The sequence below is a fragment of the Vombatus ursinus genome, unplaced genomic scaffold (genome assembly GCF_900497805.2).
Source record: "Vombatus ursinus unplaced genomic scaffold, bare-nosed wombat genome assembly UNPS02014792.1, whole genome shotgun sequence".
NCBI lineage: Eukaryota > Metazoa > Chordata > Mammalia > Diprotodontia > Vombatidae > Vombatus > Vombatus ursinus.
The window spans coordinates 16,085,314-16,157,402 of NW_020954570.1; the positions used below are offsets into that span (position 1 = coordinate 16,085,314).

Consider the following 72,089-nt stretch of genomic DNA (forward strand, 5'->3'; position numbering starts at 1 on the left):
CTCCAGAATGGTTGGATCAGTTCACAATTCCAACAAATAATGCATTAGTGTCCCAATTTTCCCACATCCCATCTAGCATTTATCATTTTAATTTTCTGTCATATTAGCAAACATGATAGGTGAGAGGTGGTACCTCAGAGTTGTTTTTACTTGCAGTTTCATTATGACTATTGATAGCTTTGATTTCTTTGTCTCAAAATTGCCTGTTCTATCCTTTGATCATTTATCAATTAAGGGATGGTTTGTATTCTTCTAAACAACTCAATTCTCTATATATTTGAGAAATGAGGCCTTTATCAGAAACACTTGGTGCAAATTCCCCTCCCCTCTCCAGTTTTCTCCTTTCCTTCTACTTTTGGCTGCATTGGTTTTGTTTGCACAAAACCTCTTTAATTTTATATGATCAAAACTATCCTTTTTACATTTTACAATGCTTTCATTATAAAATGAAATCTTGTTTGGCCAGAAATTCTTTTATCCATAAATCTGACAGGTAAATTATTCCATGATCTTCTAATTGTTTATGGAATCACTCTCTATGTCTAAATCATATACCCATTTTGACCTTATCTTGGTAAAAGATGTAAGAAGTTGGTCCGTAGCTAGTTTCTGTCATACTGTTTTCCAGTTTTCCCAGCAGTTTTTGTCAAATAATGAGTTCTTGTCCCTAAATTTTGGGTCTTTGGGTTTATCAAATATTAGATCACTGTGGTCATTTACCACAATGTAATTGCATACCTAATCTATTCCAGTGATCCACCACTTTATTGCTTAACCAGTACCAGAGTATTTTGATAATTACCACTACCATACAATTTGAGATTGAATATGGCTAGGCCACCTTCTTTTACATGTTTTCCCCATTGATTCTCTTAATATTCCTAACCTTTTGTTTTTCCAGATAAATTTTGTCATTTCTAGCTCTATAAAATATTTTTGGTAGTTTGATTAATATGCCACTGAATAAAGTAGATTAATTTAGGTAGAATTACCATTTTTATACTGTCTTTGCCTACCCATGAGCAATTATGTTTTTTAAAATTTAGATCTCACTTTGTGTAAAAAGTATTTTATAACTGTGTTCACATAGTTCCTGGGTTTGTCTTAGCAGGTAGACTCCCAAGTATTTTATATTGTGTACAATTATTTTAAATGGAATTTCTCTTTCTACCTCTTATTGCTGGACTATGCTGGTAGTATGTAGAAATGCTGATAACTTATATGGATTTATTTTGTATCCTGAAACTCTCCTAAATTTGTTAATTATTTCAACTAGTTTTTTAGTGGATTCTCCCAGTATATCATATCACCTGCAAAAAGTGATATATTTCTTTTCTCATTGGTTATTTTAATTCTTTCAATTTCTTTTTTCTTCTTATTGCTATAACTAGCATTTCTAGTAAAATATTGCATAATCGTAGTGATAATGGGCATCCTTGCTTTACCCTAATCTTACTGAAAAGGCTTCTAGCTCATTCCCATTACATTTCATGCTTGCTGATGATTTTAGATAAATACTACTTATCATTTTAAGGGGAGTTCAATTTACTCTTATGCTCTCTAGCGTTTTTAATAGGAATGGGTGTTATATTTTGTGAAAGGCTTTTTCTGCATCTGTTAAGATAATCACATGATTTCTCTTGGTTTTGTTATTGATACAGTCAGTTATGCCAATAGTTTTCCTTATTTTGAACTAACCCTATGTGGTATAAATCCCACTTGGTCATACTGTATGTTCCTTAAGATATGTTGCTGTATATTCCTTGAATTTTATTCATTTATTTATTTTGCATCAACATTCATTAGGGAAATTGGTCTGTAGTTTTCTTTGTTTTAGCTCTTCCTGGTTTAGGTATCAGCATATTTGTGTCATAAAAGGAATTTGGTAGGACAATTTCACCTTCCCCTCTCACCCTCCCCCCCAATAATTTATATAATTTTGGGATTGTTTTTTAAATGTTTGATAGAATTCACTAGTGAATCCATATGGTCCTGGTAATTTTTTCTTAGGGAGTTCATTGATAGCTTGTTCAGTTCAAGTATTCTGTTCTCTTTTGTTAATCTGGGGAATTTATATTTTAGTAAACATTCATTCATTTCACTTACATTGTCAGATTTATTGGCATACATTTGGGCACAATAGAAATTGTTTTAATTTCCTCTTTATTGGTGGTGAATTCACCCTTTCACTTTTGATATTGGTAAGATGGTTTTCTCCTTTCCTTTTTTAAATTAAAATAACCAACGGTTCATTTATTTTATTGTTTTTTTCTCATAAAACCAGCTCCTAGTTTTATTAGTTCAACAGTTTTCTTATTTTCAATTTTATTAATCTCCCCTTTGATTTTCAGGATTTCCAATTTGTTGTTTAATTTGGGATTTTTAATTATTTTTTCTAGTTTTTTTTTTTTAGCTGAATATCCAATTTGATCTGCTCTTTCTCTAACTTACTGATGTATTTAGTTATACATTTCGTCCTAAGTAGTTCTTTGGCTGCACTTCATGAATTCTGGTATGCTAATTGTTGTCATTCTCTTTAATGAAATTACTGTTTCTACTATCTGTTCTTTGACAAACTTATTCTTTAGTATTACTGTTTCCAATCAATTAATTTTTAATCTAAGTTTTCACTGTCCTTTGTTGAATGTAATTTTTATTGCATTATGATCTGAAAAGGATGCATTTAATATTTCTGCTTTTGGTTGAGGTTTTAATGCCCTCATAGATGGTCAATTTTTGTGGAGGTGCCATGTATGACTGAGAAAAAGGTATAACCCTTTCTATTCCTATTTAATTTTCTGCAGAGGTCTATCATACCTAACTTTTCTAAAATCTTATTCATCTCCTTTTTTCTTATTTACTTTTATTAGATTTATCTAATTCTGAGAGAGGAAAGTTGAGGTCCCCAAGTATAGTTTTACTATTTCCTCTTCTAACTAATTTAACTTCTTTAAAAAATTAGATGCTATACCATTTGTTGCGTCTGTATCTGTACACACACACGCATATGTATATGTGTTTAGTATTGATATTACTTCATTGTCAGTATTGATATTACTTCATTGTCTATGGTACTTTTTAGCATGATATAGTTTCCTTCTTTATCTCTTTTAATTAGATTTTTGCTTTCACTTTGTCTGAGATCTGATTATTACTCCTATTTTTTTTTTACTTCAGCTGAAACATAACAGATTCTACACTAGCCCCATACTTTTACTCTGTTTCTGCGCTTCAAATGTTTCTTGTAAACAACACATTGTAGGATTCTGATTTTTAATCCATTCTGCTTCTTCTTTTATAATTGAATCCATCCCATTCACATTTACAGTTATGATAACTTTGTATTTCTTTCCGTCCTATTTTCTCCACTTATCTTTCTCTGATCTTTCACCCTGCCCCTCCTCACAAGCATTTTACTTCTAAACCAGACTGCCTCCCCAAAACTACCCTTCCTTCTAACAACCCCTCCCCCCTCTCTTATCCCCATTCCTTATTTCCTTACAGATTAAGATAGAATTCTATGTCCAACTGAGTGTGCATATCATTCCTTCTTTAAGTCAATTCCAATGATAGTAAATTTTAAGTGTTGCCCACCCTTCACCCTCCTCCCATTTTCCTCTCCACTTTTGTATCTCTTTTATGTGAGATAATTTACCCCATTCTATTTCTCTATCCCTTCTTCTCCCAGTGCAATCTTCTTTCTCACCCCTTGTTTTTTTGGGATATCATCCATCATAGTCAACACACCCTTGCCCTCTGTTGATGTACGGGCCTTCTAAATGATATGTATATGCCTTCTAATTTCTGATTGTGATAAAGTTCTTGAGTTATGAGTATCATCTTCCCACGAATGAATGTAAAGTTTAGTCTTATTGAATCCCTTATGTTTTCTTTTTTCTGTTTACCATTATATTCTTGAGTCTTGTATTTGAAGATCAACTATTTTGTTCAGCTTTGTCTTTTCCTCAGGAATGCTTTAATGTCTATTTCATTAACTATCCATTTCTCCCCTCCCCCTTAAAAATTATGCTGAGTTTTGTTGGGTAGATGATTCTTAGTTGTAATCAATTCTAGTTCCTTTGCCTTCCAGGACATCATATTCCAAGCCCTCTGGTCCTTTAATATAGAAGCTGCTAAACCTTTTGTAATCCTGAATGTGGCTCTACAATATTTGAATTGTTTTTTCCAGACTGCTTGAAGTATTTTCTCCTTGACTCAAGAACTCTGGAATTTGGAATATTCCTGGGAGTTTTCATTATGGGATTTCTTTCAGGAGGTGATGTGGATTCTTTTAATTTCTATTCTACCCTCTGGTTCTAGAATATCAGGGCACTTTTCCTTGATAATTTTTTGAAATATGATTTTTTTTTATCATGGCTTTCAGGTAATCCAGTGACTTTTAAATTAAATCTGTCCTGGATCTATTTTCCAGGTCAGTTGTTCTTCCTATAAGAAACTTCACATTTTTTTCTATTTTTTCATTCTTTAGATTTTGTTGTTTCTTGATGTCTCATGGAGTCATTAGCTTCCACTTGTCCACTTCTAATTTTTAAGGAAATATTTCTTCAGTGAGCTTTTATACCTCCTTTTCCATTTGGCCAGTTCTACATCTTTTTTTTTTGGCAATTGGGGTTAAGTGACTTGCCCAGGGTCACACAGCTAGTTAAGTGTCAAGTGTTAGGTCCTCCTGACTTCAGGGTTGGTGCTCTATCCACTGCATCACCTAGCTGCCCCTAGTTCTACTTTTTAAGGAGTTGTTTTCTTCCATGAATTTCTGTACCTCCTTTTTTATTTAGTCAATTCTATTTTTAAGGAGTTATTTTCTTTTTTTTTCTTTTTGATGGGCAATCAGGGTTAAGTGACTTGCCCGGGGTCACACAGCTAGTAAGTGTTATGTGTCTGAGGCTGGATTTGAACTCAGGTTCTCCTGACTCCAAGGCCGGAGCTCTATCCACTGCACCACCTAGCTGCCCCTGGAGTTATTTTCTTTAATAAATCTTTGTATACCTCCCCCTCTATTTTTATGCTTCCTTTACCAAGCTGTTGACTCTTTTTTCACGATTCTCTTGCATTACTCTCATTTCTTCTAACTCACTTATATTCAGGCTGATTTGTAACTATAATTGGGGCACATACTACTGCTGGTCCTCCTACCTTTATCCAAACAGTGGTTCTCCTATCAGATGACTACCCCAAACCCTCCCTGCTCAGTGAGGATTTTATATCTAGGGTCCCCAGGGATTATAGTCACCTGACTTCTTGTAACCAGTAGATTTCCTATTTTGTCTTTGATCAGAAGATAAGAACTCTCTGTTGCTGTTAACAGTAAATAGCCACCTAAGTATCCCTCAGTAGGGAATACCAAATACTATGCTTTTATTCCTCTGACCCTTTGGGATAATCTGTCATTGACACCTGTGGCTCTGCTTGTGAATTTCTTGGAGAACATGTAGCTGTTCTACCTTAGAGCATTCATGCAACTGAACACTTCCTCCTCATACTGAAGGCCTTAATGATTCTGGCCCCTTCTGAAGCTCTGCCTTTGGGTTGGTTCCTTGTAGGAGAATGGTACTTACTTACATGGCCTCCAAAGATTCTATTTCAGCCTGTCTTTAAAGCTTAGTTCAATCAATCCATTAAGTATTAAGGGCCTACCATGTACTAGGTACAGTGTTAGCTATGGGGGATACAAAGACCAAAAAAAGGTCTCTGGGCAGTTAGGATCAGGAAAAGCCTCAAGTAGTGCATGCCTGAGCTGAGCTTTGAAGGACACTAGGGCACCTAAAAGGTAGAGGTGAAGGGTACAAAATGGAGGTAATAGCTACTATAAATAATAACCATTATAGAACATATATATGACCATACATGAAAAAATCATGTTAACATAAGACACTTCACAGTGTTGTTGTGAGACTGAAATGAGACAATCTATGCAAAATGTTTTGCAAATTTCAAAGTAATATATAAATGTCAATGATCGCTATAGCCTCTACCTTAGCATTTTTGCAATTATCTCAGTTTTTCATAGTAGTATATGAAATTATATCTAACTACCTACGTAAAGAAAACACGTGGTGGAAAATCTTTGAAATTTAATGATTTCTGAAAATATCTTAAGTCTAAAAATATTTTTTAAGTCCTTGAAATGTATATCTTACATATATTCAAGTTTATGAAATTATAGAATTATATGCGATGGCAATGTTAGTAATATTTAACACTGTCACAAAATTTTTCTAGAAACCAGGAGAAATACATATCATTGAAATAATACCACAGAACTTTTAGCTATTTTGGAAATAAGCTTTTATCTTCAAATGACACTGTCTTTCGTATTTCTTTAAGAACACTTAAAACAATTTAAAATCACATTTATTGCTTTGTATACAATAGCTCATATAGTTATGTAGTTAAAAAATACTCAAAAACAAAGCAATACACCTGGCATTTCCCCCCAAAAATGGGAAATACATTTTGTTGGAGAAAAAAAATTAAATAATATTAAGAGAATTTGTACTTCAGTGGGTAATTACAATTGATAATTACTTAAAACATTATGCCAGCAAAACAATTAATATTAGCTGATTAGCACATAAACAGAATATTGTTCACCACATTATGGTAAGCAGTAAAAAAAACAAAACTGAAAACACCCTATTTTAATGGTAATTTTCAAATAGATTTCTATTATACTGCATTTCTTTTTCTTCAGATTTGAGCTCATTAATAGAACATTCCTATATGTACAAAGATGCAACAACTGATACAGTATATATTTCAACAACAAATTAAAGGTCATAATATACATAACTTAAATACCCCCCATGCTGTGACTGATATTGGCTTCTTATTCCTTAATCATAAACTTCTTCCTTTGATGTTCACCAATGAAGTTTTCTCATTAAAAGGCACATTCTTATCTGCAACCAAAAAAAGTTCGTAATGATATTTAAATGCCCTTTCTTTTACACATTTAAGTACAGTTCTGTTACTTCACAAAGATTTTGTGGAGGTGGGAAGAGAAATATAAAATTAGATAATCAAAGCTATCAATTTAGGAAATTTAAATTATTTATATATACTAAGATTATTTTTATCAATTTTATCAAATGCAACCATTCTGATATTCATCTTCACTATATTACTATAGGCATATGTACATTTACCCACAGATTTTTAAAACTTTTCACTTTTATTCAGTTTATTTTTTCCAAACAGATATTGTTATATTAGCCTAAGTAAGAAAACACTATTTAATAAATTTTAGCTATGTAACCAATTATAGTAAAAAGCAGATTTTTATTGCTTTAAATTTCAACCAAAGAGGTTTATAAGAATAAATAATAACAATAGTGACAATAATTGCACCTAACTTTTACCTAATTTCTAGGCCTTTCAAGAATTGTGTTGAAAGGTATCTTCTAGACAATGAATGTTTTGTTGTAATGACTTTTAATATTCTTACAGGATTGTTTTATGGGCTTAGCAATGCTTGAATACCTTTTCCCCATCTGTTTTATTGAATTTGCCTAAAATGATGAGTTTTATTAAGATTTAAGGATCCTATGTCTTCATAATCAATAATCATAATCAAGTAATATATCCTAGCAATAGACTTGCAATTAGAACTGTGTTTGAATCCTGAGATGCTTATGTGGTAAAAAGAAACCAGTCAGTCAATAAGCAGCCAGGCACTTGGGAAACAAAGATGGCAAAAGATAGTCACTGCTTTCAAGTAGCCCACACCCTAATAGGGGAAACAACATGAAAACAACTATGAGCAAATAAACTATATATAGGATAAGTTGGAGATAATCAAGTGAAGGGAGTAACTAGGGGGGTGTGAAGGAAGGCTTTTGCAAAAGATGGTATTTTAGCTTGCACTTGATGGAAGCAGGGAAATCAGGAGTTGGGGATGGGGAGGGAGAGCATTTTAGGCCTGGGGAACAGTGGAATCTGGAGATGGGGTGAGTGACTTGGGCGAGGAAGAGCAAGGAAGAGCAAGGAAGCCAGTCACAGAACCACATAGTACCTGAGAGTGAGTAAGGTACAGGAAGACTGGAAAGGTGAAAGGCGCTGGATTATGAAGGGCTTTGAATAATAAACAGAGGATTTTATAGTTGTTACTGGAGGAAATAGGGAGTTGAAGTTTATTGAATGGGAGCTGACATGGCTATTCCACTTTGCATCTGTAGTCATGCCTGGTTTCAACTTTAGGAACAAGATGCCCCTCTCAAGGGGCTCATCATTTCTAATCTCATCACCATGTTACTAACTCAAGCCTAGATTGATATTAAATCCCTCAGATTCCTCTCTCCTTTGATTGAAGGGCTGGAGGGTGGAGGACCAAAACCTTCCCATTGCCTTCCTGTATAGAGGGTAGAAACTGGACTCTCAAGCTCACTCTTACTTTGCATCTGCTGCTGTGCCTGGTTTCAACTACAGGGAACAAGATGACCCTATGCCCCTGCTTTCTTGCTTCCTTTTGTATGTTGCCCCCCAACCCCCTTTTAGATTGTAAGCTACTCAAGGGCAGGGACTATGTTTCTCTTAACTGTATCCCCAGTACTTAGCACAGTGCCTGGAACATCATAGGCACTTAATAAATGTTTATTGGATTATTGGATTGGCTGGTCAGATCTTTACTTCAGGAACAACTTGACAGTTGAGTGGAAGATGGACTAGAATAAGGAGAAATTTGAAGCAGAGAGACCAGCCAGCAGGTTATTGCAATAGACCAGGCACAAGGTGCTGAAGCAAATGGTAGCAGTGTCAAAGGAGAAACAAGGGCATACATGAGAGTTGCTAAAAAGGTAAAATCAACAGAACTTGACGACAGGTTGGAGAAGGGAGGTAAAAGTGAGGGTTTGAAGATGATGCCTAATTTGTAATCCTGGGTGAATGGGAGGATGGTGATGCCCCTGACAATAATAATGAAGTTGGGAAGATGTGAGGAGTCTGGGAACAAGATAATGAGTTCAGTTTGGACATGTTGCATTTGAGATATCTATACAACATCCAATTTGAGATGTTTAAAAGGCAACTGGGGATGTGAATCTGAAGATTAGAAGAGAAGAAAAGTTTGGATTGGATAAGAAGACCCAAGGATTAGCATTACAGGGATGTTAACTGAAACCATGGAAGCTGCTGAAATTACCGAGCGAAATGGTATGGAAGTATAAGAGAAGAGGGTCCAGGACCCTAGGGGATACCTACCTTTAGTAGGCTGGAAGAAGATTCAGCAAAGGAGACTGAGAAGAATCGATCAGACAGGTAGGAGGAGAACCAGGATACAGTAATATCACGAAAACCTAGAGAGACAGGGGTAGTAAGGAGACAGTGATCGAAAATTTCAAAGTCTGCAAAGAGGTTAAGAAGAATAAGGACTGGGGAAAAAAAGGCCATTAGATTTGGTAATTGAGAGATTATTGATAACCTTGGAGAGAACAGTTTTAGATGAATGATGGGTTTGAAAGACAGACTACAAAGAGTTATAAGTGAGAGAAGAAAGGAAGCAGAGGCAGGCATAATAGGAGCCTTCTCAAGGAGTTTAGCCAAAAAAAGGAGAAGAAATATGGGATGTTAGCTAGTGGAAATGGACTTGGATCAAATGAGGGTTTTCTGAGGATGGTAGAAATACAGGCATGTTTGTAAATAGCTAGTAGACAAGGAAAGAATGAAGATAAGTGAGAGTATAAGGAAGATGGAGGAGATAATCTGCTGGAGAAGATGGAATGGAATGGAATCACTTGTGCATGTAGAGGCATTTACCTTTATAAGAAGCACAACCTCTTCAGGTGAGACATGACTGAAGGCAGAGATAGTAGAAAAAGGCATCTTAATGTGAAATGAGAAACAGGAAAGAAGAGGGAGCTCTGGGAGAATGGCCTCAACTTTTTCTGTGAAATATAAAACTAGGTTCTCAAATGACAGAAGAAGGGAAAAGGAACCATAGGAAGTTTGATGAAGGATGAAAAGGTTTGGATGAGCTGATGTGGTAAGCTGTATTGTGAATTAATTAAGGAAGTACAGTAGGATGCTTTACCACAGTGAGGGACCAGATGAGATTATCTAACACAAATTTGCAGTGGATTCAATCTGAATATTCTCATGATTTTCTCCAGCTTTGTTATGCAGCACATATGTAGGAGCAAAGGTAGCAGATGATGGTAGTGACTCAAGGCTGATTCTTGGCAGATAAAGATTGGCAACAGGACAGTGTAAAGATGAACTGGTTCACCAAAAAATCAAGAAGGTGAAGGAAGGAAAGCATACTTACTGCAGGGGTGATGGCCTGGGAAAAAAAACTGAGAGGTGGGATAAGAGGTCACGATGAGGATGAGGAGGAAGAAGAAAGTTGGTGGTTTTAAAGTAGAGGGAGGGTTGAAATGACCATGGGCTATGATCAGATATGGGTATTTCAGAGTTCATGAACATGGAAATGGTGCATTTACAGGTAATGGGTAAGGCCAAGGGGAGAAACATTTTTGTATGTGGCTGAAAAGGAGTAGAGGAGTAGGTCATGTAAAATGATTAAGTTGAATAACTGTGTATAAGGACAGGAGTTAAGAAGGAAAGACTGTGAGCCTGGCAATAAACTCATTGAGGAAATAAGGGGAATGTCCTGGAGATCTATGGGTAACAGTTAACAGGATTTTAATTTGATGGTAGATATGGAGTAAATGAACCTCGAAGGAGATGGTATTGAATGATGGTAGTGGAAGGAGAACCTGCAACAGCACTATTTTCCTTATCTCTAAAGGGGGATAATAATACTGCACTTTAAAGGGTTTTTGAAATGCAACAAATATTTGAAGAGATATATCAAAGTGAGCTGATATTTTATAGATGACCCTTAATCCCCTAATGGTACATAGAACCCTTCATGTCATGGATAGGGAGCACAGCATAGTAGAGAGAGCCTAGGGGTCAAGATCTCACCTCTGACATACCCTGGCTGTGACTCTGGGTAAGGCACTTAATTCTCACTCTTCTCTCACCCTCCATCCCTGCCATGAAACTATTTAAGATTAGAAATTGCAAAACAGGCATCAGTCAGCACTGGAAAAGGGCATTCCTTGGTGGAGAGTTGCCTGTCTCAGTGAGATGACAGAAGTTGCCATCTAATTTTTTGTTGGTTTAGTTCCACTATACTTCACTGTATCCCAATCCATATTCAAAGAACTTCTTTGAAAATAAAGTACCTTGCTATAATAACAATGATAATGATGATAATAACAATAACAATAAGAACGGAGACAATATCCTTCAGAGGTTCAAGAAAATATATATATAAGAAGGGATGGAAATCTAATATATTATTATTATAAGTCATCCTTTCAAATGATTATTGATACTAAGAAGTCTTGTTAAAGTGTTAAGTATATTTTCAATGAAATGTTCTTGATAGTTTTTTTATATTATTAGTTATTTAATGAAGGTAAGGATTCTTTTTATAAAATGCTTAAAACAATACTTTCCCCCCCCTTATTTTAAATTCTGTATTTTAAATAGTGTTAAAAATACAACAATTTTTGTATGCCATTAACCCATTCAGGACCAATAATAAAAGTAATCTAATCTAATTTAAACGATATAGCATAGCTAAAAATATAAGTCCATCAAATAAGCTATTAACTAAGTCATTAACTTAAGTGTTCTTATTTACAGACAATAATTGGAAGGCTTTTCCAATCAATTTTTCACAGTTGTCACTGGGATTGTCTTTGGACATTTTTTGTCATAAAGTTTTTTATATTGTGAAACACAGGCTTGAATGAGAATAAAAAGGTAATACTTTACTTAAGAAGACAATAGGATTTTAAGCAATGCATACATACATATGATATTGGTTGATTAATTACATATTATTCTTTGTTCTGATTGAAAGCAGATATATATGGGTACTTATGATTTGGTAGTACCTTTGTAATACTCTTATTATTCCATATATCTTACAGTAATAAAAGGATTGCTTTTCTTTACTTATATAACTAAAACTTTAATCTAATATAGTATTCCTCTCAGATTATACTCAATTAACAAACTTACATTATTACAAAATTTTTCACATGGGAACAAATCATCTAATTTCTTTGCCAGTAAGTTTTACAAGAGTAAATGGATTACAGAAAGAATTCCCTTTTTTGGATAGGTTTACAGGAACATTATAATGGCTCCATTGCATTCAAATTTCTTAAAAACACAACTCTAATGTTCAATTATGCACAAGGTACACTAGTAGATACTTTTTTGAATTAACTTTCTGGTCTTATCTCAGTTATCTTCACAACAGCCTTGCCAGGTAAGCAAAGCACAACAAATATTTATAAACACTCGTTCCAAAGGATTCCTCCAATATAACTCAATATATATGTGTGTGTGTGTATGTGTGTGTGTGTGTGTGTGTGTGTGTGTGTGTGTACGTGTACAGGTGTACATATGCACATGCAGTATATATAACAAAGCAATTTTAATGTGTAAAGACTGATGGCAAGGCAGCCAAAATGGCCAAAGCTGAGAAAGCTGGCTATTAAGAAGATAACATAATAAAACATGATTCTCCTTGTAATTTTTTATCTAGTACATTGTCTAGCCTGAATTTTTATTTACCTTCGGGGATGATTGGCATCAAACAGAGTTGTATCGTCGTCATCATCATCTTGTTCTAAAGGTGTTAATTCCATATTTTCTAGATTTGTGTCCAAAACTCCATATCTTCGTGTCTTTCTATTTCTTCTTCTCATTCTAACAAAATATACATGTAAAAAATTTTAATATAGAGCAGTTAAAATGTATGGAAGGTCCTCATTTGATAGTAACTTAAAATAACTGTTTAATTTAAATTCACACTCACCTGCACCATACACACATCTAGTGATACCCTACAAATGCTACTGTGTTTTTTTTTTCATCTTGAAATGGAATATTCAGTATATCGTACAAATCCACTTCTTAGTTTTTTTTTTCTTTTCTTTTTTTCTTTTTTTAAAGAAGCCCAGGACTAGTACCCTATTAAAAAAGTTACAATCTTTGTCAGGGAGAAGTATAATTCCAATCATGTAAAACTTAGGTTTATCCTGGCTAGTGCCTCAACAAAAGGCTGCTTGAGAGATATCCAAACTAGGTTAGCAGAAAGTTGCAACAAAAATCAATGTAGGGAATAAAGCAGAAATGCCAGTGAGGCTTCAGAAAATTCCAACTGAAGACAGGATAGTTACTGATCTGCCACAATGGAGCATCCACCATGAGAGGATTCTCTGCCAGTCTTAATTCATTCTCAACTTTAGCACTCCTGACACCATTCAAATATCAGACAAGACTTAACAATCTTGAGACACAGACCTGGGATCATCCTTTGCTAACTAATCTTCCTTCAAAAGTTGGTGAGTTCTTTGTAAACCTACATGGTATTTCTCCTTTTTCATTTTCCCTGAAATAATTTCTCTTTAGGTCTTCAGAATTTCGTATTTGAGTTTCCTGTTCCTGCTCAGATGGATTTCCTTTTAAGGATTTTAATCTATAGGATCCTACCTATTAATCCTCTGGACCTAAAAATCTCCCAAAGGCTAGATAGGGGACACATCAGACTATGCTCAGCTTTTCTGTCTTCTATAACAAATTCAAAAAGAGAATGAATACTTTTTGGCAACGTTCTTATCATTCATACTCCAGCAAACATTTCTTCCTTGTTAGGAAGAATAATTCCTCTTTGTTGGTTCCTTTAGCTTATGAAAGAGAAAATTGTTCCTAAGTGAAGTAAAAAACAAAACAAAACAAAACAAAAATAAAAAAAAAACCCCAAAAACAAAACATAGTAATTAAAGGTGAATCAATAAGAAAGCAATACCACATAAGATAAAAGGCTTATGAACAACATCAGAAAGCTGACATACTTAAGCAGAAAGATCCTATTCAGCTTTATCATCCTAAGACCACACAGCCAGCACAAGCAATCTCACACAGACTTTTGTTTTGGGGTACAGCTATTAAGGTCCTCTCATATTTATGAATCAACCACTGCACAGTCATGAGACATGAGAAACACTGATCTGGTTTATCTACATGAAAAAAAAGGGGTGGAATGCAAATGTTGAGGAAGGTAGGGAAGGGGTTTTCATGTACAAGGAGACAGGAAACCAAGCTACAGGGAGCAGTCATAAGTGAATTTTCTCTGGGCAGGAACCCAGCCAGCCTCTCCTTTCAACCTTCCTCCCCACAAAGGAAGCTGAGAATATCCTTCATACCCACACACCAACAGACCTTTCTGACCTTAATATACACAAATGTCCTCCATATTAGAATCCAGTCAAACTGACCTTCTGGTTTTCCTTACACACTGGATTCTGTCTCAGGCTGTCTGCATGCCTGGAATGAGCTCCTCTTTACTTCGGCCTCTTTACTATTATGACTTGCTTTCAAACCTAACCTCAAGCATCACCTTCTACATTGAGTCTTTCCTACCCCTTATGCCCCACATCACAGATACTAGTATCTTCCTCCCCAAAATAACTTGCATTTCTAATATGCATATATTCATTATGTGTTTAGCATGTGTCCTCGAATTTTATTTTTGCCTGTGTATCCTCAATGCGTGACACACAGCAGATGCTTAATAAATGTTTGCTGATTAATTTATGGTGCATAGGAAATGTGACCATGCCACAGTAATGCAAGCATGAGGGAAAACAGAAATAAGCCATTGAGAATACAAGAAAAAGGCCTCTCTTCCAAGCAAGGAAATAAAAAGTGAATTTCATAAAGATATAAGGAAAATCAAGACTTCAAAGAGTTGAAATATTGCTATCAGACAAAAAAAATTCACAAGAGGTAAAAGAGAAACTATATTACATGTAAAGCCTTAAAAAAATAAAAAAAATTAAAAATAAACCTTGATTTTACTATTATGGAGTACTCCAGATAAGGAAATTCACTCTACCAAAGCAAATCAACATCCACTTTGAAACTTAATCATCTTTGAGTTAGTGGCCTAGGATACTAGGAAGTTGAGTGAATGGCCAAGGATTATAAGGCCAGTATTATGACAAGGAGAAATCAAACTCCCATCTTCTGGATTCCAAGGTCACATTTCTGTCCACTATGCCATGCTGCCTCTCATGCTTAAAGGTATCATATACAATGAAACAATATTATTATTTAATATGTATATCTATATTTATTCACACACATCAAATGGCACAGAACCTAAATTTGTAAATAAAAAGTTAGCTGAACTGTAATGCTATACTATTACATAAATACTCTTCTCTTAGTGGCTTAATATAACAGAAAAAGAAACTAAAAAAAAAAATTGTGGGAGAATTGTAACTGTTCACTGTTGAAGAGGTAAGAGATGAAACATATGAGATGGTCTTCTGAATGGTGAGAACTTAAATACACACACACACACACACACACTTTCCACAATCACATGGTACCTTTGGTTAAATTCACAATGTATGCTGAAACACTTAGAAGTAATAAATATTAACAGTAGATATAAGCAATACTGCCATTATAGATCATAACATACTATAACCAGGTCCAGATTAGCATGAATAATAAATCCTGAGAAGTCACAGATAACTGAATTTTCACTATTTGAAATTATAATTACATAATTATAATGGTAACTGGTTCCAACAAAATGGAAATAGGTAGTTTAAATCTGAATAATGAAAACACCTCAAAGGATTCATTATTCACACTGATCAGGACCTAGCTAGTAAGAAAAGTAAGAAACATAGTGGCAGCTAGGTAGCGCAGTGGACTTCACTGGCCCTGAAGTCAGAAGGACCTGAGTTCAAATCCAGCCTCATACTGAACACTTGTCACTTACTAGCTGTGTGACCCTGGGCAAGTCACTTAACCCCAATTGCCTAAAAACTACAACAAAAAAAAAAAAAAGAAGAAAGAAAGAAAAGTAAGAAATAAAAGGAGAATATACAAAATTAGATGGCAACTTGGCATTCTAGTAAAGAGCAGGTCAAAAAAAATTATAAAGCAACCAATAACTATGCAAAAGAGAATAATAATGAGAAAACACACAAAAATGTTAGGGATGTAGCTAAAGGAATCCTTAAAGGCTAATTGCTCTCTCTCACTAACAATTGATAGTAAACAGAAAAAAAGGTGATTAATAAACTAATCATTTTTTTAAAACCTAGAAAATAAAGTTAATAAATCCAAAAGTAGCACAAAAGAATCTGAAATTGCACAAATCAGAAAAAATTATGAAACGGAAAATTAAAAGATAATAGAAATGACAAGCAAAATAAAAAGTTGGCTCTTTGAGAAGATTAATTAAAAAGCCAACAAACCTTTAACTAATACAACTGAAAAATCAAATTAAGAAAAAATTAAAGCATATCCATAAAAGAGGATAAATACAATGAATTATTAGGTCTTACTATACACAATTATATGCTAGCAAAAATGAAAAGATAAAGGAATGAACGGTTATCTACAAAAATCTAAAATGCCCAAATAAACAAAATAGAGTTTAACACAACTTAGAAAATTAAAGTAAGAGATAGATAAGGAAACTACCAGGGGTAGAGAAGGGAGGATCGCTGATGCAGAAGGATCAATTAAAACCTATGCTACTTGTTAAGAAGCAAAAATGCTCTACCAAATTGCTCTTCTGAGAGAACATGCTCCCAATATCTAAAAAAGGAAGAGATAATGTAGAGAGAGAATCATAGACAAAGACCAACATTATTAATAAATTGCTATATAAAAATCTTAGTGAAAAATATTATAGCAATATATCTATATTTATATCTTTCTCTTATATACACACTATGACCAAGTTGGATTTACAGAAGGTACGAGAAAATAGTCTAATATTAGGAAAGAAATTAATATAATCAAATATAAAATAGAAACAACCCAAATCACATGACTGTGATAAAAGTCTTTGAGAAAATGTAGCAATAATTAATGTTAAACATCTAATGAGAATAAGCATAAAAGGGTCATATAAAAAAGTATAAAGGGTCATACAAAAAAGTGATTAAAAGTATATGTCTAAAATCAAAAGCATATCTCCTTCCTCTGTTATTATTTGACATGTAAGTTCTGGTAAGGCTACTTTTAGTAATAAGACAGGAGAAATAAATTAAAGGAATAAGCACTGGCAAAGAGAAAACAAAATTACCTTTATTTGAAATTATAGTATTAGAAAACGCTGGATAATTAGTGAAGAAAATATTTGACAAAATAGTTTAAGCATCAGGATTCAAAGTAAGTTTATGAAAAAATAGTTGAGAAATAATTCTCAATAGCAAAAACATAAATCAGTAGAACAGGGCAGTAAAAAAAGAGAAATACTATTTAAAGTAACTACAGAAATGCATAAAATATCTGAAAGTCAAGTCAGTCTAACAACTCAAGACTTACATAAGCTACAGTTAGAACGAAGCAGAGAGTTGGCGTCAAATGAAAAGATGGCTAGGATTTTGAGCCCTCTATAAAGGGAGACTATGGGAAGAGTTTCTTGCTCCACCCTCCAAGCCCTCCAAACAGAGGGGCAGAAGCCACTAAGGGTACTGCTGAAGTGTGAATACCAAAGTTGAAGTGGTTTCCATGATGATGAGCTTCCTAGTGATGAGCTTGTCCTGGAAGAACATGATGCTGATGGTGGTGGAGTCAAAACCAAACAAAGCAGTTCATGGCAAATGAAGACGCCTACTCAAATATGACAAAATGATGATAATACTTAAATTTACAGATTTAATTCTGTACCAAATTACCACAGACTTACTAGGCAGAGAAGACAGGGATAAAAATGGTACCTGTAATTTCACTGATATATGTAACTACCAGGCAAGGAAACTTAATCTACATTAAGAAGTTATGTAACTTTTCCAGGGTCACATAGCCCTAGGTATTAGAAGTGGGACTCAAGAAAAGATCTCCCTGACTTCAAGACCAGCTCACTATCCATTATTCCATGCTACCTCCATACTTTGTAGAATTTGGATTGGTGGAGACTCTAAGTAAATAATGGGATGGGAAGAAGTAGAATCAGAAATAATCACACTCAGTAGTCTAGCATCTGATAAATCCAAGAATAGAAACTTGGAGACTCTCTATTCAATAAGAACTACACAGAAAATTGGGAAATAGTTTGGTTTAAAAAAAAAAAAGACAGTTTAGACCAAAATTTTACAGCAGAAACTATATATACGATAAATATAATTTCAAATGGATACAGGATACATGACAAAAGATTATACTTAAATAGACCTGTGATCTCATCAATTCAGCTGTTGCAATGATGAAGATCACAACCTATCCTTCTCTGCCAATTCTGTGCGGCTCTTGTCCTATGCCAGGTGACTGGGAACCATCTCCAGTTGTCCTGATCTATATCTGGCTACTGGATCCAGATGGCTCTGGAGAAGAAAGTGAGGCTGGTGACTTCACACAGCCTTCCCTCACTTAAATCCAATTCACTTACAAGTCATGGAATCACCTTCCTGATGCCATGGTCTTCTTCGAGAATGAGGAAGAACAATAGCCAGGTAACCAGCCTATAATTCTCTTCTGAACTGTGCTTCTGTAATGATGTCCTTTACTTTTGTTCTTTTGAATTCTTTGTCAGTTGTATAGACTGCTCACAACTACTTACCTCTCTACCTCCTTAAAAAAAGTTAGATGAAATTTTAGAGGGAGATAATGTTTCACAATTATCTTTAGAGGGCAAATTCTTAACCAAATAATGAATAGAGGTACTCAGAGGGGGGAAAAAAAAGAAAGAAAAAAAACCAGGCAATTTCAATCACATGAAAATTCAGACAACATAAAAAGAAATTCATGGTGGTGAGGAGATACCTGTATCGTGTCTCTCTGAGAAAGGTCCCTGAAATACCAGATATATAGGAAATTAATGCAAATGTGCAAAGCGAGGAGCCATTCTCCCCAATAAATAAGTGGTCCAATGACATGAATACTTTTCTTAAAAAAGAACTGCAAACTATTTATTGCAAAATGAAAAGAGACTGCTCAGAATTAGTAATAAGAGCAACTTGAAACCAGTCTGAGGTTTGACATCATGTGAAGCAAATTGGGAAACATAACATGAGATGGAAATAGACAATGTTAGAGGAGATATAGGAAAACAGTAACATTAATACATTGTTGGAGGAACTGTGAATCGGTTCAATTGTTCAAGAAAATTATTTGGAATATTAAAAAAAAGTGACTAAACTGTCTTTTTGACCAAGAGATCCTATTACAGGTTAAAGCAGATAAAAGACAAAGAAAGAAATCACAGATATCAAAATATTCACAGACCACATTTTGTGGTAATTGATAACTAGAAACAATTGGTACCCATCAACAGGGAAATGGATAAACAAACAAGGGCCTAAGAATGCAATGGAATGTTACCACATGACGAGAAATGCTGAATGTGAAGAATTCAAAGAAATATGAGAAGACTTTTATAAACATCCACAATGTGAACAGAATTAGGAAATCACTGTACACAATGACCACCACAATGCCCAAATAAACTGAGTAATTATGATGACTAATCTTTGCCACTTAGAGATGAGGAAATTGTCCCTCCCTTCTCCTCTTGAAAAGTGCAAATGTTGCCTACAGTCAATCTGTCAGTTGGTCTTGCGTAACTTTTTTTTTTTTACCCCTGTTACAAAGTGTGGTAAGAGTACTAGGAAAAGGCCCTACTCCATGCTGGCTAGTCTAGGTTTTTTCCAAAGGTATAGAAACCAACTTCAATACTTCATTGGCTCAAGGGTTTAAGGCTTAGGCTATTGATACCTGCAGGCTTAAATACCAAATGGTTGGTCTAGGTTGAAAGGTGCCACTTGTTCCTCCCTCAGGATTCTGACTGGTGGTCAGCGAGGGTAACACAGAGGGAGGGAACCTGTGCCTAAGAGAATCAATGTCATATCCTTGCTGAATATCCTTAATGGACTTGCACTTACTGTGTGATCCTGTGCAAATCACTTAACCTCTCTAGGCTTCAGTTTCCTCAGCTGTAAAATTGTCCTAATAACAGCACCTACCTCTCATAGGGTTGTTGTGAGGATCAAATGAAGTAACATGATAAGACTCCCTCTTGACCCCCAAAATCAATCAGCTGCCAAATCCTGTTGTTTTTACCTTACCATCCTTCATCTCTGACATAGACCCTTCCTTTCTCGTCTGATGCTGTCACTGTTGTTGATGTCAGTCATGTCTGACTCTCTGTGACCCCACTTAGGGTTTTCTTGGCAAAGGTACTGGAGTGGTTTGCCATTTCCTTCTCCAGCTCATTTAACAGATGAGGAACTGAGGCAAACAGAGTTAAGTGACTTGCCCAGGGTCACACAGCTAGTGTCTAAGGCCACATTTGAACTCAGGTCTTCCTGACTTGAGGGTTAGCACTCTATCCACTGTGCTACCACCCTGCTGCAAACCTTCATTACCTCATGCCTGGACTACTGGTTGGTTTCCCTCAAGTTTCCTGACTACAATACATCCTGCACTCACTCAACTGTCTCAATCACTAAATCTAACACACAAATCTGACCATGTCAGCCTCATACTCAAGAAACTCCAGAGCTCTCTAACACCTCCAAGATCAAATTTAAGTCCAGTTCTGTTTTTAAAGCCCTGAATATGGGGCTGCTACATGGCACAGTGGATAGAGCACTGGTTCTGAACTCAGGAGAACCAGAGTTCATATCCGACCTTTGACATTTACTCCACTTAACTGATTGCCTAGCCCCCCACCAAAAAGAAAGTTTAAAGTTCTTCATAACCTGGCCCCTTCTTACCTATCCAGTCTTTTTATACCTTGCTCACCTATAAATACGTTTGTAATTCACTGAAACACTGGCCTCCTTGCTAGTCCTCACACAAGATACTCCCTTTCCAGATTTGTTCCAATTGGCTGTCCCCCATACCTGGAATCCCCTCCCTCCTCATCTTTGCCTGCTAGCTTCCTTTAATTCTCAATTTTATTAAATTCCACCTTTTACAAGATGTCTTTCCTGGTGCTCTTTAATTTTAGTGCCCTTCCCTTTATTATTTCCAATGTATTCTATATATACATACATGCACACACACACACACACACACACACACACACACCTTGTTTGTACATGCTCATTTGCATGTTGTGTAATTTCCTATTAGATGTCTCCAGCTCTGAGAAAGGATGTCTCCTACCATTATTATTTTACCCTTTATGCGGTCTTTTGTGACTTAATTTTTGCTTTACAGATTTACATATTTAATTGGTACATGTTTAATAGTGATAATGTTCTATTGTTTATGGTTCTTTTGAGCATGATACAATTCCCCTGTTTAACTCCATTGATTAAAGAGGCAGCATTGGCATATCATTCAGAGACCTGGCCTTACCTAGGAAGACCTTTGTTCAAATCTAGCCTCTAGCACACATTGACTCTATCACCCTCAGCAACCCTCAGTACTCTAGACAACTCTCCATTATTCCTCCTATTTCTTTAAATTCCTCTTACCTCTTAGGAACAGTATGAGCATAATTGACTATATCAATAATAAAACACAAAAATCATATGATTATCTCAGATGCAGAAAAAGCTTTAAACAAACTACAACACTCACTCCTATTAAAAACAATGGAACAGAAATAAATGAAGCTTTCATTTTCCTGTTCAAAAAACTGCAGTGGCTTCCTTTGACCTCCAGGATCAAATATAAAATACTATCTGGATTTTAAAGCTCTTCATCCTACCCACTTCCTACTTTTCCAATTTTCTAATACCTTACACCCTTCCAGTATTCTGTGACCTAGAGACACTGGCCTTCTAGCTATTCCTTGATAAGGAAAAACCATGCCTAAGCATTTTCACTGGCTGTCCCCTGTGCCTTAGGGAGGGAGGGGGAACACTTTCCTTCCCCCCTCGGCCTTTTGGCTTTCCTGGCTTCCTTCAAGTCTAAGCTAAACCTTTACGTTCTACCAAAAAAAAAAAAAAGCCTTTTCCACTGCTCCTTCACCTTAGTTCCTTCTTTTTGAGACTACCCCCAATTTATTATATATACAATATCTACATATACACATAACCTCTCCCCCATACATATATTTTGTATAAAAATTATATATGTATATATGCATATATACACATAAATATATATAATATACATATACACACGAAAGTCTGAGTCAATAGAAAAAAACAGTATCAAATGAATTAGATCTTTATTAATATAAGCATATTTATTTTCAAAAATTTCTAAAGCACTGTATACTGATTAAACAAAAAAAATCAACAGACATCTAAACTATTAAGAGAAAAGTCAATCCTTTGTACTGCACAACGAATGCCATTGCTATTTGCAATTATAATCATCATTATTAAATGTCTTGTATTTATAAAGCAGTCATCATTTCAAAAGTGCTCTGTAAACATTTCATTAGCTTTCAAAATGTCAGCTCCAATCAACAGGTCAAGAAGTCAAGGGCCTAAAGGCTTCAATATCTTGTCAAAAATTACTTAGACCCTCCTTGGATGGCTATTTAGGGGGGAAAAAAAGAGGTATGCTTTGCTTCAGGTCCTACTGGGCAACTGGCTCTTGATTCAAAGTTCCTACTGTTAGGAATATTTTAGGAGTTCTGGAAAACAGAAATTCCAACTTCTTATTAATTAGGCAATTCTTAAGGTTTAGGATAATGATTTTTATGCTATGGAAGTGAAATCATATCATGGAATTCTGAGACAAACCACCATTTGCCTTACCAATTCCCCTCAACAATGGGGAGAGGTTCCCAAACTTATTTGACCTACTGCCCTCTTTAAAAAAAAATTTTTTTCTCAGAACCCCACTGAAAATCTACTTCCTTTACCTTCTAACTTTTTTTTTAATTTGCATCATTTCAAAACAACATAAAATATTTTTTTAAAAAAGATGCATCTTAAATTTAATAATTTATTGTAAATGTTTTTTTCCTGCACTAAAATTTTGATGATTCAATATTGCATCATGTAACCTTATAGTATCATATTATAAACAAGTCACTACACACATATATTCCTGCCAATGCATGCCGGACTTCCCTACAAAATATGCACCTGCCAATACTTTCTTGTTAAGATATATCCATGGACTTGACCACTGATGGGTTATAACTCACATTTTGTATGTTTATTTGGAAAATAATGTAATCACTAAAACTTTAACTCTGTTACACAACAGATGAAACATGTACAAACATTTTTTTCAAAATTTTCTTCTCTTCTTTCCTTATACTTCCACAGCCACCTTATTTTTATTCTTCACCCCCCAATTGCATCCAAGGCTACTACTGCCCCCGTGGATAGTTCCAGCACCTGCCAGGGGGTGGTATTGCACACTATGAGAACCTCTGATTAGGATAATGATTTTTATGCTATGGAAGTGAAATCATATCACAGAATTCTGAGACAAACCATCATTTCCCTCACAAAATTCCCTCAACAATGGGGACAAATCACAAAGTATACACATAACTATGCTGAATTATAAATTCTTTTGTCCTCCTCCAGGTGATAGATAATGAGGACCTGAACAAGATCTAGTAAGAGAGAAAACAAATTCAAGGGATGTTGAGGAGGAAGAAATAACAAAACTTGGCCTTTGATTATATATGCAAGTTGAGGAAAAGTGAAGAATCAAGGACAGACAATGCCAAAACTGAGTACCTAGGTGACTAGATGATGTGAGGGTTTTGTGTGTATGTGTATGTGTGTAGATATTATATATAATAAATTGGGAGTAGTGTAAAAAGGAAGGAACTAAGATGAAAGAGTAGTGGAAAAGGCTTTTTTTTGGGGGGGGGGGGGCAGAATATAAGGCTTTAGCTTAGACTTGAAGGAAGCCAGGAAAGCCAAAAGGCAGAGGGGAAGAAGGAAAGTGTTCCTCCACCCTCCCTAAAAACAAAAAAAAAATTAAGTTTGGAAAAGGGGTAGGTTTAAACGAAAAAGATAATATAATTGGATACCATCCATGCCTGCCCATCTTGTGCTACTCTTTTAAACCATATTAATGAAAAATAGGGAGAGGGGTGGGTAGAAAAGAGATTATAATGGCTGTGAAGAAAGCCAAACACTGTGGTGATTAGTGTGAAAGGAAACTGAGAGGTGGGAAGGAAGGTGGAAGAGAATTTGCCTGCCACAGCTGCTATGGGTATCTGAGTGGGATTAGGTTTCACTTTTATACCCCTGAGTGACCCATATCCCATATAGCCAAGGAAGGCCAGATACTGTTGGGGGAGGGAGGGGGAGTTGGGGTGGAAAGGGAATAAGCATTTATATAGCACCTACTGAGTTCCAGGCACCTAGTTAAGCACTTTACAGATATTATTTTATTTGATCCTCACAACAACCCTGACAGGTAGATGCTCTGTTATTATCCTCATTTTACAATTGATGAAATGAAGCAAACAGAAATTAAATGACTTGCCCAGGGGCACAGAGCTAGTGTCTGAGGTAGGATATGAACTCAGGCCTTCCAGATTCCAGGTGCAGTGCTCTAATAACAGCATCAGCTGGATGCCTGGGTGGGGGATGGCAGTGGAAGGGGAATACAGTAAAGACAAGCCCACATCAACTATGTGGGAGGAAGGTAGGATTCGACCTCTTCCTACTCTCTGAATGGCTCTAACTCTTAGGATCAAGTTATAGCTCCTTTGGGGTTATTCCACAGACCTCACTTTGGAGACTACTGCTCTAAATAGTCCCTAACATTCTTGCTTTTTTTTTAGATAAAGAGGTAGAATTAATGTCATGTAAAATTAACTTCACAGATAAACTACGGATTGAGTTAGATTTTTTTTCCTATAGCATCAAAGTTACTCAGATAAAAAGTAGTAATTTAGATAGATGATTAAGTTATGCCTATAATAAATGGTTCCCTAGTTAACAGTTGAATTCAAAATTTATCAAGTAACTAACCATCCTTATACAATATAAAAGAGGTCAAATTTAGACTGGACCTTGAAAAATGGATAGGACTTCAACAGACAGAAATAAAGAAATAGTTTTGGCAGATAGTTTTATCTCACCCCATTCTCTTAATGGGGTGAGATAAGGGAAAGGAAGGTTGGAGAAAAACTGAGGGGGACTTTAAGTACCAAGGCTAAGAACTTAGATTACCATGACTTTAAATTGCCAAGGATTTAGATTGCATTCAATAGTCACTTGGTAGCTATTGAAGGTTGGAGGCAGAGAAGTAGCAGGATCAAACATTTGGAAGTAACAGCATATTGTTACTGAGTCAGCAGAGTGTATGGAAAGAATCACTGGAGTTGGAATTAGTAAACCCAGTTCAGATTCTAGTTCTGCTCCTATTTGTAGGACCAATTTATTCCTCAGATATCTTCTTACAGATGGGGCTGATGGACCCCTAAAAAGAAAAGACTTAAGTCTTTGAACTTTCCCACAAATTTCTGGAATTCAAATTCTCCTGAGGCATCCAGCATAATCCTTTCAACTATCATTTCATTGTGAGTCCCCCCCCCCCAGCCTAACCAATCCCAGCCCAGCCCTTCATTCTCTGTTACCTCAAGACCACCCCAGGCTACTTGCCACTCCCCGATGCCATCCAAATCTTCCAGCAGTCTTTTCACCCACGAAGTATCCCTCTAGTCCTTATCAAATGTGCAGACTCACTAAGAATCTCCCCCACCCAATTGGTATTTTGATAAACTGGCTACTTGGACTGAAAGAAGGCTTAAGTGGTCAGACCCCAACTCTGTACCTTTGCATTTCAGGGTTCCCAGCAGCCCTAGACAACATCATTCCTAGCCTCTTTGTTGCGAAGTATAAACCCCATGTACCTCTAAATTTTATACAACATCACATTGGTAGGAGTGTACAGAATAGCCTGAAAAGTGGAGACTAGAGGAATAATCCAGAGGAGATATAATAAGGGTATGAACTAGGGCTGTGGGAGTGGCAATAGAAAAGAAGAGAGAAATTTCAGAAATATTGCTGAAGTAGGACAAAACTCATCCTATCACTTGCCATGTGTGGTAACTGGGCATTTTGGAAGAACATAGGTGAAGAGAACCATTAAGCACTGAGAGATGCAGGTTCAGAAACAGATTTAAGTCTTTGGCATTAAATTGTTAACAACTGAATCTACTATGTTTCGCCTAAGGGAAAGAACTTAGGAAAACAGATGAGAAAAAAGAGGGGAAGGGATAATCAAGGCAGAGGGAGAGAGTAAGAGAGCTGAGGACAGCACCTTTCATCATTATCACCTTTAAGAGGCAGAAGAAAACAAAAATAGAGTTATGATTACCAGAGATGGGATTATTATGTCATGGAAACCAAGACAGGAAGGAGTATAAAAGGGAGTATTCAGTTCCAAATGCTACTTAGAGGTCAAGGAGAATCCAACCTCGAGAAAAAGGACACTGGGCTTGGTAATTAAAAATACATGAGTTGAGTGGTAGTGATGGAAGAAGAGTTTAAATACTCCCACCCAGGGCTCCTGAGGTTTGAGTTTTTCACTCAGGAAGCAACTTCCATGACTTATTAAGTCAAAGAAAGTTTGAAAGAAACTGCAATTAGGATGGAAAAATCACAGACTTCACTACCTCTAATGGTGTTCCCTCCCCTCAGCAGTGAAAGATAAGGCAGCATTAAGTGAGGCAGGTAGGGGGCAAAGTGGATAGAGTGGTAGGCCTGGTTAGGAAGATCCAAGTTCAAATCTGACCTCTGACGCTCACTAGCTGCATAACCCTGGGCAAGTCACTTAACCCAGTTTGCCTCAGTTTCCTTATTTGTAAAATGAGCTAGAGAAGGAAATGACAAAGCATTCCAGTATCATCGCCAATAAAAGCACAAATTGGGTCAGGAAGAGTGGTCACCACTGAAAAGACTGAACAACAACAAAAAGGGAGTTTAGCCCTGGGAGAGAAGAGAGTGAAAGGTCCTTACCTGATAAGAACTGGGGTGGAGGAACAGGAAAGCACTTTGTCAGAAATTAGGTTTACACCAGTATTTATACCACAAGTTCCACATGGAGAAACTTGAATGGAGAAAAATCTTCACATCAAAATAGGATTGATTTCAATTTTCCAAGCTATATAAGAAACTACAACAAATGTATAAGAGAAGTGAAAAAAGATTGAACAGTTTTCAAAAGAAAAACTTTAACCTATACATCAATCATATCAACATTTATTAAGCACCTACTATATGCCAGGCACTGTGCTAAGAAATGGGGACACAAAAGGAGGCAAAAGAGAGGCCCTGCCTTCAAGGAGCTTACAATCCAATTAGGAAGACAACATGTAAACAAATATATACAAAACAAACTAACAGGAAATATTTAACACAGGGAAAGCACTGGAATTAAGAGGGGTTGGTGAAGGTTTCCTGTAGAAGGGTGGATTTTAATTAGAACTTAAAGGATTTTAATTAGAACTTAAATGTCAGTAGTCAAGAGTGGAGGAGAGAAAGCATTCCAGGAATGGGGAAACAGCCACAGAAAATGGCCAGAGAAAAGAGATGGAGTGTCTTGTTCCTGGGACAGCCAGGTGGCCAGTGGATTGAAGGGTACAAGGTGGGGAGTAAGGTGTAAGAAGACTGGAAAGGTAGAAGGGGGCTAGGTTATGAAGGACTTTGAATGTTCAACAGAGCATTTTGTATTTGTACTTAGAGGCAATGGGAAGCCCACAGGAATTTATTGAATAGGGTAGTGATATAATCAGACCTTGGCTTTAGGAAAATCACTTTAGTGACTGAATGGAGGATGGATTGGAGGGGGAAAGACAAGAGGCAGACTACAGCAATAATCCAAGTGTGAGATGTGAGGGCAAATCTGAGAAATGTTGTAAAGGTGAAATTAACTTCTGTTAGGACATATTAAGTTTAAGCTTTCTATTGGACATACAGTTTGAGATGTCAGAAAGGCAGCTGGAGAGGAGACTGGAGGTCAGCAGAGAGTATGGGTCAGGATAGGTAGATTTGAGAATTGTCGGTGTAGAGATGGTAACTAAAGCTGATGAGATCACCAAATGCAGTATTATAGAAGGAGAAGAGAACCTGGGACAGAACTCTGAGGGATGTGGGGAGAGAGGGAAGATGATTCAGCAAAGGAGATGGAGAAGGAGCCAAGATAGATAGGAAGATAACCAGGAGAGATTGGGGTGTCCGAAATCTAGAGGTGAGATTATCAAGGATTGATCAACAGTGTCAAAAGCTACAGAGATCAAGGAGAATGAGTACTGAGAAAAGAATTTAGCAAGTATGAGACCATTAGTAATGGAGAGAGCAGTTTCGGTGGAACGATAAGGCTGGAAACTAAATTGCAAGGGGTTAAGAGAGTGAAAGGAGATAAAATACACAACAATATAAGTACACAATCCAAATCACTAATAACAAAAATTCAAATTTAAATTTTGGGGTTTTACTTCATACCCTGAAAACTGGTTAAGATGACACAAAAAGGTAAAAAGTTAAGGATGAAGCAAGATGGAAAGACAAGTATGTACATTAGTACACTACCGGTGGAACTGAATTGGTATAGTCATTCAGGAAAACAATAATGTGAGAAAAACTTAAATCAATCATCTAGCATTTTTTTAAGTTCTTACTATGGTACTAGGCACTGTGCTAAGTGTCAGTAATACATGGGAAAAAAATCTCTGATTCAAAGAGTATACCTTCTAATAAGAGAAACAGCATATAAATAACTACATACATTAAAACTATAAACAGAGTAGATGAAAGATAATTTCACTGGTAAATGCACTAGAGGTGGGGAGTGGGTAAAGAGATCAGGAAAGGTCTCCTCCAAACGGTGGAAGGAAGGAAACATGTATTTATTAAGTGCCTCCAACGTAAGTATACACAGAATACAATTAAAAGGTAATTTGGAGAGAGGCAACATTAGCAGCTAGGGGTCAGGAGGAGGGAGCAGGAAAGTCTTCACAGAGGAAGTAACATCTAAGCTATGTTTAGAAAGAAGTTAAGAGATTCTATGACACACGGTTGAAGTGAAAATGCATTCTAGATGTAAGGGATCACTTGTGCAAAGGCAGGGAGGCAGAAGATGAAATGTCATGAAATGCCAGGCAACAACCAAACCAACAGACCAGTCAGAATGGAATAAAGCCTGTTACAGGAGCAATAAGAAATAAGTCTGGAAGGTAGTTGAAGAATTTCAAATGCCAGGATGAGGAATTGTTATTTTATTCTGCAGGCAAAAAGGAGCCATTGAAAATTTTCAAGAGGTAGGGCAGGAGGGTTACAGACAGGTCTACACCTCAGGAAGACTATTTGTACCCACATATGAAATGGATTAGCTAGGGAGAGCCTAGAGGCAGGGAAGTCAATTAGAGACTATTATAATAATGTAGATTTGAGGTAAGGGGAAAAAAAAAAACAAGCCCTAAACTAAGAATAGAGGTTATATTATTAGAGAGAAGTTAATGAAAGATGTTATAAAGCTATGATTTTTTTTTTTTTAAACTTGGCACCTGACTGAAGAGAGAAAAGTCAGGGATAACTCCCAGGCTGTGAACCTGAGTGATTAGAAAGAAGCATAGTTACAGTGTCAGCCAAAAGCAGAACATCTGGAGAAGGGATGAGTTTAATAAAATTGAGTTCTGTCTCAGACATCCTGAATTTGAAATTTCTATGAAATTTCTATCAAAGTACCTTTTTAAAGAATGTCTCCTATGTACTACTCCAACTCTGCCTACACAAAACCTTATCTTCCTTCCAAGTTTCAGGTCAGGTCACCTCTTCTTTTGAGGCCTTTCCTGGAAACCCTTTGTTGAATGAACTTGAATTTATTTATCTCTGTGTATATATTGTATCCTTCTCATAGAAAGTTCTTTGAAGACAAAGACTTTTGTTTTTCTATCACCAGTGTCTAGCACAGTATATCGTACATAATATATAATAAAAAATCAATGTAATTAAACAGATATTTATTTATTTATTATAGCAGTATTGGTAACTTTTGTACCAAGGAAACATCTCTTGAGGGTTGGGACCCTGTATCTTCTATGATTTGTATATACTCCAGTGGCAAACATAGAATATACTTTTAAAAAATTATTGAGTAGGGAGCCAAGATGGTGGAGTGAAAGCATTGACTTGCTTGAGCTCTCCCCCAAACCCCTCCAAATACCTGTAAAAAAAAAAATGGCTCTAAACAAATATTAAAGCAGCAGAACCCACAAAAAGGCAGAGTAAAACAAATTTCCAGCCCAAGATAACCTGGACAGTTGATTGGAAAGGTATATGGCGCAGGGTGGAGAGAGGAGCGCAGTTCAGCATGGGCGCGCAGGCCGCAGCGAACCTGCAGCAGGCCTCAAGAGGACTGAATCGCGGCCAGCTGTGGCAGTTTCCAGACTTCTCACCCAGGAACGCCAAAGACAACTTGGAAGGTCAGTGGGAAAATTCGGTGACTGTGGTGAGAGAGAGAAGCTAGGTGTCAGCCCGCAAGTCCCCAGCGTAGTCCCTGGGGCAGTGGCTGCCTCCTGAGCTTCTAGCCCACAGACTGAGGGGGAATCCAGTGGCTGATCAGAGGCGGATTGCAGGGATCTCTTTGCCAGTGCTGAGGCAGGAATCTCTTGCTTTGCCCATGCTTGGATCTGGGTCACAGTTCTGAGAGGTGGTCCTGGGGAGAGGAGGAGTGCTGGTGTGGTGGAGTTTGTTGTGGCTGTGGAGAGGAAACACCATGCCCCTTATACCACCTTGGAAGGACTGAAAATTTACAGGTCCCTAGAAGTACCTCTGAAAACAGCTGCACAAAAACCCCGAAGTTTGGGACAGTACATTCTCCACGTTGGAAGCAGATTCTTACCTTAACAAAGAGTTTAAAACTCAAGTAATTGTCTGGGATCATGAGCAAACCTCGTAAAGACTCACACTATATTATCTTACTTTGGTGACAAAGAAGATCAAACATACAACCAGAAGAAGACAACAAAGTCAAAGCTCCTACATCCAAAGCCTCCAAGAAAAATATGAATCAGTCCCAGGCCTTGGAAGAGCTCAAAAGAGATTTTGAGAAGCAAGAGAGAGAAGCAGAGGAAAAACTGGGAAGAAAAATGAGAATGATGCAAGAAAATCTTGAAAAACAAGTCAACAGCTTGCTAAAGGAGACCCAGAAAAATACTGAAGAAAATAACACCTTAAAAATTAGCCTAACCCAAATGGCAAAAGAGGTCCAAAAAGCCAATGAGAAGAATGCCCTAAAAAGCAAAATTGGCCAAATGGAAAAAGGAGTCCAAAAGATTACTGAAGAAAATACTTCCTTAAAAATTAGAATAGAGCAATTGGAAGCTAGTGACTTTATGAGAAATCAAGACACTGTAAAACAAATTCAAAAGAATGAAAAATTAGAAAACAATGTGAAATATCTCATTGGTAAAACAACTGACCTGGAAAATAGATCCAGGAGAGAGAATTTAAAAATTATTGGACTATCTGAAAGCCATGATCAAAAAAAGAGCCTAGGGGTCAGCTAGGTGGCGCAGTGGATAGAGCAGTGACCCTGAAGTCAGGAGGACCTGAGTTCAAATCCGGCCTCAAACCCAAAACTTGACATGTACTAGCTGTGGGACCTTGGGTCAGTCACTTAACCCCAACTGCCTCACCAAAATAAATAAATGAATAAATGAAATAAATGACTCCACCAATTCTTAAAAGCTTTTTTATGTCACAGAAAAAAAAAGTTATTAAATGAGACAGCAGAGGTATTACTATTATTAAATAGGTATAATAATAAAATTCCAGCAAACTATTTTAAAATGCAGTCCCTAAATATAATAAAAATAAGATGTCTTACTAGAAAGATCAACAGTATGCAATTTTATAACCCTAAAATTGTGTCATTTCCATGATTTTAATTTAAAATGACCAACAGACTTTAAATACAAAAAAAAAAGACAATATTGAAAGTCAAAAAGGTTTAGACTGTGCTGTGGTGTGTATTACTTTAGTATTATTACTATAACTGTTGTTCTTTAACATGAAAGGAAAAAAGACTGCTAAAAATTACTGGATTATAAGCATTTATATTTCTTTAAGAAAATACACATTTCTATTTAGTAAGCATTTCAAGTAAAAATTTGTCAATGTTGTGTATGAGATATTATTTGTTAAAAAAAAAATTCACTCAATTAATACAGGAATCAGTACCTACAACTACTGGAATTAAAGGAAAGACCTACATGATGAAATTAGATATAATTTACACATCTGAATAGGTGAGGATTTTTTTGTACCACACTTGTGATTTTATTGATTTAGGGAACTTCAAGTAAGGAAAATCCCTCTACCAACGCAGACCACCACCTCACACTGAAACCTAACATTTCAGAGCAGAAGTTTTAAAACAGGGGTGAGGAACCTGTGGCCTTGAGGCCACATGTGGCCCTCTAGGTCCTCAAGTGCAGCCCTCTGACTAAATCCAAACTTCAAAGAACAAATTCCCTTAATGAAAGGATTTGTTCTGTAAAACTTGGACTCAGGCAAAAGGCCTCACCCAAGAACCTAGAAGGCCACATGTGGCCTTGAGGCCCCAGGTTCCCCAACCCTAAACCTTAGTGACACTGGCCCTTTTTACAATCTAGTGAAATCTATGGATTTCTTTCTTAAATATTTTTAAGTGCATAAAATAAAATACATAGGATTACAAAGGAAATCAATTATACTGAAATTTAGTTATCAAAATATGTAGTAAAATAAGTTCATGGACTCCAGGTTAAGAACCCCAATTCTGAAGAGTCGTCTGATTGAGGGATGAAGTGACTTGCCCAGTGTTACATGGCTAAAATATAACAGGGAGCCTTTGGCACAGCCTTCTTAACTCAGATCCTGCCCTGTACCCACTAAGCCCATACTGCCTCTCATAAGCTACAGTATAAAAATAAAACTAAACTACTAAAACAAGGATGATAAAATTTTACACAAAAGTGTATGCTGCAGATAAACTAAACATAACAGCATAAAAGCCTATTTCATTTTACTACTCTGACAGTGAAAGAGAGCATATCAATGTAATTCACTGAGCCTATCTCTGTGTTTTTTTTTATTAGATGTGAACTTTCTTTTGAATATGACAAGCACTAAATATGTATAAGTAAAAAGTTAAAATAACAGGACAGTCAAGAGCCGAGCTAGAGGAAAATGTGTAATGTATTACTGCGCATGTATTTTATAGAACAAAAACCTACGCTGGTTAGTCTGGGTGTTTTTATTACGGCTGGTGTAACGTTTACAAAGGTTTGAGAGATAATTTCTGGATAATTTAATAATTTTATTTATAAGCCAGCAAGTTATTAACAAAAGGATGGTCATTTAGCCATCTCTCTTAGACCAAAGAAAGATCTCCCTAATGGTGGTGGGGTCACAGTTTATATGCCCTTTGAAGAGGAGGTATTCCTGAGGGATACCTTATCACCTCTGATAGATTTATCAAATGGAAGGTGGGCTATCTTGGGGTACTGTAACTTAGGTCACTCCAGTCTTGGCCAAAGAGACATCAATTTCCATATCATCTGTCTTGATAACAGAGAGAATCAACCTTTTCCCAGGACCCATCCTAGCAAACACGAAGAGCAGAAATACACAGATTAGCCTAAACTTAGAATTTCTTTTACTATCTGATTAGATCTTGGCCTGTGTAAATCTTTAAGAGAGATTACTCACACTGGTTGATGAAGAAGTAAAAAAGGGAAAAAAAAAACCCTTTGGTCCTAATACAACAGTTAGTTATTAAATATAAGAAATACTGATTTTTCACACTGAGCATCAAATTGACTTTTGGCCTTTTTTTGTTCAAAATGTATTCTGGAAATTTTTTCTTTCTGTTTCTAGTTAATTGTCCAAAAAAAAGGCAAATTGATTTCATTACTCTACGGTCAGAAACAACTTACTAGCTCACAGATTTCTGATACTTGCCAACAATTTTCAGTAGGAATTCCACCTCCACTAGGAATATAATGATCTTTTGTAGTACTTAAAAAAAAAAGTATGAAGTATAAACAATTGAATATAAAAGATTAAAATTTACAAATAAAGTTTTTCACACACTAAAAAAAAGAACAAGATGGCTCACTGGTTCCACATGGAAAGCATTTTCATCCTTGGGATTAAAAAAAAAAACCTTTGGGAATAACATCTCACAAAAATTCCTAGTGCAAAGCCTCTATAAAGCAAATCCCTACGTAGTAAATTATATAAACAATCAAAATATGTGCCTCTGAATCTAAAAGTCAACAATAACCTTCTGTCTTTAAGAAGAGAGGAAATAGAGCACCAGCCCTGGATTCAGGAGGAACTGAGTTCAAATGCAGCCTCAGACACATAACACCTACTAGCTGTGTGACTCTGGGCAAGTCACTTAACCCCATTGCCTAACCAAAAAAAAAAGGAGAGAAGAAGAACGTCTGTTCTATTTCCAAACATGTATCTTTAGCAAAACCTTGGTTCTAATGTATATAATTCTATTTTAAAAAGGAAAGAAATAAGCATTTAAGTTTCTACTTTGTGCCAGGCACTGTGCTAAGTAAAAGCTTCACAAATATTGTCTCATTTGATACTCACAACAACCCTGGGAGGGGGGTGCTATTATCATCCTCATTTTACAGTTGAGGAAACTGAGGCAGACAGAGATTAAATGACTTGCCCACAGTCAAACAGTTAGTAAATATCTGAGGTTATACTTGAACTGAGGTCTTAGGACACCAGCCCTAGCACTCTATTCACTGGACCACTTTGTACTTTTTTATGATTTATTAGTCAGTCAGGATTGATACATTGAACACTAAGCTGGGAACTGTATGGGAAGCAAAAAAAGAGTTACCAACCAGGTGACGCCAGCTTTGCTGGCATTTTTTCAAAGAACATGGGTATAACTCACTATGATTGTTTTTGTGCTTGTGTTTGGTTTATTTGTTAACTTGACCATTCACATTATATTTCCAGTTTCTCCCCTTATCATGCCCACTATCTCTTCCTTTACTTCAGTCTCTGGTGAAGAACGAAGTTACCAAAAATCCACATTAATATTATAAATATAAATTACATATTTATCTGGTCAATAAAGGATGCTTTGGAGGAAAATAAAAACTAGAAAGCAAGTGAAATACCAAAATATGAAAAACTAACAGTAAAGACTCCAAAGAAAAAAATCCTACTGCTTGATTCAATGATTCCCTTACAAATATACCCTGAAAATGTTATCAGAAACAGTGAAAAGAGCTGCTTATTCGTTTCATAGGAGTATTTCATTTAATTGCAAAAACAAACAAAAAAAAATCAAAAAAGCTGGAAGCATATTAAATGTGCAATAATCAGAGAATGGTATATTAATGTAATTAATGGTACATTAAAGTAATGGAATACTAGAAAGCAATTTAAATGGACAAATATGAGGATTATAAAGAATCCTAAAAAGTACTTTACGAAATAACACAAAGCAAAATGTGCAGAATCACATGCAGGTTACACACACTAATTAAAATTATATGAGGAAAAGTGAATGAGAATGAACAGAGAATCTTAATGAAAACTTATAGGAGAAGCTGAAAAAGTGTTTTGACACAAAATGAATTGAAGTCAAATAATTTAAATATAATAAATATAGATGCTGTATTGATTTTTAATGTTAAGTTTTTAAACAACTTTTCATTAATCTCATCTCTAGGTCTATGGCCTTTTCTTTTCCAACAGTACTATCTTTCTCTTCATTCATAAAAGCACAAAATTCAAATGTACAATGGAGGTAATTCTGGAGGTACAAAGGATACATAGCAGAAGTAAATCACAAGTACATAGTCACTGAGAATAGGGTCTTTTCCCGTTTTGTCCATAAGTCTACACTCTTTGGCTTCTGGTTGAAAGTAATCGTCATTTGTCTTAACACACTAGTGGGGTTCCACTGGATTCTGAGCATAATAAATGTCCAACCAGCTTTTCCAGGTTATGTTATATTGTATTCTGTTGTGTTGTGTCAGGTTATGTTTTTGCTTTTTGATCATTCAAAATTTTAGATCAATGTAAAGTTTGATATTTTCCAGCATCAGTTATACTTTCAGAGAGCAGAACAGTATAATGAGTTAAGTGGGCTTTACAAAAGGAAACAGTAAAAATCACAGTACACAAGACAGGGGAACTAATATGAACAGTACAATACATATATACTATATGTACATATAGCTAAGAGTCAGGACACCTGCATCCCTTTATGTTTTGCTACTTACTACCTGCATAATCTCAGACAAGTTATTTTATCTCCCTAAGCCTCAGTTTTCTTCTCTGTAAAATCTGGTAAAATCTGGACAACATGATCATTACAGTACCTGCACGCAGACCATCTTGAAGGCTGGAAGCAGACAGAACCTTCAAGAAAATTGCTTAAAGCTTAGGTTTGGCTCATGTTCAGAGTATCTCCAAAAGGCAGAAAATGGAAGCATATTCAATGTTCAATACAGATCACAGGGTTGGAAAGAAGAAAACAGTAACATGTAACTACTGCCATGACCCCTGGAAGTTGATAATAAAAACATACTATGAAGTAGGACTTCTAAATTAACATTTTGCCTGTTCCCTAGTCTATAGACTGACTTTCTGAACAGCTCCATCCAGGTCTGTGATAGAATGGAAGCTGGGAACTGACTGGCCTCAGCTTCCCAGACATAGTCTCCTTTCTCACCCTCTTAGTGAACCCACAGTAAGCTTAGGACAAAGATGCACCTAGGACCAGACTGGGCCTGTCTTCCTTGATCAGCTTTCTAGGTCACTCAGGGTAATTAAAAAAAAAAAAGTCCCAGCCACATAAAGGCTAGGCCTCTCACACTTGGTGGGTACCTAAAACCACACAGGTCACTGATGACATAATGACCAGGCTTTGAAGTGCCTAGCCCCCCAAAGAGGATAGCTAGGTGGCTCTGTGGATAAAGTGTCAGGCCTGGAGTCAGGAAAAAACAAGTTCAAATCCCAGACTGGCTGTGTGATCTCGCTAGCTTCTTATCTGCCTTAGTTTCCTCATCTGAATCTGAGATAATAAGCACACCCACCTCACAGGGTTGTTGCCAAGATCAAATGAGATAATATTTGTAAAGCACTTAGCACAGTGTTTGACACATACTAGGCATTATATAAATATGTAAATGCTTTTCCCCTTCCCCTTCATCCAGAGAAACTAAAGACCACTGTATTATTGTTGCACATTCTCACTGTGTAGGAGCAAAGTAAACCTCTTTTGTTAAAGTTCAATGACTGAGTCCCTCATTGCATCCCAACATAGGTAGAGCTCTTCTTCCTGTCAGTGATCACCTTCTCCAGTGCAGAAACCCCTGCTACCAGTCAGCTCTGAGGGGACCGAAGTCTCAAGACACCTTGAACATGCAAGGTTGCCTCTAAGGCTTGAACCTTCCACCCCAAACTTAAACACCTAGGCTTAGGAGAGAAACACGAAAAAGGAGAGGCAGCCAGAATCTAGGTTCAGACTTGCCTAAGCTAACATACATGCTCATGGTCTTCCAGTTCTCATAGGAAATCGAGGGACAGGGAGAAGATTCACAGGCTTTTTCATAGCCACTGAGTCAGCAGCCCTGCCCACTCAGTGGTAAATAAGGGAATTTGCTTTGTCATGTTCAGCAATGAGCCACATGCACCTTCAGAAGTTGCTAAGGAAGCTCCATGGGAGGAACTAAATAGCCCCATAACATTCTAACTTCCCTAGCATGTTAGGAGAGTAGCAGAAATTGGCAATCTACATCCAGAGAAATTCTAATTTGCTTAGAAGCAACTAAACAAATTTTTCTTCTCTTCTACTTCCCTTCTATTAGAAGAAGCTATGTCAACCAGTGACCACTTTTTGGTTATAAAGTGAATAATAGAATAATCTTACACAATGCTTAAGCATTAAGTTTATATATTTTTAAATCACCCAGTGGCCATATTCTGACAGGTTCCAAGAGAAGATGATTGGCAGCATTCATAGTACCTGGCTCATTTACATAACCACACAATGAGACGAGCAAAACGTGTTGATTTTTTATCTCAAAAAGTTCTGGAGAGTTTAGTGGAGTGCAAGCTCAAGGAGTCAGCAGTGAAATGGCAGCTAACCAAGCTTATTTGAGTTTGGACTGAATTAAGAGAAGCATAGTTCTCACAATAAGGAATGGATAAATCCACCCTCCTCTTAGTCAGACCTGGAAGACTGTACTCATTTAAATATTCCACAGTTTTAGGAGGATATTGAACATTTTTATAACACGGTAGTATTTCACCACAATCATATACCACAATTTGTTCAGCTATTGATTCAGACACTGATCATTCAGTTCAATGATCTTAGAAAAACAGGGATAGACTTGCACGAAATTATTAAAGAGTGAAATGAGCAGAGCCAAAAGAACATTGTATATAGTAACAGCAATATTGTTTTAAGAACAACCTTTGGTGAATAAGTCATTTTGACTATTATAAATACCCAAATTAACTATGAAGGTCTTATGAAGAAAGACATTATCTGCATCCAGAGAAAGAACTGATAAATATGTGTTAAACAAATAATTTTACACACACACACACACACACACACACACATATGTATATATACCTATTTGTGTCTAATGGTAGCCATCCTTGTAGGGCAGGGGTGGGAGGGAGAAAAGAAAAAAGGAAAAAAAGAAAAAAAATTTATGTGCTATTATATATTTAAAAGGTACAGCAAGTTGTGTATAATAGAGCTGCAGTTTTATATGCAATCTTTTTTTATCATACTGTTATGAAAATGGTTGTTTTATTCTATAAATTAAAAATAATTTTTTTCAATTACAAAAAAAAGGGTCTCGAATAGTTAGGAATGTACAGATGAGGGCAAGCAGGATGGTGAAGGACATTGAAGAGCATGACACATGAAGAGCAGTTGAAGGACCTGAGGGGTATTTAGCTTGGAAAAAAGAATATTTGAGGAAGACATCAGAGGTTTCTTAAAGTATCTGAAGGGCTGTCATATGAAGAAGAGATCAGACTTGACTTGTTTGGCCCCAGAGACTAGGACCAGAAATGAAAGATACAAAGAGGAAAATTTAAGACTTCATGTCAGGGAAAACTTCCTAAGAATTGGAACTGTCCAAGACTACCTGCACTGCCTTGAGAGCTGGTAGATTTAGCTTCTTAGAAATCTTTAGGCAAAAGCTGGATGACTACCTCTTAGGTATGTTGTAAAGGGAATTCTTCTCATGAAAAAGTTAGATTACATGACTGCTAAGGTCTATTTCAACTCTCAATCTCTGTAATTCTGTAATAGTGTAATCTCTCATATGCAGAAAGGGACCCAGAGAGATGAGTTTCCTTGGTAAGGTCATATAGTAAAAAGTGGAATCAAGCTTCAAATCTATGTACTAGCTTCAAATTTTTTGGATTCCTAACCCTTTTCATTTATTTTTTCTCACTTGGATTTTCAGCAATTGTGAAGGAAGGGAAGAGAAAATTTTTCTTCTCTCTTCTCCTCAATATTAACAGTAGTTTGCAGCATAAGCACAAGGTCATGGGAGACATATATTTACCCAAGTGCACCTGAGTTCCCTGGCTGCCTTCTGCATTTCTGTTTGATTGATGATTCTGAGAATTGGATATTTTCACCCTTGTTGTTTATCTCATAAAATGATAGTTCTTGAGATTGAGATTGGCCTAGAGGGAAACAGAGGGAAGATTCTCTTAACAGCTTGCTTGTCATGGGAAGTGACCAAGGGCAGAATCATTCTGTAGCTGAAAGACTAAATAGTCATGCATTGGCTGGTGAGAAGAACTGGAACTTGAAATTGCTTGAATAGCACAGGTCTAAGGGAAATGTAACATATATATATTTAACATTTACACTACTTATCAGGACTTTCCTGAGGCAGTACAGTAGGTCAAATGAGATGTTTTACGTATCAGTTAATGTGTGCCTATGTGTTTTCATGCTTCTTGTATGATTTCTGTCAAGGGAAATAAACAGCTGATTTATACCTGATATCCACATTGTATGTGGAATATATTTTTTAAGGAGTTACTACATTATTCTCATTTGGTGGAGATCCCACACATGAGATTTCCCTTAAGTTACTGGGGGTAGGGGGAGGAGAGGCCATTAAAATGTGAACTCCTTGAGAGCAGAGACCATGTTTGCCTTTCTATGGATACCCAACACATATATTTCTTGGTGCATTAATAAATGCTTCTTGATTGACTCAGAAAATTGACTGCTCTTTGGGGTCAGACCTCTACCCTTGGGATTGAACTCAGAAATCTTTGTTACCCGAGTCTCTCCCTGGACTTTAAAGGTCCAGTAGGAAGAGTGAAGCTTTCCTTTGGGAAGCTCTAAATCAATAAATTGAATGATGACTCTTGCAAATATGCACAAAATTGGAAGCATTTTGGGCTAGGACCACATCTTATCTTATTTAGGACCATATAATTCACAAATACTAGGGATCTTATATATCATCTGGTCTTATACCTTCATTTTACATTTGGGGAAACTGTGGCTCAGAGAAATGAAATTGTCAAAGGTCACAGAGAGCGACTGACAAAGCCAGAATTCAAAACAGAAATCATCTGACTTAACAAGCAGTGTTCATTCCACCATTCAACAATTTGTTTTTATATTTCTTCCTAGTGGAAGATATTAACAATAGTAGGTGCTAAATAAAATAGTTTTAGAACAAAAGCAATAACCTTAAAGTCAGACAAAAATTTTTTTGTAATAAGATTCATTTCAAAAACTAGAACCCTTTTAAACAAATGTCATCTTCCAAAAATTCCTAATTTAGTTTTTGTTGTTGCTGTTCAGTCATTTCAGTCATGTCCCACTCTCTGTGAACCCATCTGGGGTTTTCTTGGCAAAGATACTGGAGTGGTTTGTCATTTCTTCTCCAGTTCATTTTACAGATGAGGAAACTAAGGCAAATGGAGTTAAGTGACTTAGGTAGGGTCACACAGCTAGTAAGTGTCTGAGGCCAGATTTAAACTCAGGAAAATGAATCTTCCTGACCCCAAGCCTGGCTCTCTATCCACTACACCACCTAACTGAGCTTTTACCAAAATGTAATTCCCATTCCTGCAAAAAAAAACCCTTTAGAAACTATATCAGACTGCATGCCATCTTGGGGAGGGAGGCAGGGAGGGAGGGGGAGAAAAATTTAAAACTCAAAAGCTTATGGAAATGACTATTAATAAATCAAAATAAATTAATAAAAAAAATTTTTTAAAAACATTAGAAAACATAATATACAGATATTTCCTTAATATAGATAGTAGCTATCTAAAATAAAGAACCAGCATCACATGGAATGATAACAAACTAGAGTACTCTATAACAAGAACAAGGATAAAGCAAGGATGGCTCCACTGTCATCACTGTCACCATGACCATTTGATATAGTGCTAGAAATGCTACCTACAGAAAAAAGAAAAAGAAACTGAAGCAAACAAAGGTATCACTTTTTTGTAAATGATGCTATGAACCCAGGAGCTTTAACTAAAAATTAATTGAAATATTTTTGATAAGGTTGTAGGATGGGAAATAAATCTACATAAATTACCAGTATTTCTATATATTACCACCAAAACCCAACAGGAAGAGATAAGAGAAATTCCATAAAATAACTACAGAATGTATAAAATACTTGGGAATCTACCTGTGAAGATATATATAGGTACTAAATGCAAAAAACTAAAAACACTCTTTACACAAATATTCATAGAAATATTCATTCTTTATTGTTAGGAAGAGCTAATATAATAAAAATTACAACACTAACAAAATTAATTTATAACTTCAGTGCCACATCATTCAAATTATCAAAAGATTACTTTAGAGAGCTAAACAAAATACCAAAATTTGTTGGGATAAACAAAAGGCCTAGAATGTTCAAGGAAATTTAAAAAGTGGAAAGGAAGAAGGTCATATAGTACCACATCTCAAACTATACTACAAAGCAGTAATACTCAAAACTATTTGGTACTGGTTAACAGAAGGGTCAATCAGTGGAAGAAAAACAAATAAACAGTAGCCTGGTGTTTTAATAAAAGCCCTAGCTAATGGGACAAAGAACTTGCCATTTGGGAGAAGAAGAAAAAAAAAAAACTGCTGAGAAAACTGGCAAGCAGGCTAGTAGAAGCTATGTATAGACAAACATATGAACTGTATACCAAAATAAATCCAGATGGACATAAAACTGACATAAAGAGTAACATCATTAAAAAAAAAATAGAGGAACATGAAAGAAATTATCTTTCAGATGCCTGGATAGAGACATAGCTCATAACTAAACAAGAGATAGAAAGACTCTTGATAAATAGATAATTTGATTACATAAAATTAAAAAAGTTTTTGCACGAAGCTAACTTAGCTAAAATTAGAAGGGAAAAAGGGCAACTGGGGAAAAAAAAATCTTCACTGTAATCTCTGACAAAGGTCTCATTTCCAAGATACACATTCAAGAATAATTTTGTACCAAAGATATGACCAGGCAATTTTCTGAAGAAAAAAAAATTAAAGTTATCTAAAGCTATATGAAAAAAGGCTCCAAATTACTAAAAGTTGAGGAAAAGCAAATTAAATAAATTCTAAGGAGCCATCTCACTCCTATAAAATTAGCAAAGTTGATAAAGAAAGAAAAATAACAAATGCTGGGAAGAATTATGAGAAAATAAGCACATTATTGCAATGTTGGGAGACCCTTGGTCTAGCCATTCCAGAACTGAACTGCCCATCCTCTTTGTGCCATGGATAATCTTCTTGGGTCCCAAACAGATGAAAGAAGAAAAGGGACTAATTTGTACAAAAATACCTATAGAAACTCTTTTTGGTAGTGATAAAAAACTGGAAACTAAGCCAGAATCTATCAACTATAGAATGACTAAACAAATTATAATGATATGAATATAATGGAATACTATTGTGTCAAAAGTAATGATAAAAGGAATGGTTTCAGTGAAACCTTGAAAGACTTCAATGAATTAATGCAGAATAAAGTGAGCAGAACCAGGAGGAAGAAAAAAAAAAACCCATACAATAACAATACTATAAGGACAAACAACTTTGAAAGACTTAAGAATTATGATCAACCCAATGATCAAGCACAATTACAGAGGGCCAGTAAAGAAACTTTCTTACTTCTTAACAGAGAGGACTCAGGATTCAGAATGAGGAATATATTTTGGAATATGGCTAATGCTGGAACTTACTTTGCTTTCTTATGTACTATGTGAATTTGGGTTTTGTTTATTAACCTTTTTATTATGTTAATATCAAATGAAACATAAAGATATATGCTTGAAGAAGGTGCTCATTAGTTTCATAAAGTAGGTCTTGAGCAGAATCCAAATGGAAGAATTTCTTACAGTGATTAGTTTTGTTCAATTATTTAATCTGTGCTCTCACAGAGAGGGGATACTCTTGAAATACGTGTAATGTAACAACACAAATACATTAATAAAACCTTAAACAAAAACAAAAAATAAAGTACAACAGAAGGGAGCAAAAGTGATCCAACTTGCTTTCTTCCTCCTATTCAATTCTGTGCCCAGCTCATTACCTATCCGCCATGCATATATATGATATATGTACTGATGTGTATATGTATTTGTTACAAGGGTTTTGTTTTTCCTTTTCTTTTTCCATTTTCCTCAATGGAAGTTGCAAAAAGGGGGAAATTGAATTTTGTTCATCAAAGAAAATTAAATTAATTATTTTTTTAAAAATTCTTATTTTTTTCACTGGTCATAGTTCCATATGATGCATTTAAGGGGAATCTAATACAAATTGTATCCACTATGCTTAAGATAGCATCTCACATACTTAAAAAATAAATGTTGACTTAACTTGACAAATGGTTAACATCCCCTTTGTTAGTTAACAAAAGTATCATTCCAGTATTACAACATAAGCCCTTTGAGAGTAAAAAGTGATTTTTGATTAGTTTTTCTATACATGCAACTATTCATTGATAGAATCTCAGGTGGCAGGCTTAGAAAAGACCTAAGAGATCATAGTATAACCATATTCAGCTTGAAGACTTCCAATGGTGGCAACTCACTATTTTTCACAATACAACAACTATAATTTTTAGTAAGTTTTTCATTAGCTGGAGCTACCAACTATGTAACTTCCAACTATTCATATTCATACTCTGTTGAGCAAAAGTTAAAAAAAAAAAGTTTAATTCATCTTACACATAGTTCTCTTGAAATATTTTAGGAACTGTTATCATACCCTAAATAAATATTTTCTTCTCCAGACTAAGTATTCACAGTAACTTCAATGGAACTTCCAGTGGGGCTGGTTTTGAGTACCATCATCATTTGGTTGATAACTATCTCAGTGATGACCATTTCCTGCACCAGTTTCAGTTGGTCAATAAAATGTGGCCTCAGAAATAAACTCAATATTAATGTTATGGTCTAAGCATGCAAAATTACAGCAGGACTCCCATCGAATCACAGACTTATAGCTGGAAGAGTCTTTAGAGGCCACCTAATCTAATCTCCTCACTTTAGAAATGTGGAAACTGCTCACATAAGTTAAGTGACTTACTCAAGATCTCTAACTTCAAAGTCAGTGAGTGCCACCTCACCTCCATCATTTTAGTGCTATACTAAAATTAACGCTGTGAAAAGCCTGAAAGCACTTAAAAGTTACTCATAAATTGGGTAACATGGTAAATATTTTCATCAAAGCTAGGGGTTATGGGAGCTCTGACACTTGGAATATCACTAGAGCAATTAGCAATCACAGTCATTTAGGCCCTCTCATAACGAACCTGGACACTGCTCGTCGTTCCCCAGGACTCGCAGGGTCACCTCCTTCCCCTCGCAGTCCCCGGGTTACCCCCCGACTCTCAGTCGCCGGGTCACCCGCCAGCCCTCGCAGTCCCCGGGTCACCCGCCGCCCCTCGCAGTCCCCGGGTCACCCCCCGCCCCTCGCAGTCCCCGGGTCACGCCCTCTCCCGCGGGAGCCGTGCCTCCCATCCAGGCCGGCCTCACCTAATGGTTCTGATCACAAAATACACCAGCACCGCGGCGCTCACCACCATCAGCACCAACAGGGCCCTCTGGGTCATGGGCTTGTCGCCAGAATTCGGGGACACGGCCAGGCCGCCCCCTCCGACCCCGGCAGGCCCAGCTCCTGGGCCGCTGCCATTGCCGCTGAGCCCTGCCTGCCCGGAAGGGACCACGGTCCTGCCACCGCCCGGGAGGCCGGGGAAGCCCGGCCCCGCAGGGAGGGCAGTGCCCGAGGCCCGGGGCGGCGGCGGGGGCTGGGAAGGCGTCAGCGGGGCCCCCGGAGCCGAGGGTGGGGGGGCGTGGGCGGCCGCTCCGTCCAGCAGCAGCAGCAGCAGCAGCAGCAGCAGCAGCAGCGAAGACAGCTGCCCCCTCAGCGCCAGCGGCAGCGCGGCCGACAGCAGGCGGCGGCAGCGGCAGCGGCAGCGGCAACGCGAGGCCCGCATCATCCCCGCGCCGCCCGCTCACCACGCCGCACGCGCCAGCCCCACCACCCTGGCCCCGGCCCAGGCCCGGGCTCCGGGAGAAACCATGGGCGCAGCAGAGGAGGAGGCGGACTCCCAAGAGGAGGAACCGGCGGCGGAGGCCAGGCCCGGGCCACTGGGGGAACCGGAAGTTTGCACATCTCCAGAGACGCCCGGCTACTAGGGACGCTTCTGGTTGCCATAAAACGGCAGGAAGGGCGGAGAAGCAAGCGTCCGGTGACGTCACGCGCAGAAGGGGGCACGTGGTGATCCCGGGAAGGGCCGAGCTGAGCGTGCCGAGCCTCCTAATACGGAATGTTTGTGTGTGTGGCTGGTGGAGGAGAGTTACTTGTTGAAGTCGTCTGAGCAAGGGGTATATAAAGTAATTTTCCCATTATTTAGAGAATAGGGAATCATTCTTTCTTTCAAGAGACATATATTAAAACCACTATCTGTAGATGCACCAACATCTCGCTAATCCAGAAAGCTAATCCATTAAGCACTGTCCCAGTGGATGTCAGGAGTCCACCTGGTATTCAGGATGGAAGACTTGGGTTAGGACACCTACAAGCAGAGCGAACCCAGACAATTCACAACCTCTTAGGACCCCCGGCCAGCGCTAATTTCTTACAGTTAGTTGCGTTTGTGGAGATATAATTCCTACAGCAAATACACTCTTCTCGTGGCCTTGTTACTGGCAAGTTGTATTTCTCTATCTACCCTCCCAGTCACAACCAAACTCCTAGAGAAAAAAAAAAGCCATCAAAACCAGTGCTGGCACAGAGAATGTGCTTAATAAATTCTAGTTGAGTGAATAGACTCCTTAATTGCTTACTCTCCTCTCATTAATGCTATCTGCCACCCAAGCCTGGCTCTTAACTGAAAATGCTCCATCCAAAATTTCAACTATTTCAATCTCAACTACTACATACAATGGTCTTTTTTTTAATCCTCATACTTCTTTGACCTCCCTGCAGCTCTTGATCCTGTTGACTACCACCCCCCCATCTTATCTTCTCTCTGGTGTTTCATGGCATTTCTCTTTTCTGTTCTTCTCTCTTCTCTCTCCTTGCCTCATCATCCTCAACCTCCTTTATTAGATTAAAATCTATTTCTTGTTCCATATGCTTCAGTGTAAATCATGTCTTGGGTTCTCTTTTCTTTTTTTATACCTTCTCTTGATGACTTCATGGAATCAGTTAACAACTCTATACAAATGTCTTCTAGATTTACATATCCTGTCCTCATCTCTTTCTTGAGCTAAAGATTTATGCCTCCAAACTGCACGATGAACATTGTTATGTGGATGTCTCATAAACACTTCGTACTCAATTTATGTAAAAGGATATCTCCCTAAATCCATCCTTCTTCCTAATTTCTCTATTTCAGTGAAGGCACCACAATACTTTGTTACTTTGTTTCACAATTGTATTTCTAGTGACCCTGTTTCATCATAGACTCTTCACTCTATTGTAAACAGGATTTCACTGAGCTAGTCTCTAACCTGAGAAGGATGAAACAGTGGGCTACAAAGAACCGGTAATCAGGTAGCCATTCAATTAGTTTCATTATGAGAAATAGATTGGCAAATCAGGAATTCTTCTGATCAGAATTCCACCTTGCTAAAGCCAAGACAGAGATTATATATGTAAATCACAATGGGAAGGGAGGGAGGGAGGTGGATTACAAACAGTGGTTTCCAGGGCCAGAGTGTTTCCCACAGTTTCCCACAAATGGAAGACTACTACAATTCTGGATTCTAGTCTTCAGGGGTTGTGACTTGGAGGGGTCAGTCGCAAGAGCAGAGTTCTCTGAAGGGAACAGGTTCTATAATCTTTGACTGGATTCACTTCAGGTACACAAGCACAAGGATGCCAGTGATTGTAAGCCTTGTCAAAGTCTGATTGATCATTTTAAGCTGCATTGTGAGCTCTGACTCACAAGCTGAAAAAAAGCAATTCTTGAGAATTCTAAATTATTAGTATATTCATTACACATATCACATAGATTAATATAAAAATCATAATTCCACACTAATCATAAATTATCAGTTGCCAAATTTTATCATTTCTACCTCACTATGTCTTGTATTCATTCCCTTCTCTTCACTCACACTCACTACTCTTGTTCTCCCTTATCACCACATACCTCAGCTATCTGAAATAGCTTCTAATCGGTACTGCTACCTTTAAACGTCTACCCTCTCCAATCTGTCTTCTACATAGCTACCAAGCTGTTATTCCTAAAGTACACACCTAAGTCACTCTTCTGTTCAAAAAGCTTAATTGGTTTCTTCATTGCTTCTAAGATAAAATAGAAACTCCTTAACCTATTATTTCAATCCCTTCACAATTTGACTTCAACCCACCTTTCCAGATTTTTTTTTTCACATTACTCAGATTTACTCATTCTACTTTTCAAATAAACTGGCCCACAAGCTGTTCCTTGCATGTGATCTTTCTTCCTGTTTCCATTCCTGGAATTGTCACCCTCCTCCCCTTTCCCTCTTAGCATCCCTAACTTACTTAATTCCGTGATCAGTTCAAGTGCCATCTCTTGTATTAGGCCCTTCCAGATCCCTAACATTGTTAATATCACCCCACAGTTATTTTGTATTTACTTGGCATATATTATATATTCAACTATCTGAGTACATATTTTCTTCCCATAATAGAATAAAGTCTCCTTGAGAGTACAAACTTTCAAAGTGGGAACATCAAAATTATTTGGTACTGGCTAAGAAATAGAGTAGTGGATCAGTGGAATAGGTTAGGTACACAAGACACAGTACTCAATGAGTACATTAGTAATCTATTGTTTGGTAAACCCAAAGACTCCAACTTCTGGGATAAGAACTCACTATTTGACAAAAACTACTGGGAAGACTAGAAAATAATATGACAGAAACTAGGTGTACACCAACATCTCACACCCTATACCAATGTTTTAAAACAGGCAGTTTTCAGATGAATAAATTAAAGCTATCTATAGTCATATGAAAAAATGTTTTACATTTAATTTACATTTAATTGGCACTTTACAATGTATCTTTTAATCTTAATTATTTTGATCTCAATGGTAATCTGTGTAATTGAGTAAAATTTTCTATTAGTTTTGTAAGGGGCTTGCCCTGGGAGTGCCCAAATCTTCTAATATCCTGCATCCTGCATTTTTCTACCACATGACTGGAAGGAGCCTCCTTTCATACTTTGCTTAGCAGGAATAAGCTGAGTCTTTAAAACTAGTCAGACTGTGACATAATAGCAATACTGACAGATGACTTTTTTTGAAATTGGTAGTTACTGCTGGAGTTCAGGTTCTCTAGTGGGTTTTGGCCTCTTTGTCGGAAGTGCTGCCTAAAGTTAATACAATGCTTTCGGGAGTAGAAAATGACCACCACCAGTAGTTGAGTTCAAATCATACTCTCACTTGCCAGAAACTCACCTTAAGTAGTGTTTTGGGGGAAGGTACAGAACTGAGGTGAAGGTGAAATACTTATTCAACCATTCCACAAAGTGTTTCATATTTTAAATAAAAACCTTTTAGGAGAGTACAACAGGATTTAGGTTTCTATATCATGTTTTAAATATTTATCCAAGATTGCTTATGGGTCTTTTGTGTTTTAAGTATTTCTTTTGCAGTGGAGAAAATAACTGTCCTAAACCTGATCTACTTTGTATACTGAATACCTTACTATGACGGACTCTGTTCTCCAGAAGGGTTAGACTAGTTCACAGTTCCACCAGCACTGCATTAGTGTATCTATTTTCCCACATCCCAGAAAGCATTTTTCATTTTCCTTTTCTGACATCTTAGCCTAACTCATGTTTTAATTTGTATTTCTTGAATTATTAGTGTTTTGGAGCATTTTTTCATATAACTATCAATAGCTTAGATTTTTTTTTCCTTTGAAAAGTCCTTATTGATAACTTTTCACCATTTGTTAATTACAGAATGGGTTTGTTATAAATTTGAATAAAATTTTTGCATGTCTTTGAAATGGACACATATAAAAGAATCTTCCTACAAAGATTTTTTTTCCCCTAGTTACCTTGTTTCCTTCTAATTTTATTAGCACTGGTGTGCACAAAACTTTTAAAATTTTATGTAATCAAGATTGCCTGTTTTATTTTCTATAATCCTCTCCATCCATTCCTTGCTTGGTCATGAGCTATTCCCCATTACATATATCTGAAAAGTAATTTCTTTCTTGATCCTCTAATATGTTTATTATATATATTATAATATATAACATTATAGTATATATTTTATATCATATATAATATAATATTATATTATCCTTTAGGTCCAAGTCTTCTACTTGGGATGTCTTTCAAGTGCTATTAACTCCAACTTCCATTCTGATATAATCTTCCTAACATTAATCATCAGATATGCTCTTATATTATTGATTGACCTAGTGATTAGCACCCCGACAATATTTAACCAATTAACATCAACTTTTTTTTAAATAAAGGAATGTTTGTTTGAAAGACATAACAAGAATTACAAAAGCATTTCTCTAATACCTAAGTATACACTCTCCCCTATACCACCTTAGTCTCTGAGGAGCACGAGCTCAAATTTAATGTAGTGACTAAAAAAGCATTCATTCCACTAAATTTACTTCTGAATGCAGCTTCTCTGTTGGATGAGCTGTTGGCTCTTAATTGCTATCAATCCACTAGAACAAACTGGTCATTCTTCACCTGGATCAACTGTCCAAAAACTTTGGCATGGACTCTAGTTCCTGTACCTTCATCTCCTAATCTTTTGAAAACCACTAGGTTGCAGCATAGTTTTTTCCATCTCCAATACTCCTAGGCATTGGGCAAGAAAGATTAGATACAATAGGAACAAACAATAGCGGACCATGTACTCGTGGCTTTATGTCAACCTGGCCATTGGCACTGTCCATACCTAAAGACCTATAGTAGTCATTGCCTCCTCATTCAAACACAACCAGTGAGGGAAAAGACCAAATTGCCTCTCTGGGAGTGCTTTGTATGCAATTTCAGTCCTGGCTTAGCAGACAACCTAAAGTCATGCAATATAAAGATTAGAAATAGTCCTAGAATACCTGTCATGCTCCAAAATCCATAATGGGGATTTCATCTGGTCTAGCACAGTGTACATGCTTACACGCCTTGGCCTCTCATTAACCAGTCCCTCGTCACATAATATTTATAAGATTTAAATCCATGAGAACCAGTGTTAAAGTATAATGACTCACACCCCAACTATGAATACCACCAGTTGGCCTAAACTATTATTATTGCTATTCTCAATAGAATAACATTATCTCATAATTCCCCCTCTCTCAGAGGCTATCCCAATCTGTTTCCAAATGAGAAGTCACAAAATACTTGTAAACTAGTCATCCAACCTTCACTTGAAAAATGTCAGCAAGGAAGATTCCACTCCATCTTGTGGAATCTTATTCCATTTTTTTTTCTGTTTCTAAGTTATTAGGTAGATTTATTTGCATCGGGGTCAAATGACTTGCCTGGCGTCACACAAATAGTAAATGCCAAGTGTCTGAGGCTGGATTTGAACTCAGGTTCTCCTGACTCCAGGGCTGCTGTTCTATCCACTGTGCTACCTAGCTGCCCCTTTTTGCCTCACTTCTAAATCTGCTTCTGGAACTTCCACCTACTAATCCTATTTTGTTCACTTTCTATGTGAGAGTCCTTCAAATACTTGAAGACATAAATTCCTCCTAAACTTGTTTTTCCTCCTCCAGGTTAAATACTCTCAATTCTTTCAGTTGATCATAGGGCATATTCTCAAAGTCCTTCACTATCCTTATCTCCTTCCTCTGGATGTTTACAGATAATCTATGCCCTAAAATGTGATTTCAAGGATCAATTATTACACTCTAAATATAGTTTGACAATTAATAGAATACAATGGGCATATAATTGACAAGCTTAATGCATAAACAAGGGAGGAGGAAGAGAAAAAAAGAAGATGAAATAAAATGGAAAAAGAAGAGTTTGGCCAAGGGGGAAGGCTGATATAAAGGGTAGTGACTGATTATTACCAAGAATTGCTTCAGATAGCATAATCAAAGCCATGACCTATATTTTCTGCCTCTCTTAGGATTACTTCCATCTTATTGAATGCAGGAAAATAAAGTTATTAAGGTCAATGTATGATCTACTATTGTAACTTCACAAAGTATTTTAATAATATCCTTTTTTATTAGCCTATAAAGTTTTCAAAGGTTACACAGTCTTCTAAAAATGCTGTCATAAATATGGAGTCACTAATCATTACCAAGAATTTATAATATAATATAGTACACAGCAAATACCTACTACCAAATTAATGAACCACTGCTTATGAAATGTGCTTAGTGATCAAATGCTATAAAATATTTATAGCTTTTACAAAAAAAATTAAATTTCTCCCATGTGAAATACAAAGATTAATATAACACAGACCCTGCTCTGGAGGAGTTTATTATCTTTTTAAAGAACACAAGTCCAGTTTTTACCCAAACTGAATCTATTCTGGTTTAATTAATGATCAATAGTTTAAGTGGAGGAAACACAGATTTAGAACTTCACTTAGGATGGTATATTTTTCTTTTATTTTCTGCTATTCATGGCAAAAAAAAAGATATCATATAGTAGAATTTTAGATGATTTTAAAAAATGTTAATTAAAAATGGTACCTTTTTATATTTTTAATTTAAAAAAATAATGTCATTTTTCTTTCACCTTCTAAATGTATCCTCTCAGGAGACTATTCATCAAGACAAAAATTAAAAGAAAAAAGGTGGGGGGGAAACAATTGAAAAAAAAAACACCCAACAGTTCAAAGCATTTCTGATAGTATATGTAATATTTCACATTCATAGGACCTTGCCTTTCCAACAGAAAAGAAAGCACATTTTCTCATTTTTATCATTATAATTACAAAGTTTGGTCATTATAATTACAAAGTGTTCATTTTTATTTTTTGATGTTATTTGATGTTATTCTGTACATTATTTTCCTGGTTCAGCATTAGTTTATATGATTTTGTTATTCTCATGTTTGTTGCTTCTTAAAATGCAATAATATTCTACTGAACACAACTTAATTGTTCTCCAATCTATAGGTAATTTTTTTCTAATTGTCTACTCATATAAAAAGTGTTTTCCTAAATATTTTGATGTATATGGGACCTGTCCTTCTATTTTTAACATCCTTAGTACATATGCCTGGCAGTGGTATCCCTGGATCAAAAAATTAATCAATTTTCACTGTACTATCTAGTACCTTACTTCTGTTGATTTTTCTCCAATTTATCCTATATATCTTGATTGTACATACTTGTTTATATATTGTCTTTCCCATTAGACCATGAACTCCTTGAGAGAAGATACGGTCTTTTTCCTTTCTTTATATTCCCATGACATAGTAAGTAATTAATACATGTTTGTTAACTGACTATTCTTACAAAATTCCAAATTCATTTATAGAATGTTTGAATCCATTTTCATCCAACAATACATTAGAATACCTGTCTTCATCAAATTTTCTTTGACCTCATCAGGGTTCATTATGATGGGAGATTATGCATTGATGATGATGACATGGAACTTTCCTACAAGTGGCAATTATGTTGTCAAGAAATATAAGCTTGTTGACTAGATTAATTTTGATTGCAAAACTTACACCAGCTTCATGGCACTCCCCTTCATTGCTACCATTCCAGAAAAATGTGTATGCAGCTCCAACTTTGGTAAGTTGGCCTTCATTTGCCAGCCTTGTTTGACTGAGGAATGCTATTTGGATGTGATACCTGTTGAGTTTTCTTGCCACAAGAGCTCTTTGTGTTTCAGGTCTACTGGATTTTGTGTTGTCCATAAGTGTGTGGATATTCCACGTACAGATGGTGAGTGGAATCATCTTTGCAAAAGTCTTTGTACATTTTTTTGTCTGTTTTGACCACAGGGTGGGATCCCTGCCTGTTGGGTAAATAGGCCAACGTTAGGTGAAGCAGACAGTTTTTAGGGCACCTTTTCTAGCCCTTTCCTCCTGCCAGGAGGTAAGCAATATAGTCTTTCAAAGAGGCTGCTCAGACACCCAGAAGGCTGCCGAATCCCACTGCTACTGCAGTCCAGTGGGAAGACAACCCTATGGACTGGGCCACTTGTGTGTAGGGTTGTGCCTACAGCTCCCAGTACCTGGGAGCTTCATCACTTCCCTGTTGCCACAGGACTTTGAGGTAGATAAAAAACGGTAAAATGGCATGGGTATAGGTGATGTATTTTGATTCATGCATAAATTGGATTTAAGTGAGGCAGAGTTGTGTGGTCATTGGCCTCACTCTTTCTTCCAGAGTAATCAGAGTCAAGACAAGGTCAAGATGACTGATGATGGCTTAGGATGTAGTGGATGACTCTGTCATCTTCAATGTCTAAGCAAACTCTAAGTGCCCCACATCACCTGCTTTAGTTGCCTTCACGGCTGTTGGAACAAATTATTCTTATATGCCCATTAGTCTGGGGGAAGTCTTCACATGCTTGGGGTAGACATCCCCCTAACTCACCAAAGGGTTCATGATCCTTTGGTTACCCTCAATCTGATTTAGCCTGTCTACTGAAATGGTTACTGGGTTGTGGCAGCTGTGCATGCTATAGCTTCTTGGAGCCATCAGTGAGAGTTAGATGAATCAGGTAGACATCAAAGGTAGAAAGCAGTCCTGAAAAGGGCTCAGCAGCCCTGATACCAGAGGTACTCATCTTCCCTAAACACGTTCTACACCTGGAGACCCTCATCATAAATGTTCCAAAAGAAGATACACTTATAGTTTTATGCAATTATAATTTAATGCAAGAGAGGGCACAGACTATCAGGCATGGCAGGGAGTCCTTGGAAGGAAGGAGTTAGAAGCAGCAACAGCAACAGTCACTTACTATTAAAGATTTGTGCATCTCATGACCTACTCATCACTATCTTCCATTTACCTAAACATAATAAAACTTTGTGGATGCAGCATATATTGACATTTAATAGACTATATCATTGTAAGAAGAGATAGACAGGATGTAAGAGTGATTAAAGTGATATGTGGTACTGAGTGGACTGATCATAGACTTACTGTCTCCAAGCTAAATGTTCACATTCAACAAAAACTGCAGTCCCAAGGCAAGACAACTACCAGATGACTTAATGTCAACAAATTAGTGCACTTCTCCGAGTGTGAAGTTTGTTGCTGACTTGGAGGGAAAGCTGAGCCAACACAGAGTTGGCAACAGTGGAGCAGAAAAGGGGCAGGCAGCTTTCAGAGATTTGGCGTGCCTCATTTGTTCATCTGAGTCAGAACACTTGCAAACATCAAGATTGGTTTGATGAAAATGATGGGGAAATTCAGGAGCTTCTAAATGAAAAATGAGAATGCCACAGGGTTTGCCAGTATGATAGTTTGTCTCAGAGAAGGCAAAGAACACCGTCAAAAGTAAAATGCAAGTGAAGCTTAGAGAGATTCAGGATTTTTGGCTCAGTAAGAAGGCAGATGAAATTCAGTTTTATGCTGATAGTAACAACTTAACGCACTTTTATGATGCCCTGAAGTCTATTTATGGGCCAAAGACTTATGGTACATCTCAACTTCTCAGCTCTGAGGGAGCCACATTGATTATTGATAAGGACATATTCCTGGAGAAATGGACTGAACATTTCCATAATGTTCTCAACAGACTATCATCAATCAATGCTGAAGCCATTGACCTTATACCTCAGGTTAAAGTCAGTTCCTCTCTAGCCAAACTTCCAACTGAAGAAGAGGTTTTGAATGCCATTAGGCTCCCCTTGTGTGGCAAAGAGCCTGGTGCTGATTCTATTCCAGCTGAGATTTACAAGGCAGGGCGTCCACTGCTCAGACAAAAGCTGACTGAAATTTTCTGGGTTATATGGCAAGAGGTTATCCCCCAAGAGTTCAAGGATGCCTCCATTGCCCATCTTTATAAAGGTAAAGGAAATAGATTGTCCTTTGACAATTATGGGAGGTCTCTTTCCTGGTCATTGCTGGCAAGATAATTGCCAGTGTCCTCCTTAATAGACTGACCTGGAAGATGATTATCTACCTGAGAAACAGTGTGGTTTCAGAAAGAACTGAGGAATGGTTAATATGGTGTTTGCTGCCCAATAACTCCAGGAGAAAAGCCAGGAGCAGAACACAGGTCTGTACAAAATTGTGGCAAAATTTAGGTGCCTAGAGAAGTTCATCAGTATTGTACATCAGTTTTATGATGGCTTGCTTGCCCAGGTTCTGAATAATAGATTATGCTCTCCCTCTTTCCTAATCACCAGCAGAGTCAAACAGGGCTGTGTGTTTGCCCCCATGTTTTTTAGCATGATATTTTCAACAGTGTTGTGAGATGTCTTCAACAAGGATGAAAATGACATCAAGATTAGCTGCTGAACTGATGTTAAATTATTTAATTTGAAAAGGCTACAAGCCAAAACTAAAGTGGAGGGAGAGTTGGTGCATAATGTTTTTGTTCACAGATGATTGTGTGTTAAATGCAGCCTCTGAGACTGAGATGTACTAACCTTGTCAGTATACTTTCCAGTGAAGTCCACATAGATGATGAGGTTGATGCTTGCATTGCCAGAGCTAGCTCAGTGTTTGGGAGGCTCCAAAGGAGTGTGGGAAAGAAGAAATATTAGACTGCCTACCAAACTGAAAGTCTCCAGAGTCATTATGCTGACCTCATGGCTGTATATCTGTAAAACCTGGACAGTATGCCAGCACCATGCCAGGAAACTGAATCAGTTCCATTTGATTTATCTTAAAAAGATTCTGAAGATCAGCTGGCAAGATAACATACTGGGGGGCAGCTAGGTGGCGCAGTGGATAAAGCTCCAGCCCTGAAGTCAGGAGGACCTGAGTTCAAGTTTGGCCTCAGACCAAACACTTGACACTTACTAGCTGTGTTAACCCCAACTGCCTAAGCAAAAAAAAAAAAAAAAGAAAAAAAAAAGATAACATACTGGACACTGAGGTCCTTTCTTGAGCTAAACTGCCAAGCATTCAAATTCTATTGCAGAGACACCAACTCTGATGAGCTGGCCCAAGTTGTTCAAATGCCAAATGCACATTTGCCTAAAAGACTATTTCATGAGGGACAGCTAGGTGGCGCAGTGGATAGAGCACCAGCCCTGGAGTCAGGAGGATCTGAGTTCAAATGTGAACTCAGACCAGATACTTGACACTTATTAACTGTGTGACCGTGGGCAAGTCACTTAATCCCAATTGCCTTGCAAAAAAAACAGAAAACAAAAGACTGTTTCATGGAGAACTCACACAAGGCAAGCACTCACATGGAGATCAGAAGATGCAATACAAGAACTCTCTCAAGGTCTCTGTGAAGAATTTTGGAATTGATTGAATGACATGGGAGACACTGGCACGTAGCATCACATGCCTGCATCAAAGAAGGAGATGTGCTCTATGAGAGAAGCAGAATTTAGAGATATCTTCACTCCAAATTCCAAATGTTTACATGGACTATTTGTGCTTGACCTGTGTTAGAGCCTTCTAAGATTGTTCTGGTTTGATCAGTCACAATCAGACACACTGTACCTTGACTCCAACATAGTGATGTCATTTTGGTCCTCTTTGAGAACAAAGGACAACAGCCACCATAGAACACCTGTCTTTTTATAGTCCCTCCATAATTGACTCTTTCCATCTTTTGTTATCTTTGACAATTTGTTGGGTATAGTAGGAAACCTTAGAGTTGTTTTGATTTGCATTTCTTTTATTATTAGTGATTTGTAGAAATTTTTCACTTAAATGTAGTTTGTAATTCTTTTAATAACTACATATTTGTATTCTTTGAATGTTTATATATTGAGGAATTGCTCTTGGTCTTATATATTTGTGTATATCACTCTCAGCTTCCTAATCTGTAAAATGGGGTTCACAATAGCATCTACCTCTTAGGGTGAAGATCAAATAAGATAACACATGTAAAGTACTTTGAAAATCAAATTGTTAAATAAAAAATGCTCTTTCTCTCTCTTTTTTCTGCACATGCACATACACACAGATACACACATGCACAGATACACACACTTAACATCTGAATATTTTGGATGTCAGACCCATATCAGATATATTAATGCAAATATTTTTCCAATCACTAGTTTCCCTTCTTCTCACATATGCATTTATTCTTTTCCTGCAAAAACCTTTTCAATTTCATTTAATTGAGATCATATATATTATCTTTTATGATATCCACTCTCCCTGGTTTTTTTTAAAAGTTCTCCTTCAGTTATTAAAATATTTGATCCCCTTCTCTTCAATTTTTTGAACTTATTGTGATTTATATTACACATGTATGTGCTTTTTATGTGTGAATCTTACTACAATCATACACTAAAGGCATGTCTACTCTTCCCTATGATGTAGTGCATACATTGCAGATTTTCTTTTTGTCTGGGGAGGGGAGGATGAGAGAATATTTCATAGCCATTGTCTTTACTATGCCATCTTAGTAAATTGCTTTTCTAAGAGCTATTTGTATCTACTCTGTGATGATCATTGAGAAGTACAACTTCAGGGGCTACTAAGCTACAGTTTATACATTTAAGGAAAGGCATAAGCCAGTCCCTACCCTCAAAAAGTTCACTCTAATAGGAGAAGACACCATATAAAAAGTTGAAGATTGGGTATTGTAGCAGGCAGTTACCCATGATGAAATTCTGCACATGGGAAATGATGTGGTCGCTGCCATGGGTGCCATTTAAGGTGGAGGACCTGGGAGAAGGAACCCACACCAATCAGAGGGAGGAAGGGGCCACAGATTGAGGAGAAGGGAGTTTCAGAGTTGATTTCATCTTGCAGGAATGAATTTCTGGAGAATATAAAGTCCATGAAAGCAGCTGAATGGGAAACTTTACTTGGAGTTGGGAGATGAAGTGTCATGAGTGAGGAATTAGAGCAATGAGATCAGTGTTACAGAATTGAAGAGTATTGGGGGGTAGGGAGTAAAGTATAAGGCAGTTAGGAAAGCAAGAGGGTCCTTATGAAGAGTTTTGAAAGGTGAACAAAGGATTTTATATTTGATTCTGGAGGTAACAGAGAACCACTATATTTTATTAACTATGGTAGATGAAGTGTGATGATATTGTTAGACCTCCATTTTAGGAAGATCAATTTGATGACTGAATAGAAGATGGATTGGAGTGGTAAGAGATTTGAGGTAGAGAGACCAGCCCACAGGCTATAGCAGTAGTCCAGGTATAAGACAATGAGGGACCGCCCAAAGCAGTTGCAGATTCAGAGGAGAGAAGGAGATACATACAATCGATATTTAGAAGGCAGAAGATAGGATTCGACAGCTGCTTTTCCAGTCATGAAGGATAAAAGTGAATTGAGTTGTTGAGAATGATACGTAGGTTGCTAGTCTTTGGGAATGGGAGGATGGTAGTATTCTCAACAGTAATAAAGAAGTTAGGAAGAGAGGAGAGATTTTTGGGGAAAAAAATTGAGTTCAGTTTAAACATGTTGAGTTTAAGATGTCTAAAGAACATCCAGTTCAAAATGTCTAAAAGCAATTAAGACATTTAAGACTTGAGTTCACAAGAGGTTTTAGGGCCATATAAGTAGATCTCAGAGGCACATTCATAGGCATGATTTTTTTTACAAGCATCTGCTATTTAATTATGAGAAAGCATTCAATTAAGTAGAACAAAATGAAGCCTTAACAAGATGTCTTCAATGCATATATTAAGATCATAAAATATTCCTTGTAAATACAACCACAGAGATTACTTACTTTAACGAGCCTCTGATCATCAGTATTAAGCAAAACATAAAATAGGTATACATTCAGCAAAAGCATTCACTACTATTATGGAGAATGGAAGTGGCTTTTCTATAGATGCTATGATTCTCCAGAGACCATGGGGAGGGGGAAGGGGGCGGTAGACAGGAAGAGAGTATCCACTTAGCCAGGCCTGCACTACCTGCTGTTGTTTTCATCTACATTTTTCTTGGCCTCCCAAAATCCTTAGTGCCTGAGGCTGCAGGTTGTGTGGGCCTGCACTTAACTATAGAACTCTACCCTGGAACTTTATTGTTTGAATCTAATGGGTTGAATGCAAATTCACCTAACTAATTATATCTAACCAGATTATGCTTCTTCATCATATCATGCTTCTTTATTTTTTTTCTTTATACATGAATAATTTAATATCTTCACATTATAGAAGCATTTGACTACATGCTACATCTTCTGCATCGTCACTTGAAATTTACATGCTGGCATTAGACACTTCAGCTATCACAATACTTTTTATGCCTAAATTTGGTAAGCTGATAAAGCTTTCATGTAAATGCTAAATACCCTAATACATGATCTCAATACTGTTCTTGCAGGCATCTGAGTCAGTAGTCAAAATCTGTTGTCTTGAAGCACATGGATGCCCTGATGATTTGTCCTTAGATTATCAATTTATTTCTTGAAAACAGTGGTCCAAAAATCTTTGCAAAGGAACTTCATGATATCTAAATCATCCTTGAACCTTTCAGTGTCCTTTGTAAACCTTTCTATTGATCCTTGTCCCACTATTAAACCCATGCTCTCCAGCTTAGCAGTGCATCTTCCATTTTCCACCTCCCCCTCATCTTCAGACTTGTAGATGCTGGTCACCATGTCCTTGTGGAGAAGCAAGAGCACCTCATCTGCCATTTCCTGCTTCTTTTCTCAGGCTTAGGGGTGGGAGGCTTCACCTCATCCTCCGAGACACTAGCTGGCTGGGGAGCCCCACCTCCAGCCAAAGGTTTTACTTCTTAGCTGCAACTCAAACAATGCTTTTTTAAAGGAAGTATTAAAGAGTTTTTCTAATGCCCCACAATAATGTGTGGAAAAAGTTCCTTAATCTACTTGAAAGAATTATAATACCTTGGTCATTAGATAAGGCAACTGATACCTGAGATAATTATTGAAATTATGGGAGTTGATGAGATCACCAAAAGAAAAAGCATAGTAGAAGAAGAGATGAGATTCCATGATATAACCCTTTCTCACTTTCTGACTCTCTCCTTTCTCGTGGTGGTTTCCCTGATGTTGGATCTCAAAGTGTCTCAGCCTCCTCCCACAGTGGACAATTCACAGTTTGGCAGCCTAGATGTCTACCCTAAGTAACTTTTTTTTTTAGGCAACTGGGGTTAAGTGACTTGCCCAGGGTCACACAACTAGTAAGTGTCAAGTATTTTTGGTCTGAGGTCACATTTGAACTCAGGTCCTCCTGACTTCAAGGCTGGTGCTCTATCCACTGTGCCACCTAGCTGCCCCCCAAGTAATTTTTGAAAGTACAGAACTGGCCCCAGCTGTATGCTGAGCTCTTTCCCTCAGACTTAGTGGAACACTTCACACGCTCCACTGCCCCCTCCACCCCATGTTTTATTTCATTCCCTCTGTTCCTCCTTTCTCTGGCCCACCACTGACAGTTCAGAGAGCTGCTACACTGTTGCATTAAGGTTGTTTTCTATAGTTAGGGTCTCTGAGGCTCTGGGAAGCAGTGGCAGGGGGTGAGGTTGGGTCTAAGATTGAGCTCTATTTCTAACCCAGGCCTATGTCCTGCTCCCTTCCCTCTGTTCTGTTGCTCTCCTGCAGAGATCTTTGGTAGCACAAAATGGGGCAAGAATGGTTCTGCGAATTTTGAGGGACTCCAGCAAGCTTTTGCATTCTGCTGCACTGCTGTAGTACTGGCTCTCTATTGCAAAACAAGTGAATTTCCATAGCCTGGAGTCTGGATCTCTATGGCGCTGGAAAGAGAAAGGGGATAAGGTGAGGGATGGGTTTTTTATAAGCTCATGTGGTGGGTCCTTGTGTGGTGGGTTGTGGGACAAGGGTGCTGAAGGAGTTCAGGATAAGTGTCAGTTCAGATGCTTTTGTTTTGTTTTGCTTTTAAACCTGTCCTAAATCATGGGGATGGCTGAACTTGCTTTATCTTTGGCACATAAGTTCTGTTTTGCAAAGGTTTAAAAAATCCTGGAGGTCAGAGAAAATGTCTAATTTTCTATCTTAATAGTCATGTGACCTGGAAGTCTATTAATCCTTTCCTGATCCTCCCCATATGCTAGTGCTTTCCCTTCCAAACTACTTTGTATATATTCTATATATTTTTCTCTCTACATTTGTTCTTTATACATTTATTTATATGTATTTATCATCTTCCCTATTAGAATATAATCTCCTGGGAAGTAGGAGTTGATTCTTTTTTTTTTGTCTTTGAATCTTCAGTGCATTGCTCAGTGCCTGGCACATGGTGGATACTTAATAATTGCTTATTAACTAATTTATCTGTCATCAGCAGGTCATTGGCATTACTATTCTGGATGGGATGACTGGTGCTGGGTCACAACCTCTGATTTTTGCTTTAGTCAACTGGTAGTCTACTGTACATTCTGACCTTGACCTGATTATCTCCCTCTTATCACACAAAATAGAACAAGTTGAACACATCATATATACAACTGAGACAGGTCAGAGTATGATGTTAAAAATGGCGCTCATCCCAGTCCTCCAGCATAGCAGCCCAGTGTGAGCACCCAGCTGCTGCTGAATTGCTTCCTTCCATGCCTCCCAGGTCTCAGAGCACACAAACATCCTTTCTCCTTGCCAAGTAACTCAGGTGGGCATGCTCTGTTCTCTACCTATTTTTTGATAGTCTAGAGATAGGATTTGACTTCTGGTCTTGATTACCAGAAATCCAGTCAGCTTGCTATCTCTTCTGGAGTGTTCCTGTTCAAAGCCTCTGCTGACTTATGCCCCCTTTACCAGATCTCCTGTTGGCTTGTGTGGTAGGACACCTCTTTTATTTTTGACAGGGTTTAAACTTGTTTAACTGAGCTTGAACTGAATTCCGTAGTGTGAATCTTTTCCTAGCCTGCACTGAATCTTGATCATCTTTTTGTGCAGTTCTCAACTAGGTAGAGAAGTTTACTTTCATTTTACTGTCTTTTTTTTTTCTTTATCAGTGCTCTGTGTGGTGCCCTTTTTAGGTATTTGTTGGGATTAGTATGGAGACTAGGACTTTTCTACAACCTTTCATGTCACCATTTTACCAGAAATTGCTCTCCTTTTTTATATATCTTAAAATTTGATCTCTCAATTTTCTGAACATTGTGTCACTTCCAAGACAGAAATCCTCTGTGCCATGCCTCTTCTAGTCCAGCTACTTTTCTCATATTTGCTTTCTTCAATGTCTTTCTATTTCCTATGGCACATGAAGGACTCATGTTAGAATCTAGATGTGATTCCTCCCTTATACTTCATGACAAAAAGAATCTATTATAAAAATCTACAAATCTCTTTTTCTTTCCATTTTTGAACTATTTTTTTTCTTTCTAGTTTCATCGTGGAGACAAATATGTGGCACAGTGGATAGGAGTGATGGATCTGGAATCAGGAAGACTTAAGTTTAAATCTGGTCTCAGACACTTACCAGCTATGTGACCAACCATGGGAAAGTCACTTAAAATTATTTGCCTCAGTTTTCTCATCTGTAAAATAGAGATAATAATAACACCTACCTCCCAGTGTTGTTGTGATGATAAAATGAAATAATATTTGTAAAACACTTAACAGTGCCTAATATGTAGTAGGAATTTAATAAATTCCTTCCTTTCTTCCAACCTCTTTCCCTTCCTTACTCCCTTCTTTCCCGCTTGACTTCCCCAGGGTATTATTTGCTTAATTGTGTTTCACATTAAGCTTCTTTAAAGCAGTTTTCCCTCCACTGTAATGCTCAGTTTTCTAAGGTAGTAATAATAATAATCTTCTATCATCCTTCTCTGTAAGATTTTTACAAGTCAGTTTGTATTCTAGGGCTGCCATATTTCTCCTCTTGGCAAATTACCAAATATTTCCTGGCTGAGGTTGTTTCTGAGTTCTTTTGGATGTCTTGTTATAGCAATTAATTTCCATTGGTTAAATATCTCTAATAAAATGTTATAATCAATTCAATGTCCTTTCCTCCATTTTCCCATTTTTCATCAATAATTAACTGAAGTAGGTCAAATTGGAGTTAATTGCATATCACATATATTTTTCTTATTTTTGTTCTACTTTTGTAGTGATCTTAATTTTTTCTTTCTTTCACAAGTGATCTGACTGTACATAGATACCTGATTCAGGAATAACTCACATCACAAGTTTGTAGATTTAGAAATGGGAAGGAACTTATAAATCATTGAGTCCAACCTGCTCATTTTATAGATGAGGAAATGAGGCCAAAGAGGTAAGTGACTTGCACAGCTAATAAGTATCTAATGTAAGATTCAAATCCATATCTTCTAACTCCAAATTCAGTATTCTATCCACTACACCATGTTGCCCTTCAGTAATGATTCATTTGAAGTCTGATAAAATAAAATCAGCTTCATTTTATATGATATTGCCTGGTATTTGCAATGACAAACACCTCCTAATTGTTCTGTTAAAACAAGTGTTCATAATGTATAGGTGTGAGCCTTCTCTGTATTCTTGAAGCCTTTGGCTTCTGTCTTTCATTAATCCTGAGCCATATTTTTTACCATGCTTCTTAATGTCCACCAAAGCTCACCTTAAGCTTCGTCACCTTCATGAAGTCTTTCCTGTTGCCCCAGTCTGCTAGTGCTCTCGAATCCCAGGCCAACTCTCCATCCATTGCTAATATTTGTTTTGTATATATTTTGTATTTACTTGTCTGTGTATATGTTGTTTCATCTGATAGAATGAAAAGATCTTGAGGTCAGGAAATGTTTCATTTTTTTCTTTGTACCACCAAGTACCCTTCAATGTGCATAATAGGCACTTAATAAATGCCTATCACCAAACATCAAAATAAGTTGATTGAATATGGTGGCGTTTATTGTTAATCATAAAATTTCTCCACTTACACAACTTATTAAAAATCTTGATGTATAAGCTACACTTGTTTATGGGGTGATCTTTTTTTGTAAATCCTTACAATAAACACTATAATACTAGTGGACAAAATGTCTCTTAAAATCATATTTCTTATTCCTTTGTGATGCATGAGAAAACCAACTCAGAAAAATCACACCCTTTTAAGGCTGTAAGGGAGAGACCTCAGAAACAATCTAGTGCAACCCAGACCTAAAAAGAAATTCTCACCATTGCATTTCCAAGGATCTTTCAAATACCATTGGCAGAGACTCAGTCAGTACATGTCAATTCTTTCAATACCTAATAAAATAGTTTATCTGGGTTATATGACTTGAATTTGTCAAGGATAGCTAGATGCTCTTTTTTTTCTTTCCAGTGTAAGGATCCTCCTTTGTAAAGAAAACAGAAGGAAAATAAGAAACCAGCAACTCTGCCTTTTCTCTGTTGTTATTTATCATTGAGACATCCATCTGGAGCAATGGTCCTATCCCACCTATCCCAGTAAGGAGGTGCAGTAGATAATGCGCTGGGCCTGAAGTAAGAAAGATCTGAGTTCAAATATGGCCTCAGACTCTTACTAGCTATATGATCCTCAGAAAATCACTTAACCCGTGCCTCAGTTTCCTCATCTATAAAGTGGGGGTAATAATAGTACCTTTGCAAGCTTATTCTGAGGATCAAGTGAGATAATAATTGTAAGGTATTCAACAAGTGCCTGGAACATAGTAAATGCTACACCAGTATTAGTTTTTATCATTATCATCTTCATCATCATCATTGTCATCATTATCATTTGCCCCAATATATCTTAAAATACAAAGACAGGGAAAACAAACCTTTTTGATTTCTTTAACTTCCTTTAACAACTTGACCTCATTATGAGTATTAACATTCTTGCCACAATTCATTTTTATAATATTTTATTTTTTCCTCAATTAAATGTTAAAACAAATTTTTAACATTTTTAAAAGAAAAGTTTTGAGTTCCAAATTCTATCCCTCTTTCTGCTCCCCCTTCCCTGAGATGGTAAGCAATCCAATATAGATTATACTTGTTCTTGAAAGAATTCTTACAGGATCACATTAAACATTTGTTACCCTCCCTTTGCTTCCACCTTTTAGGTATCTTCATTAAGTCTACTGAGAACATCATTATAATGTTTCCATTTACCTGAATTTACTATTTGGGTGTGATCCTTGACTTCTCAGTCATTCTGTACATCCAATCAGTTGCCAAATATTGTCATTTCTTTCTCTTCAATATCAGATAAATAGAGATAAACTATTTATCTCTCCATTTGCTTCTTTGTATTCACACAGCCACTCATCAGTTTTTACTTGGACTATCACAATAGATTTTTCATCTATCTCCCTGCCTCAAGTCTTTCCCCATTTCAGCCCATTTTCCACACAGTGCTAATGTGATTTTCCCAAAGTACAGGCCTGACCATGTCACCTCTTTCCTTTTCCTCAGTAAACTCAGAAATAAACTCCTTTATTTGGCTTTTAAAACTCTTCCCAACCTTTCATATCTTTTCTTTCTAGTCTGTTTACATATTATTTTCCTCCACACACCCTGTGGTTCAACCATACTGTTCTACTTGCTTCTTCACATAGACCAAACCATCTCCCTTCTTAGTGCCTTTTCATTGGCTATCCTCACGCCTGAATGTTCTCCTTTAACTTCTTGTACAGTCCTTAACTTTTTTTTTTTCAGAAGGAAGTTTGAGCACCATATTTTGAAAGAGAACTTTGTTAGTCCCCACAGCTGCTAATAATAATAATAATGTATATATGCATACATACATACACACTCATATGCGTATGCTGTTGTTTGTCCTTTGTTCTCAAAGAGGATCATGACATCAGGAAGGTGATACCATGACATACAAGTGAATTGGATTTAAGTGAGGGAAGACTGTGCAAAATTACTATCCTCACTTTCTCTTGCAGAGCCATCTGAGTCCAGTGGCAAGATATAGATCAAGATGACTGAAGACGGCCCTGGATGCAGTGGGAAACCTTGACCTTTTTTAAGCTAAGGTCTTTAACAGGTCTCAGTTTGACTGAGGCAATGCCCATTCAACGATTAAGGCTAGGTGAGAAATGAGGTAGAGAATGACCTCTTTTAACTAATTAGAAAAAAAAAACAACAATCTGGGAGAGGAAGAGCCTCAGGGTTTCTGACCAGAACAGAAACAATTACTATTTACATTCACTCTGAGCCAATCAGGGCCCAAACAATTACCAAGTGACACTTGACCTAGAACCTATTATTGGCCAGTAGATGAGAGCCAGAGTGATGTGGGTCCATGGTCCTTAAGAAAAAATAAAATCTAGCCTATAAATCCGAAGATGTCTTGGGAAGCTTCAGCAATCAAAATTTACATTCCTTTGGGCAGAGCACCTGAAGGTAAGGGTATGATACCCTCTGTGGACACTGATTATATAGATAGTGTGTGTGAGAAGCAGGACTAGAATTCAGGTTTTCCTGAAGTCAGAAACAACTTTTTTTTTTTAAACTATAGGAGAAAAGGCTTAGGAAGCTGTGGTGGCTTCAAGTGTTTGAGGTTCTGTCAAATGTAAGAGGGTTGCAGCTGATGTTACTTTGCTCTTAGGGCAGAACTAGAAAAAAATCCTGGAAATTACAAAGTTGCTAAATTAGGCTTAATGTGAGGAAAAATTTCCTAACAATAAGAATTTTCTAGAAGTGAAATGGTCTGTTTAAGGAGACAGTGGATTCTCCCTCTTTTGAGGCCTTCTAGTAAAAGTGTTCAGACCACTTGTTGGGTATATTGTGAAGGGATTCCTGTACTGGTATGGACAGATTGTATTAGAGAACCAGTTCTCAAAATTTTTTCATCTTAGTACATCTCTGTACTCTTACAAATTATTGAAGACCTCAAAGAGCTTTTATTTATGTGAGTTATATCTAATGACATTTTTTGAATTATAAATTAAATCTGGTAAGTTTTATATTTATTAATTCATTTAAAAATAACAATAAACTCATCACATGTTAATATAAATAATATATCTTACATAAAATCAGTGTACTTTTCAAAATAGAAAAATTAGCAGGAAGGATAGCACTGCTTTTTACATACTTTTTCATTTTGTTTTGCAAATCTTTTTAATGTCTACTTTAATAGGAGATAATTGGTATTACCATACCTGCTTCTGCATTCAATATATTGTAGTATGTTGTTTGGATGGATGTATATGAAAAAAAAATCCAGCCTTAACAGATAGTTGGAAAAAGAAGGAGTATTATAATAGACAGAAAAGTCTTAGTACTATTGTGAAAATAATTACAATTTCCTGAACTCTCTAAAATAAGTTTTGGGGACTTTAGGGGTCCTCAGATGAACCTTTGAGAACTACTATACTTAGAAAACTAGGTGACTTTTAAGGTCCTTTTAAGTTACATGATTTGATTCTGTGAAAAATTATATTTGAAATTTATTGCCAAAGTCATGGCATTATGATTCTTTCTTAATGAGATTACCAAACTCTGATACTGGGCCATGAAATATGATCATCATGACATGTAAGCCGACAAAATGTCCACACAATCAGTGAACTGTTGCTAAACTGGCACAACGTACTTTAGTGCCATTAAAATGTCTTGACATATTTAGGATCATAAGATTATAGATTTTGAGCCAAAGGGGACGTTAGAGGTCATCTGATCCAACCTTCTCATTTTATAGATGAGGAAATTGAAGGCAATAAGGTAAAATGACATTAGTCAGGTTTTGGAATTGCAAATTCTTTCACTGGCAAAATACTACAGAATTACCTGTAGGCTTAAGGAAGGCTTAGTCGTAGTCCGAAAACCAAAAAAAAAAAAAAAAAAAATCTTGGAACTTTAGAGAAATTCTGAATGGCTTCTGAGGAACAAAATATGAATAAACAGTAGGGAACTTCAGATCACAATGGTAATACAATAATTCCTGGGAATGTTTTATTTCTAAGGTGTTATGGGGTAGAAGACAGTATTTTTGCTTGTGGCAAGCTTAATCTTATATTGGATAAAATAGTCCAGAAGATTCATATTAAAGATCCGTATTTGACTGCTTACTGAAATTGATGGAAAATAATAGAATTTAGTTTAGTAGAAATGAAGTGTTCTTCTTTTTTTCTTTGAGGGAGAACATGGAAGCCTATAAGATAATGGTGAGAATTTATTGCAGAGCCCTTTGAGTTTAGGTAAAGTTGTAAGTGTAACCACTCAGAAAGAGAAATGACTCAAAACAAGGCATATAGGAATGCTAAAAATAAGATTTTTGGTTTTTTCTGAATTTTGACTTAGACTTTCTAAAATTTATTTAATCAATCTTTTGACTAATTGATTTTTGAGACTAGGTCTCCCTAAGTTTGCTGGCCACTCAAGAGTCAATCCCATTGCTGATCATTTTGAGACCTTTGACCTGCTTTATTTTTGCATTTCCAACCAGTGTTGGTTTACTTCTCCTCAAGGCAGCCTGATGTCCTTCATTCTGGGGGTAGGTTGGAATGAGGTTCACCATAATGGTGTTGGACTTAGTGAAGACACCTGATGGTTTTAGCACACTGAAACTCACAGCTCGCCAGCTCAAGCAGTTCTCCAGTTCTAGCCTTCCCAAGGACAGGAAGCTCACCTGGTCAAAAAAATAAATCATGTCACCTCTCCTTCCTCCTCTCTGCCAGTCAGTAAACTGCAGAGTCTCCCTATTGCCTCTAGGAGCAAATACAAAATGCTCTGTTTTGTGTTCAAAGTCCTTCATAACATAGATCCCTTCTACCTTTCCAATATTCTTACACCTTACTTTTCAACATGTACTCCAATCTGGTGACACTGGCCTCTTGGCTGTTCAGTATATAAGACAACTCCAACTCTTAGCTTCCGGCATTTTCTTTGACTGTCCTCCTGTGCCTGGAATGCTCTGCCTCTTTTGTTTTGCCTTTCGACCTCCCTGGCTTCCAATAAAATCTCTTCTTTTACTGGAAGCTTTTCCTAACCCATCTTAATTCTAGTGCCATCACTCTGATACTTACTTCCTATTTATCTTGTGTATAGATAGCTTATCCTGTATATAATTAAGATATATCTGTTTGAATGTTATAACTCCATTAAATCATAAGGTCTTCGAAGGAAGGAATTTTCTTCTTTGTGTATCCCCATTTCTTAGCGAAATGTCTTAGTAAATGTTTACTGGCTGATTAATTTATAACTAGATGAAAGAGTATAATGATAATTAAAAGATGAGGATGGAAATCAGTGAGTAGAAGACTCCTAATACCTCAACAAGTTTGGAAACAAATTTCATTATTATGTCACTTTGGGACCAGAGTCAAGAGCCTTTGGTATCAATCAGAACCTTCCTGAAGGCTCAGAGCTTTGAGGGGAGCCTATGTATAATCTTACTCCTCTTTCTTTGTCTCATGCTACTAGGTTTTCATCAGATGTGATAAAGCAAAATCAAACATGAGGAACTAATACCCTATTTGGTTTGGTTGATATTGTGGAAGTGTGTGTGTATGTGTGTGTGTGTGTGGGTGTGGGTGTGTGTACGAGAGTGACAGAGAGAGAGAGAGAGAGAGAGAGTGTGTGTGTGTGAAGGAGAGGAGGGGGATCAAGGAGGGTAAGAGAATAACTTGGGAAGCCAGAAGCTTGATCTCCAGGTCAAACACACATCATTCAATATTTATTGTGACTTATTGAGTCTTCCCTACCCCACTCCAGCTTTCCCAGGTGATATTCCCCTTGTTCTCTGCAGAAACACTGTTTAGCCCATAGATTTTCCTTCCTGTAGGAAGGAAATTTCTCTATCTTCATAAGATTTTTCATGTGAATTTTAATTATCTATACTATATAAAGTTGAAGAAAATGTCTTTTAGGCTAAAGAAACTTCTGATACATTAACATACATTTATCAGATCGGGTTAAGCAGTGCTATTAGTAGAGAAAATTATGAAAAATAGACCAAGTGAGTCTTCAGTGTTTTCTAATCTTCCACTTTTGTACTATCCTTTCTGCCCCCTCAGTTCATTCATTCATTCAATAAATATCTTTATTAAGTTTTTACTATTATCAGGGTAAAATGCTAGGCATTGGAAAAAAAAACAAAGAAGAAATAAAATCATCCCTGCCCTTGAGAACTTTAAAAGCCCCCAGACTACTTGGGGATCAATGTTTTATACCCGAGTAATGAAGCCACACCAGTGGAATCTCTAGAGAGGAGTGATGATAGAAGACATATAAATGGGGGAAGAAGGAAGAATGAATCCTAAAATTTTTTGATATAAGTCTGCTTCAAGGGCTTAATATCTTGCATGCTGAAAAAAGAAGATATTAATTCCATTACTATGAACATAGAGATTCACCTAGAAATAATCTCAGTTTTATTACTTTTTCATGAGGAATATAGGGATTGAAACTAAAAAAAGTATCTTCAATGGACGCTGAAGGGCATGGGGATATGCTACTTTTTAAAAATGTAAAATTAATTGCTTTTTGGGAATTAACAAGGAATCATATGGATTTGGAGCTGAAGGGGAAATTAGATATAATCTAGCCAGTCCAAGTGCCTCATTTTATAGATGAAGAAACAGAGATCCAGAGAAATGAAATTATTTGTCCAAGGTTAAACAAATAGCAAGTAGCAGAGCCAATACTTACAACCCCTGACTACAAATCCAGTATTCTACCTCTCTCTACTCTTACCCTTAAAATTTTTTAGTCTTGACTTCCTGAATTTCATACTCCATTTCTGCACTAACACCCTTCTCTTAAGGGTCACTTCCTGAGTAACCAAGTTGCCTCTTGTTAGCTGTGTTCACATAGTTTAGAAATTTAGCTTTTATTACTTGCGCTTACATCCTTTATCCATTGAATTGCCAAATCTTGGTGATTATAGTTCCTTAAAATCTCTTATGTTTGTTTCTCCCCTATTCTCACCTGGACTAGGACCAGAAGATCAGTAATTCAACAAGCATACATTAAGTAAGTAACTTTTGGCTCAAAGGGCTAATTGTATGGGGCTCTCTCCCCATTAGTAGAGATTAACTATTTAATGGTCCACATTTTGAAGAGGGTAGACAGAGTTGTTGAGAGTTGGAAAGAAGAGAAATCTGGGATCTTCTGGCTTCCAGCTTTGAGAAAAAAAAAAGGTGTACCATTTTTCTAACTTCTCTTTAAGTTTCTAAATAGAGAGAAAGACACTGGAAACAAGACAAAAGGTAGACATGCTGGAAATCTCTACTATGTCTTTATCCTTACCTTGTTACACTTGTTACACTTCAGGGAATTTCCTCTTGAGTGAAATCTGAGACTCTGTCTCTTGATTGAACTGATTTATCTTGCTCCCAAAAGGAGAGCTTATTTATTCTGTGTCTTGTCTGGCATCTAGTCTCATATATGTACTTTCTCTGATTTTTATTTACTATCTTTTTAGATAAATGGACTTATTCGTTATTTCCTCTATGTATTCATTGTGGAACTAGCATCTTGTGGAAAGGGTTCAAGCCTCTGGTCTAGTCCATTGCTTAGTAGCCTCCAGGAATAGCTGGGAAGATTTCAGCTTAAATCTAAACATTGCTTCTTCTAGACCAGTGGTATCAAACTCAAATACAAACAGATTCCTGTAGGCTGCATATTGACTTAGAAAACCACAAATTAACATTATCTATGTCATATTGTATTTTAAATTTATTTTGTTTAACATTC

General features: G+C 36.8%; 1 protein-coding gene and 1 pseudogene across 2 annotated transcripts; both read right to left on the reverse strand.

The window, feature by feature from the left end:
- Positions 1 to 6,289: 6,289 nt before the first annotated feature.
- Positions 6,290 to 45,454, reverse strand: FAM174A (family with sequence similarity 174 member A). 2 transcript variants are annotated; one of them, XR_003569739.1, is made up of 4 exons: positions 44,994 to 45,080; positions 39,530 to 39,653; positions 12,613 to 12,747; positions 6,290 to 6,920 (listed from the first exon to the last, which is right to left on the reverse strand). XR_003569739.1 is itself a non-coding variant. In XM_027869215.1 (2 exons), the coding sequence occupies exons 1-2, from the start codon at positions 45,452 to 45,454 to the stop codon at positions 12,609 to 12,611; spliced, it is 600 nt and encodes a 199-aa protein (XP_027725016.1). The 2 variants fall into 2 exon arrangements, 1 of the variants encoding a protein (XP_027725016.1); XM_027869215.1 differs by lacking the exons at positions 6,290 to 6,920; positions 39,530 to 39,653 and having other exon boundaries at positions 12,609 to 12,747; positions 44,994 to 45,454.
- Positions 45,455 to 59,708: 14,254 nt separating this feature from the next.
- LOC114048266 lies at positions 59,709 to 60,173 on the reverse strand (annotated as a pseudogene).
- Positions 60,174 to 72,089: the final 11,916 nt, after the last annotated feature.

Bases quoted from the DNA above. Each gene is read 5' to 3' on its own strand.
- FAM174A (XM_027869215.1), bottom strand. From the start codon at position 45,454: ATGCGGGCCTCGCGTTGCCGCTGCCGCTGCCGCTGCCGCCGCCTGCTG. The intron at 12,748-44,993 runs GTGAGGCCGGCC...ATATTTTGTTAG, and splicing joins TTTGTGATCAGAACCATTAG to AATGAGAAGAAGAAATAGAA.